This window comes from Hordeum vulgare, chromosome 3H, assembly GCF_904849725.1.
Source record: "Hordeum vulgare subsp. vulgare chromosome 3H, MorexV3_pseudomolecules_assembly, whole genome shotgun sequence".
NCBI classification, from domain to species: Eukaryota; Viridiplantae; Streptophyta; class Magnoliopsida; order Poales; family Poaceae; genus Hordeum; species Hordeum vulgare.
Window position 1 is genome coordinate 62,780,111 of NC_058520.1, and position 72,089 is coordinate 62,852,199.

Consider the following 72,089-nt stretch of genomic DNA (forward strand, 5'->3'; position numbering starts at 1 on the left):
AACCTATAGAGCAAATGGCAAACTTCAGGCTCAACCCCCAGCAATTTCTGCTGGCAGGACATGAGATCATGGATGGTGGTGACTTGCGACTCCCTCACACCTTCGCCACTCTTCCATCTGGAGTCCAGCGGCGACATGAGGAGTTCATCATTGCCGAGCTAATGTCGCTTCCTATGCCAAACGAGATAGGTTTTTTGAGGGAAGCGGTTGTTCACTTGCTGGAGCAGAGGGGCATCCAGGCGATGTTAGCACAACCATGGATATCTGGTGTTGGTTTGTTTAGATTTCGAGATGTAGGAGTTCGTTTTACTCTGCTTCAACTCCCTCCTGTTGCTATGGGGGGTGACAGATTTGTCAGGTTCATGAAGCATGATGAGGGATTGGGATACCGTGGGTCTCATGGCTTTCGTGATGGTTGTCTGATGTTACTAGGAGTGCCACTTGATTTGCGCACGACTGAGCATCCGCGTGTGGTAGTTAACACTTTTGGCAAGTTTCACTACTGGGTTAATGATGATCCATACCTGGCTAGAAGCATTGTTTTTGCTTTGTTTCCTGAGGATATTCTTGTTCCTGGGGATGTGGTTTTTAGTGACTATGCTAATAGAGGAGGAGCAAGAGTTTCTTGGACTATCCCTCGTTATATCTTGGGGGCAAACTTTGCTGATCGGATGTTTGAGGATGAAGATCCAATGCCTATTAATGGTAACCCCCATCCCTTTCCAAGAGTGTCGTATCTAGAGCATCACAACTTTGTTATTCCCCTTACCCTAGATAGGGCTGGAATGATCTACCCCCAATCCCACCACCCATGAATCATCAGGTTGATCCTGACAACTGGGGCCATGTCCACTGGGGTGATGAGGAGCATCAACAGCAGCAGGAAGAGGATCAACCTATTCAAGACCAAGAGTCCATAGTGATTGATCAACCATCTGTCACACTTTATGAGAATAACTTTAATGAGCAACATCTGAAAGTTCAGAATGATCAAGTGCAAGAGGAGCAAGTTCAGCATGATCAAGTGCAGGACGAGCAAGTGCAAGATGTGCAACAGTTCAATGAACCATTGCAAGGTGAGCAACAGTTCGCAATAGTTCCCTACCAACCACCTCTAATTAATGAGCAGCAAATCTTTGTAGGAGCTGTCAGACTGGTTTATGGCCCTCCACTACCACCAGAGCTTGCCTGGAAGAGGTCGTTCCAAAAATATCTTGAAGGTGAGATGTTTTTTGAAGTGCCATAGCCTTTGTCTGTTAAACCTCTTTCTCGAGTCATCCTCTCCAAAAGGACCTAGGCCCTTGCTTTTGATCATGTTCACGTTCTATCTCGGATCCACTAGAGAGAAGATTCTTCTAGCAGGTCTACTCGGCCCATTGCTAGGCTTTTGTTTCCCCAGTTGGAGGCCTCTTATGATGAGCCCATGGAGGAACCTCCCTCTGATTATAGCTATCAGGCTGATACTGACAGGGTCGTACAATTTGTTGTTCTTCCCACAAAGCGGAGTAAATCCAAGTTCGCAGATGCACTAGGGGATCTGTTTGGAGGGATGGCTTCAAGCATGTGGTTTTTGAGCTAGCATCGGAACCAAATAAGAAGAGGTAGTGTAGTAGGCCTATCCTGGATACCAACACATCAAGGGAAGATCATGAGGCCGCAGAAGTCCCACCCCCCCCACACACACACACACCAACAAGACGCTTCAGGTGATTGGCCATGAACTTGGAATTGATGTAGGCAAGCTTTTGGTGGAGCAGCTTATGGCTGGCCCTACAACAAAGCCGGATGCGGTCGCTGATGATTAATCTCACTACTCTCCAATGGGTTTGGCGCGCCCATAAGTTTGCCTTTATATATTTTCCTAGTTTCTTCTACCGAGACTTATGTTATATTATGATGTCTTGTATGCTTGTTTCGGTGTTGTATCCAGACATGTTATCTTTTGGTGTGTTTGTGTGTGGCTTGTTACTATGTAACCAGCTGATGGCTACTACTTATCCTGGTTATTAATGTGTAGTTCTTATCATAGAAATTGGAATGTTCTCTGTTGGAATGTCCGGGGTCTGAATTCTCCGGCTAGGCAGAGAGCAGTATGTCAAAAACTGGAGGAGAGCCAATGTGCGGTGGCCTGTTTCCAGGAAACTAAATGTGGATCTTACATCCAGCGGTGGACCACACTTCATAACACCATTGAAAATGTCACCGAGCACCAGGGCGTGTGCGCTTTGAAAGCGGGCACTCGGTATCGGGAGCTCATTCCCAAGTTTGGATAGTCAGGGAACCTGTCCCTTAGTCGGGCCATGGAGATTGCCAATCGGTACGCGAATGGCAAAGAAGAAGACTGCCTCCACAACGGAAAAGGCCAAGCCAGAGAAACCCCTCAATCGGCCAATGCTGGGAAGAAGCAGAAGCGAAAAGGCGACCCATTGGGCAAAGTCGAAGTAGGTGTTGTCACAGGGCAAATCCAAAATAAATTTAAAAATAAAAAGGACTAGGCTGGCAAAAGAAAGAGGAGTCAAAGGGCAGCCTTTTGGACTAGCCGTGTCCGATTCGTTCTCGCAAGGACAAGGAGGGGGAGACTATCCCCGCCAAGCACACAGCTCGCGACTACCATCTGCTCCTGACGTAGATGGGCGGAAAGCCCTCTGGGGACAAGGAAGATGAGGACGACCCAACGGACACCTCCTGGTACCCGAACATTCAGACAACCCTCGTGATCTACGCGGACGTCCAGAGAAAGAGCCAACTGAAAGTTTTCAATCGGGAGGTGAACATGGCAGCCCCGGCTGTCACAAAGTACCTCAACTGGGCGAAGACACCTGTCAGATTCGACCAGTCAGACGACCCCACCAACATAGCCACCCCCGGGAGGCAGGCACTGGTGGTCGATCCCGAAGTCAATGGGTTCTGACTGTCAGAAGTCCTCATGGACGGAGGCAGCGGCCTCAACATCACATACGTGGGCACTCTCAAAGCCATAGACATCCCGTTGTCCCGGCTGAGCAAGAGTAACATGCAGTTCCAAGGGGTCATCCCTGGGAAGAAGGCCGAATCACTCGGCCAGATCAATTTGAGCGTCTTATTCGGCAATGATTTTTTTCTTCGCAACGAGAGGTTGACCTTCGAAGTGGTCGACTTTTGCACTGCCTATCACGCCATCCTGGGTAGGCCCGCCTACGCATGTTTCATGGCCCACCCATGTTACGTGTATCTTAAGCTTAAGATGCCAGGGCCCAAAAGTTGTGATCATGGTGACTCGCAATCGGAAGGTTGCCGAGGAGTGCCTCCGGCAAGGTTCTAGGATCGCCAACGAACAGGTCCTCGCGGCCGAGCTTGATGGGTACAAGAAGGCAGTGGACCCCGCTGATCTGCTCCAGTCAAAAAGGCCAGCTACTGAATCTGCCTTTTTAGTCGGCTGGTGAGACGAAGCAAGTCCATGTCCACCCCACCAATCCAAGTGCTTCTGCGAACAACATCTACACCTCACTCGGATAGAAATAGAAAGCCGAGCTCATCTAGTTCCTCCGTGAGAACTGGGATATCTATGCATGGAAGTCGTCTGACATGTCGGGGATTCCTAGGGAGCTGGCTAAGCATCGCCTCTGAGTGGACCCGAAGGTCAAGCCCATCAAGGAACACCTGCACTGCTCCTTTGTGAAGAAGTGTAGGGCAACTGGCGAAGAGATCGCTCGTCTCCTAGCTGTCGAGTTCATCCGCGAGGTCTACCACTCCGAGTGGTTGGTGAACGTGGTCATGGTGCCAAATAATAAAAATTCACTCCGAATGTGTATTGACTTCAAGCACCTCAATCGGGCCAGCCCGAAGGACCACCTCCCTCTGCCTTGCATAGATCAAATCGTAGATTCCACTACCGGATGTGAATGCCTGTCGTTCTTGGATGCGTACTTCGTGTACCACCAGATTTGGATGTATGGACCTGACGAAATAAAGACAGCCTTCATCACCCCATTCGCGTGTTTTTGTTATATCACGGTGCCATTCGGTCCAAAAAACGCTGGAGCTACCTTCTAGCGCCCGATTCAAAAATGTCTGCAAGAACATATTAGTCGGAATGTCAAAGCGTACATGGATGACATCATGGTCAAGTCGAGGAAAGGTTCCGACCTCCTGGCCGACCTCGCCAAAACCTTTGCAAACTTTCGACGCTTCGGGATTAAGCTCAATCTGGCCAAATGCACCTTCAGTGTACCGGCTGGTAAGCTACTCGGTTTCCTTGTTTCCGAACGAGGTATCGATGCCAATCCCGACAAGATCAGAGCCATCATCCAGATGAGATGGCTGGAGCGCATCCATGATGTGCAGAGGCTTACGGGCTGCCTCGCAGCCCTCAGTCACTTCATCTAAAGAATGTGTGAGAAGGCCCTGCCTCTTTACCGATTGACGAAGAAATCCAACAGATTTGAGTGGACTGATGAAGGACATGTCGCATTCGACCAACTCAAAGCTCTGCTTTCCACCTAGCCGGTGTTGGCTACTCCGAGCAGCCAGGAGCCCTTGCTCCTGTACATAGCTGCCACTAGCCAAGTGGTTAGCACCGTACCCACCGTAGAACGAGAAGAAGCGGGCAAAGTGTACAAGGTACAAAGGCCCATCTACTACATTCCTGAAGTGTTGACTCCTTCAAAACAAAGGTACCCACACTACCAGAAGCTGGTCTACGGGGTCTACCTGGCTGTGAAGAAGGTGGTCCACTATTTTCAAGATCACTCGATCAGTGTCATCCTTAAGCATTGGACCATGTTCTTTGATGGATCCAAGATGCTTCATGGCTCGAGGGCTGGAGTGGTTCTTATTTCCCCTAGGGAGATAGATTGAGCTACGTGCTCCAAATTCACTTCGATTTGTCCAACAACGAGGACGAGTACGAGGCCCTCCTCTATGGGCTCCGCATGGAAATCTCACTCGGCATCTGCCGATTGATGGTTTATGGCGACTCGGATCTTGTTGTCAACCAAGTCATGAAGGAATGAGACATCCGAAGCCCAGCAATGACAGTTTACTGCAACGCGGATAGAGAGCTGGAGAAAAACTTCGAAGGGTTGGAACTACAACATGTGCCCCAAGCCAAGAACCAAGCGGTCGACAACTTGGCAAAGATCGGGTCCACTCAAAAGATCGTTCCAAATGGCGCGTTCCTCGAGCACATACGCACCCACTCGGTCAAGGAGGATCCCTTCATTGAAGAGCTCCCATAGGACATCGGTCCGTCTAACTCGACTAAGATCGACGTCCCGGCCGTGGTTGACCTCGTCCACGAGATGCTGGTCATCAATCTCGAGTGGACGCAATCTTATGTAGCTTACTTGGTCCCGCAAGAGCTTCCCAAGAACAAAGAGGAAGCCCACCAGATCGTTCGGCGGTCTAAAGCATTTGAAGTACTCGGAGACAAACTATACGAGAAGATCGTTACATGAGTTAGCCAAAAGTGCATCTCTCCGGAGGAAGGACTACAAATCCTACACAAGATCCACTCGGGAACCCGTGGACACCATGCGTCCTCTCGGACCTTGCTGGCCAAGGCCTTCCCAGCAGGTTTTTATTGGCCCCGAGCCAACGAGGCAGCAAGGGACTTAGTGAACCTATGTGTCGGGTGCCAGTTCTACAAGAATCGGCTGCACAAGCTTGCATCCGCACTGAAGACGATTTCTCTCACTTGGGCATTCGCCGTATGGGGCCTTGACATGGTCGGCCGTTTGTGCACCGGGTCGAGCGAATTCACCCACCTGTTGGTCACGGTGGATAAGTTCACCAAGTGGGTCAAAGCTAAACCCATCAAAAACTTGGACGGAGCAACTGCCGTCAGCTTCATTCGGTAGATTATCTTCAGATTCGGAGTCCCTCACGGCATCATCACCGACAATGGAACCAACTTCGACTCGGATGAGTTCCGCGAGTTCTACCACTCCGAGGGCACTTGGGTTAATTACGCCTCCGTGGTGCACCCGCAGAACGGGCGAATGCCATGATACTTCAAGGCCTGAAGCCCCGGCTGATGAGAGACCTAAAATGTGTCGCTCGTGCTTGGGTCGAAGAATTACCATCCGTCCTATGGGGTATGCGGACGACTCCAAATCGTTCAACCAGACGTACCCCATTCTTCATGGTATATGGGTCGGAAGCCATTCTGCCGAGTGACTTACATCACAACTCTCCCCGAGTGGAGCAGTACAACGAAGCCGAAGCTGAAGCAGCACATCAAGACAGCTTGGATCTTTTGGAGGAAGAGAGGGAACTAGACCTCATTCGTTCCATGGTGTACCAGCAAGACCTTCGATGCTACCATGACAAGCAAGTCAGGGGCCGAGCGTTTCAAGGGGGGTCTAGTCCTCCAACTGGATCAGCAGAAACCCCACAAGCTGGCACCCCCGTGGCAAGGGCCATTCTCCATCTCCAAAGTCTTGTACAATGGAGCTTATCGACTATACAACATTGATAACAACATGGAGGAACCCAGAACCTAGAACGCGGACCTGCTCCTCAAGTTCTACACATAGAACTTTTCCTTTTTCATTCTTGTAATGAAACCAAATGAATAGAAGAATAAAGTGCTTACTTTTTTCAGCTATCTTCAGACACTTCACTCTGGTGAAACACACCCTCAGTGGCTGGAAAATTCTTAACTACGAACCTGTCTTCGATTAAGGTAAAACCTGCCTCGAGTGTGGACCATCTCCTCACTCGGGGGCTTAGCTGCAAACCAGTTTTTGCCTAAGCCATGTTCACAAGAACCACCATCTTGGTAGCGAACCTGTTTTTGCCTGCCGAAGACCCATCATTGAGTGAGGACAGCCTCCACGCTCGGGGGCTTAGCTGTGAACCAGCTTTCGCCTAAGTTGAAGCGGTCCCGAATGGAGGCAAGACTTTCATTTGGAAGCCAAGATGAATAGGACAATCATTCCTTAGAAGCGAATTCGTTTTTGCCTAGGGTAAATCCTACCCCGAGTAGAGATAACATGCATGCTCGGGGGCTTAGCTGCGGACCAGCTTTCGCCTAAGTCAAAACGATTCCGAATGAGGGCACGATCATCATTCGGATACCTTGATGGATATGACCATCAACGAGTTTGCAAGAACTATCATCTTGGTAGCGAACCTGTTTCACCTAAGGTAGACCCTTCTCCGAGTGATGGTGGAAACCTCCACACTCGGGGGCTTAGCTGCGAACCAGCTTTCGCCTAAGTTAAAGTGGTCCCGAATGAAGGCAAGATCTTCATTCGGACACCAAGATGAACAAAACAAACATCTCTTGGTAGCGAACCTATTTCGCCTAAGGTAGACCCTTCCCTGAGTGATCATGGAAACCTCCACAGTCGGGGGCTTAGCTGCAAACTAGCTTTCGCCTAACTTAAAGTGGTTCTGAATGAAGGCAAGATCTTAACTTGGGCACCAAGATGAACAAAACAAACATTTCTTGGTACCGGACCTATTTCGCCTAAGGTAGACCCTTCCCCGAGTGATCATGGAAACCTCCAAACTCGGGGGGGCTTAGCTGCGAACCACCCTTAGCCTAAGTTAAAGTGGTTCCAAATGAAAGCAAGATCTTCATTCGGATGCCAAGATGAACAAGAGAATCATCCCAAGCCACGATTCCGCTTTCTCCTAGGGAGAAATGAACCCAAATGAGGACAACCTCCACACTCAGGGGCTTAGCTGCGAACCTGTAATGCCCCAAGAGTGTAACTTGCCTTAATTGGAACCTTCTGTATGTGGGTCCATCATGTCAGTGCCATGAGAGATCAATGCAGGTGTTATTCATGTGATGTCACCTTGTCTTGTTTTCCCTTTGCATTCATGCATCCATTCATCCATGCCTATTTGTGTTTGTTGCCTTGTGATCATGTGTATGTGGTGTGGTGACATGTGATGATGTGATGATGATATGTGAAATGATGTGGGTGTTGTTTGAAAGTAGGAAGCACTATGTGGATTGCACTAGGTTTCAAAACTTCCCCCCTCTCTATTTATCTCAAGCCCAATATTCTCTTGCTCCTTCCCTATTTTAAAAATGTCCATATTTCTAAGTGAATTGTGGTGGATGTGATGCTACGGTTTTAGTGATTTGAAACTTTGTTTGAGAGGTGCAAAATATTCACAAAACAGTGGATTAAATACTATTATGTAAATATTTATAGACTCCAAAATTCCCTTTTACATTTTATTTAAATAGGTCATAATTTCTTATGACCAGGGGTATTTTTATTTTATTTTTTGGAGCCATAGTTTCCCTGGGAGATTATTTTATTTTGCCAGTGTTGGTTAAATAAGAAACCCGAGTGGGTTTCTTTTCCCCTTAACAGGCACCAGCATGGGCCTCCTTTTCCCCTCCCGAGGCCCATCTCCCTCTCTGTTTCCCCAGCGAGAGCCCAAGCGTGCTCCTTCTTCTTTCTCCTGACGGCGTCGTCCCGTGCTTGCTTTCCCTCAGAGCATCAGAGAGAGAGAGCGAGGGGGTTGACAGCGTCGCCCATCCGTGGCCCATATAGCCTCAGCGTGCGTGCCCGAGTGCCTAGGGTTCCGCGTCCCCCCTCCTAGTGCCGCCACTTTCCCCTTCATCTCTCTCTTCCTCCCCCAGGTAAGATCTGCAGAGGAGAGTAACAGAGAGATAGCAGTAGGCCGTCGCCGTCGTCCACCGCACGTCCATCGCCTCCGGCGCCGACCAGCATGTCAGGGAGCTCGGGGAAGGACTCCGCGTTCCATTCCCGTCGTTGTTGTGGTCGGGGCGCGACCACATCGATGGGCAGGACCACGTCTCCGGCGCGTTCCCGGCGGTCTCGTACCCCTGCGTCGGTTCTGCTTCAGTTCTGCATCAGATCGGCTCTGGTTCTTCTTCAGGCTTCTTCCTCCACCCGGGACCCTCTCTACTCCTTCCCCTTGGTGAGCCTAGCTCCTTCCTCCCTTCCCCCTCGTTAGATGCATGTGGAGGAGCTGGTGGTCGTGCCTCTCTGATCGAAGATGAGCACGGAAGTGCCTGTGTGTTCTTTGTGTGGTGTGCTCGGGCTCGTCGTTCCTCAGGGCAACGATGTCCCACGCAGCAGGAGTGGTGGCTGTAGGCGATTCCCTCTGGCGCAACAGTAGAGTAGGAGGGCGCTCCGGTGGCGTTGTTGTCGTCGTCTCTGTGTGGAGAGTGGAGTAGGCTGATCCATCCGTGAATGTGTTACCTAGTTAGACACCCCTGTTAGGCCAAGTAACGCAGAGTAGCGGAGTGACAGCACGCGTTTTCGCTCGTGACACGTTGTGGGTTCGAGTCCAAGTGGAGACACCCCTTTTGCTATTTGGCTCTTGGGCACAGTAGCAGCAGAGAGATGGCTTTTTCTGTATTATCCCTCTATTCTGTCGTGTACATGTTCAGTAGCCCAGTGGTTTGCCTTGTGGTGTTGGTTTGCAGGGTGTGGGTTCGATTCCGAGGCAACCCCTTTTATTCTTTTGCCTATTTTTCTTTTGTTGTTCTTCTTGTGCTTGCTAGTTTGTTGCTGCAGCTTGCTTGGGCAGCAAGGTTTGGTGTCCAATATAATTCCAGTAGGTTCTTCTTTGTTGTAGATTATAATTCCAGTAGGTTAAACTTGGTGATTGTGCTTGTGGATGTGGTAGTTATGTTGAGCTAGCTCATGTATGTGGGTGTGTTTAGCTTGTGTGTATTGCACTAGAGGATGCATGTGTGTGTTACTCATGTGCTGGTGTTGAGCTCATGCACTAAGTGTGCAAGAGTGTGTAGTTGTTGTATGTGGAGAGTGCTTGTGTGGTGCAAGTGCCCATGATCTTGTGTGTGTGTGTGGGGTTCCCCTCCACATACTTTGTGTGTAGTGTAGGTGTTTATGTGGGGTTGTGTGTGTGTGTGCTTGTGTGTGTGTGTGTCACACACATGCCCAAGGCATGGTGTGCCTTGATAAGCACATATGTGCAAGTTTATATGTGTAGGTGTAGGAGTGCATGTTGAGAGTGTAAGTAGTGTGTGTGATTCCAACTAGCATGTGTAGGTGCTTGTTTTATGATGTGCTTGATGTATGTGTGTGTGTGGTGGTGTACTAAGGCACATGAACATGAGGTCTACCCCTCATGTGCACCATTGGATATGTGAGTGTGCAAGTGCATGTGTAGATGATGATCTAGTGAGTAGCATGTGATATAGCACTATTCACCCCCTTGTGATACCATGTATATTTTGCTTCTTGGCTTTGTGCCCTTTTGTTCTATGAAAGTACCTAGGTATTATATATGTTTTTCGGGTAGAATCATCCCAGGAATCCAATGGTGGGTTCATATTCCACTTTGGAACACTTATGGGAATGTCATATTTATGTTTTTTCAATGTTTAGAGCTTGGTTCCATGTGATGTGATGAGCCCAAGAGGTTGATCCCTTGTTGTGGCAGTAGAGGGTGAACCCCTCTAAAGCATGTTGGTTTTGTTTTATGCTTAGGAGTTCATATGTGCAAGTTGTGCCTAGTAAAAGTAGGAATGTGGCTGAAAATTCCAGTTTAGTGAAAAGCTGTGATTTCCACTAAGTCTGAGAAACTGTTGTTATTTTCTTCCCTCGTAGTTGTGCTTGTAGAAGTTTATGTGTTGGGAATCAGCCCTTGCTATCAACTGAGAAGTTGTAGCTTTTGTGTTTGTCTAGCTCTCTGTCAATTTTCATTCCATTTGGCTTCCTGTAGATATTGTTTTGGGTGCTGTCAAAATGCCTCAGAGCATAAACAGCTAGTGAGAATCTGAGATTTTCACCAAGTCCCAGAAAACTGATATTTTTGTCCAAGTTAGCAGCTGTAGAACTTCCTGTGTGAAACTCCTTTGTATTATCTTTTTGCTCATGCTTGTAGAGATTTTGAATAGCTTCTGCCACATATCTTATTTGGCACATTTGGGTGGATGTAGGTGCTTTGCATGTAGCCCTCAAACTGCTATGATGCTGTTTAGGACAGAATGTATAGTTTTGATGTTTTGATGCTTGTGAGTGCATAGTTGATGGTGTGGTGATATTCCTTGCACCACCCCATCCATACTTGGTTGTTTTGTGATTTGGAAACCTGGGAATACCTAAAGTATGCCATTGGAGTGTGTTGTGATGGATTTGATACGTAGGGCTCCATTTCTTGTTTCGTTGTTTCCGGTTGATCCGTAGCTCCGTTCGTAACGTTCTTTGTATGTTTTTGCATCGTTTTCGCGTGACGCATCTGTTCATGTCAGCCTCATGCATGTCAAGATAGCTTATAGTGCAGTTCTGACCAGAAGTTTTATTTACTTCTCATGCATGTGCAAGTAGCTAGAATAGAGATGCATGTTCATTCTCATGGCATGCATCATGTGCTTGTTGCATCTTGTTGTGCTGTTGTTCATTGGATGCTATTTTTATATTGGGTAGCACCGGGATCGGAGAGCGAGTACGTGGATCCGGGAGAATATGTGCAGGACGATCAAGAACAGTTCCAAGCTGAGGACATCACATGCAAGATGACATGACATTGATTCCATCTCTAGACTTGTTATGCTAGATTCATGTTTCCTTCGTCATATGCTCGCTGCCTACCACTGAAATAATTGCCTCCTGATATTGCCATGAAACCCAAACACTTTTCCCCTCCTAGCAAATATTGAATGGCTAAGTAGGCTTTGCTCAGATTCTAATGTTATCATTGCTAGTTGCAGGTGCATTGTCTCATGTGATAACATGAGTTTGATATCATTATATTAATTCTGTTATTTAATTAATGCACCTATATACTTGGTAAATAACGGAAGGCCTAGCCTTTTGCCGGGTGTTTTGTTCCTTATTGCCACCATAGTTACCGGCTACCGGTGTTTGATTCCATAATTGATCGCTCCTAACACGTTCGGGGTTGTTATAGGGACCCCCTTGATAAATCATGTAGTGTTAAGACTTGTCCGGCAGGACCCAACATTGGTGTTAATTTGCTAATCACTTAATAATAATTTGCATAGGGAATAGCTACCCCGAGGAATTAATCAACAACCCGGGCGAGTGCTCCTCATGAGTGTTGGTCCCACCTGAGCGATGTCCGGGGCCCCCTGGTCACCCAGAGGTTTAGCCATCCCGATGTCTAGCTCATCCGTCGAGTCCTGAGACTGAGATACGTGGCTCTTATCGGGGTCGTCGACACGACGGGTGGTCCTGCTAGTCTTATCTTACCTTAGCGATATATCTTGCGTATAGGAATCCCGGTGAAGCTTTGGTTCTCCCTAGAGTTGAGGTTTTCCTCTAAGGAATCCGACGAGATCACGAGATTCGTGATAGAGGATTACTTTGCGGCCCGTGACCGTTTGTGATGGACTAGTTGGAGCACCCCTGCAGGGTTTAATCTTTCGGAAAGCCGTGCCCGCGGTTATGTGGCAACTTGGAATATTTGTTAACATTCGTTTATAGATAACTTGAACTTAATCTAATAAAATTGCCAACTGTGTGTGTAACCGTGACTGTCCCCTTCGAAGACCTCTCTTCGATCGGGAACACGGTGGGTTTATGTCTGACATAGGTAGGTGTTCATGATCACTTATTGATCACCTAGTCTTCGCCTGCTAGTATAGACCACTATCAACAACTTGTTCTACGTAAGTTAGCCACCATATATGCTTAGGATGCTGCAACCTAAACACTGAACCTTTCCTTACCTAATAACTTGACTAGTTCTGGCACCGAGGTCATAGATTGCTGAGTCCCCGTGGCTCACAGATTACTTCAACACACCAACAGGTATAGGTACTCCCGACACATGTGATCCCGAGGGCACGCAGCTGGCGTGGCAGTATGATGAGGAGAACGACCGCATGTACGTGAACTATCCAGAAGACTGAGGCATGGTCATGATCGTGGGCAAGCATGCAGGGTAGCATAGCCTTTTCTCGTGTTATGTAGTCCGTAGCGGAACTACCTTGTTTGAATAAATGTGTGATGTAAACTCTGATATTATCTATGAGATGGCAGATGATTCCCTATTTGTCATTCTATTATTATGTATGTGTTATGTTATCGTGCTTGCGAAACGCTTAGATGCGCTTCTTTCCATTTTGGGGCCTCGTTCCCTAAATCAGAAAGGACTGCATCTTAGTCGTTACAGAACCAGCTTTCGCTTAAGTCACAAACAATCCCGAGTGCGGACAACCTCCACACTCGGCGGCTTAGCCGCGAACCATCTTTCGCATAAGTCACAACCGATCCCGAGTGAGGACAACTTCCACACTCGGGGACTCGGACACAAACGAGCATTCGGCCAAGTATAAACAACCCCAAACAAAGACGACCAAGCGAATAAGATCCAAAATCAATTGCAGATAAATGGGATCAAGTTTAGCTAAAGGTACGCAAAAGAGAGGGCCTAGAGCCCACGCAAAGTTTGAGGTTACATAAAATCACTCGGCATACGAGGAAAATTAAAGCTTAATGTTTTTTCATCCGAGCATCACTCAGAGGCCGAAGACTCCACCACTTCGACGAAGGTGTCAAGATCTATTCCCTCTGCGATCCGTGTGGCCGCCACCATGAACATCTCGATGAAGTCTTCAAACTTAGCGCTTTTACGGTCGACGACATGAAGATTCTTCAGCTTCTCTTCATCCACTCCCTTGCAATAGATGCGGACGAGCAAAAGGGCAATGTCAGCTCCGGCCCTTGCCGATGACTTCTTCCACGACTTGACTTCACTCGGAATAGCCTTCACACGGTTCACAACGGACTGGGCATCCTTCACGGGAGTATCTTCAGGCACCATCTCCTGGTCAATCTCTCCAATGGCCGACTAAAGTAGCTTGAAACAAACCACTAAATAATCAACGGGATCCTCCACCCTGAGAAGAGACAAGGCAGCACTGTCCTTCAGAAGCCCTCTCTTGGGATCGAGCTACTTCTTTATTCGCGTCGTCTCTTCCTCAATGTCGGCAGCAAAGGCTACACTCAACGAAAAACTGAGGATGAGAAACGACAGTCGGAGATTTAAGAATGATCATGGAGAAGTATTCGAACGTTCAACATACCTTTGAGATTCTCACAGAGCTCTACGCTAAAGTCCTCGATGAACTTCTCCAGCTCAGCTTTCTTGGTAGTGGCTTTCTCGAGGTTGGCTTCCCACTCGGCATAATGCTTCTTCAACTCGGCAAGCTCCGTCATGGTCTTCTCCGCATCGGCTTTCAGAAGCCAATTCTCTTCCTCCAAAGTGTCAACCGTCTTGAGCTTGGCCTCACCTGCCTGGGTTTTCTGCTTGATATCCTTCCAAGCAGATGTGAGTTCTACATCCCTCTTCTCGAGGGCTTCCTTCATGGTCACTAGAGAAATGGAATTCTTCAACCTCTCAGATAGGCGATCTGACAAGACAGCCTCAATCGGATAAGAAAAAGCAACCTAATGGAGTGTTAGTCGGATGGTGAGGACATACCTTCATATGTTCGCTTTTCCTGCTCCATTCGCTTGATTTTGGCTTTCTCCACCTCAAGGCTCAGTTGGAGTTCCTACAACTCTTTTTCCGTGCCGTCATCGCGGCCCATGGGCCCACAAGAAGTCTGCAATCAACAAATACAAGAAAGGCACAACATTATGTCGCGATTCGAAGACTACCGCTGACTGCCACAGTCGACGGTAGCCTCGGGGACTACACCTAGTGGGTGCGCTCAGCGCGCCCCCACTGGGATGATAGAGGATAAGGGATCCGTACCCGACTGGCCTCTATCAATCAAAACAAAGAAACTGAGACTATTGCCGACTGCTTCAGTCAATAGTAGCCTCAGGGACTACACCCAGTGGGTGCGCTCAACGCGCCCCCAGTGGAAAGATGGAAGAAAGAAAAGGTTTCCGCACCCTACTGGACTCTGTCAAACATACAAAGGAGAAAAAGACTGTCGCCGACTGAGAGAGTCGACAGTAGCCTCGGGGACTACACCTTTGCGAGCGCTCAACGCGCCCCCACTAATACCCAGAGGGTGTGCCCCTGGGCATACCCACTCGGTATTCCTACTAAGGATCGGATTAAAAAATAAATACGTGCGTAAAGGACTTACTGAAACGTTCTTTGCCACAGCTTCACTCGCATGTACACCTCCTTCAATCGCCCAACCATCACGTCCAGTTGAGCCAAGGCTTCCTTGCGCACCCCTCCCGGTCCTCTGGGTAAGGTGGAGCTGGAAGATGATGCAATCCTTGGGGTCAGACGATGAAGTGGTCAACGTATACTTTCCGAATGATGCTCCGGCTGAAGCGACCTCCTGCACCACACGAGTCTTGGCCTTGATGTTCACTCGGCTGGGAGTCGGAGCCTGCTTCAGCACTTCTCCAGCTGCAAAAGGGACATCAGCGTCAAGTTCGATCACGTCCTGCGGCTCTGCACATGTCCACAAGACAGTCCGAAGACCACTCGAATATCCAAAGACCGAATTCGAATGGATTGTTGGAAAAGCTAAAGGGTTACCTTTCAATGAAGAGACATCAACGTCAGCTCTACCTTTGCCAGAGGTCTTGGGATCCACTGAAGCAGTCGAAGTGTCAGGTCTACAAAAGAAACAACAAAGCCCGATCATCACTCAGAAGACATTATTCAAACCAGGACAAACCATTCAGTAAAAATACTTACGACGAAGCCACATGCACGTCGACCTTGATGCGCGACAGAACAGCGTTACGAGGTTTGGAGCTCGAGATCTTGGGTTGCTTGGCGTCCTGCTCCGATAGCGCCTCAGGCTCACTGCGACCCCACTTGGAGTTGCGAGTTGGCATGGCTCATACACTCGGCTTTGCCGTCAACGGAGTCTTTGGGGCACCTGTGCAGACCCCATGGTCCTGGCGCACCTTGGAACGGGTCTTGACCTATTTCTCAACCTGGGCATCGTCGGACGAAGAAGATACCGCCTCGTCTCCGCACTCCTCCTCGCTCTCCTACGCCTCCTCATCGTCGCCTTCATCGTCCTCGTCGTCCCCCGAGCCCTCTGGGAGCTCAGTGTCCTGGTTTTCTGTGTCACTCTCCACATAAATGGGTGAGCGTGAATGCCTGCCGAATGAAGGAAGCAAAATCACAAGTGGGGGTTGAAAGAACGAAGAAATTAACTCAGTACAAATGCTTGATAACTCACCTCATTCGGCTGATTGTCCGTCGTGAATGGTTTCACTTGCCTGGAGCCTCTGGGTTATCTTTCACTGGGGTAATGGCCTTGAGTTTATTCTCCACCGCCTCCTCCCCGAGCTCCTCGAGATGGACTCAAGTCGGATCATCTGGCCCTTCGTATTTCCACATTGGGTGCTCTGTGGCCTGAAGAGGCTGGATCCTACACTGGAAGAAGACCTCCACAAGATCCATCCCGTTCATGCCCTTCCGAATCAAGGAAACCATCACTATCATCAAGATCTCTGCACCGGTCTTCTCCTCCGTGGACAAGGTCAAGGTAGGGTCCTGGTGGATCCTATCAATAGTATAAGGCGGGAGGCCCGAGTGACCCTCGCCGACTAGGACGTCTCGGCAATAAAACCAAGAGTCCTGCCAGTTCTTCACCGAGTCCGGGAAACTCATCTAGGGAAAGCTACTCTTGCCCGTGAGGTGAATGCCTAAGCCACCACAAAGTTGCACTACATTGGTTCTTCCCCTCGAGGAGGAAGACTTCTTCAGGGTCATCACTCGACACGTGAATAGGCGCTTGAACAAACCCCAATGCGGGTGATACCCGAGGAAGTTCTCGCATAGAGACATGAAAGCGGCTAGATACGAGACAACATTGGGGGGCAAGTGATAGAGCTGAGCCCCGAAGAAAGCAAGAAACACTCAGAAAAAGGGGTGCGGAGGCAGAGAAAAACCTCTCTCTATGTGGGTGACCACGAGCACTCGCTCGTAGTTCTGGGGCGTCGGCTCTATCTCGTTGTCCCCGGGCAGTCGCCAGCTCCCCTGGGAGATCAGGCCTTCGCCCTCCAGCTCCAGCAACCGCTCCTCCGAGACTCGAGACGGCATACAGTCACCCTGGAGCCATCCTCCCGGGAGCACTCTGGCGCACGAGGAATATCCACGTGACCCTTTCTTGGCCCGATCGGCCTTCGACGTCGCTCCCTTCACCATGGTGGGCGACGGAGAAGTCGGGGCCGGGAATCGACGGAGGCAGCCGGCGGTTCTTGCTTTTGGTGGCAAGAGGAGGGATCGGAGACGGAAAGAACCCAATTCTGGGGCGCGGTCTTCTCCCTCTTGGCCTCACGCCTTAAATACCCAACGACAAGATTCCCCATCGAGCACATCGTTGGCCCGAGGAAGATCTGCAGTATCCCGAGGATGGAACGCACTGTAGCATGACATCGGCATCAGAGGCGTATAAATCACGGCATCACCCCACTACTTCCACTACCTGCATCTCGGCCGAAACCGCCGCCCGCACGCGCTCCCTCAATTCAAAAAGTTGTGAAAAATCGTCCTCCCGCATATCCCAGATGGATTTTGTATCCACGGCGTGTAACGAGGTGAGCTGAATGTTCTTTTTGCTTGTCCCTCCGAGGGACCCCAATCATTCGGGAAATTAGTGAGGATGGCCTGATCGTCCTTGCATCAATGTGAGTGGGGATCCGTCCCTACTCGCCGAGTGAGTACGCAGAGTTCACAACTCTCATTCACCCAACTCATGTAATCTCTCTTCCCCGAAGATAGTCGATCACTACCGACTTTGGACATACTCGTATGATTGGACAGTCGGAATTCGTCACTCTTGAATCCGTGGAGATTTTTCGAAAGTCCGAATGAGGCAGCCCCGAGCTACAGCCCAAGAATCTCCAAAACACCGGAGACAACGAAGGAAGTCATTCACCCGGTCTGCAAAACCTCAACCGATTTGGGGGCTACTGATGGGGTTGTACATTAGGGGTAGGCCTACGGACCTGCTTCCCCAAGCCCACCTAGGACCCGTTATGGACATCAGTGTCCTTAAAGTCACCGTCGTAGCCTCGACCTCACTCGGTTACCTAGAGTCACTCGGATCACCTTGTATCAGTCGGATGCTTCCTGGCACTCGGACCATAGCAAGGCGAAGGCATCGAAGAGGCTACAGCGGCTAAGGACTTAATCCATCAAATCAAATACAATGAAGGCCAGCGTTACCAGTAACGTCGAGAGTTATAGCTGTCGTTTCTAGTAACTTCCCTATTTATTAGCATTAATTACCTTGTAATGGAGCTCGGCCGGTCGTGGCAGCAACTATATAAGCTACTCCCGGGCACCATCTCAAGGGTTCAGCACTTTGTGATCTTTCATACCCCACAAGAAAACATCAACCTCACGGCTCGAGATGTAGAGTTGTTACCACTTCTGAGTGGGGCCTGAACTCGTACATCCGAGTGCATTCGTTGCGCCTAGTTAGACTTCGCCCCCTCGTTTGTACCCCTAGGTACTATTGTCAGGGTCATTCCCACGACAGTCACCAAGAGTTAAACGGCGTTTGCAGAAATGTCAAATCAACAAGGGTACATTTCATATAGCACCTTGTTTGCAGTGACCGACCACAGCTTGCGCCACCAGAACGTTGCGGTAGCGCTGTCCGACAACGACCACCGGCGAGTCAGGCGCGACCAGCCCCTGCCTCTAGAGCATCTCCCCCCCCCCCCAAAGATCCACCATCATCGCGCCCAACACACGCCATGGTTGTGACACTGTCATGGCCTCTGGGCAAGACATCCCTGCTAGCCGTCGCTATAGGCCACGGGAGCCACCAGTGCTGGTGGTGGTGGTTTGGAGAGGCAGAGCCTGGCGTCGGTCTAGGAGGCTCCCGCAGGAGAAGAGGCGTCGAAGTTGATGCATGGCGGCGTGCCATGGATAGCAGGGCACTAGGGGGAGCGGCGTGAGCAGACATGGCCGGGATCTTGTCCAATGGGTGTGGGCATCGTGGAGGAGGTCAATGGTGCAGTGGCATCGATGAATTTTGGAGAGGATGGTGTCCGGGCGGAGAGGATGAAGAAGACGTGCGCATCACGGTCGGGACACCTCCGTCCAATTCAAGGCACAAGAGGACATAGAGTAGTTGGGTGCTCTTCCTAGTCATGGTCGCATTGTTGATGGAGGTTGTTAGATGCACCGTTTATGGTGGTGGTGCTCAAGCGGAGCTCTCTAGACAAAAAGGGGAAGGGGAAGCCACATGAACTCCACCACCAGTGCGCCTCATCTGATTCCTTGCTCTACTCATGCCCTGGCTCACCGGCCGGAGGGACTCCGGCTCTGTCGCTACTGGCCCTCCCGTGCATTGTGGCGGATCGAGGCGCGGGCCCTCCCGTGAGATAAAGAGAGCATTTTTATTTTATTCTTTCTTCCTATGACAGATGGACCCACATGGCAGAAACATTGACCGTCTCACCAAAACGTTATCACATGCCACATGGCTATGAGTGATGGGCCCGCTGTCAGTTTTTGTGTCAAAACATGGTCAAACGTCGTTTTTAGTGTTTTCTACTAACAATTACTCAAAATCGATGTTTTCGGTAAACTTTTCTAAAACAGTGGTTTTCAGCATTGAGCGACGCAATTGTGGTGGTTTTTGGCAATTAATTCCTTTTAATACTGTTGGCTTTTCTATGAACTCAAATGTGATTCCTCACATAAATATAAAGTGTAGAGTCTTGAAGTTTTTGCCACTTGAAGTTCCTTACATCTAAGGATTCTCCTCACAATCCTAGTCAATCCATTCATTCAACTTTTTCTGAAATATACTTGATAGATTCATTAGTCTAATGAAATATATGTTGTTATTAATTAACAGAACTACCTAGGGAAAACTTGTGCTTTCAGGATACCGTCGGCTCCCTACATGCCCCACACGACCTATAGGCCGCCCTTGGGCCTCGACTCGTGGGAGTGTGGGCTCCACATGCTACTCTATGCCTTTTCCCACTACCTCTTTTTCTTCATGCATATGGTCTTTGTTTGGATTTATCTCGGCTTGGTTTCTGTGTGATATTCACCCAAAACATGTTTTCTCTACTTTGCCTTCAAATGGTCCTTTCTAGCAGCTTGTCGATGCCCCCTCCCTCTCTCTTTGTTATAAACTTCCAAAATAAGCGAAGAAATGGTGTAAAAACTATGACATACTAGTGTAAAAAACACTCATATTATGAGACAAAGGGAATAATCTATACCTAATAATAAAGAGGCTATCGCTTCCGTCGGAAAACCCACCGCGGTGATTTTAAAAAATTCCTTGGTGTTTTCTAAAATTAACCAACAATCCAATTGATAAGTGAAGCTGAATCGGTATGTGCGGGAGAAAAAAACACCAGACCACCCACGACCTTACCTCCCATCTCCAGCACCAGCGCGCCACCACCCCTTGCCACGGCGTCGTGCGCCGCCGGCCCCAACTCCTCCAATGCTCACCTCCGTCCCCGCGCGCCAACGCCCCAGATCCGGGCCTCCCTGCGCGATGGTCGAGGCTCCGGCGGGCGAGCCGCTAGGCGAAGGAGGCGGAGAGCCGGCACCGCACGGAGGAGGAGGCGAAGGCGGCAGCCGCTGCCAACAGGGACGGGGACGGGGACGTGGGCAACAACATCTACACCTCTGAGGACGAGGGCACCGAGAACTACGGCCACGGCGGCTACCACGTCGTCCGCCCCGGGGACAACTTCAAGCGGGGCGCCTACGCCATGCAGTCCAAGCTCGGTTGGGGCCACTTCTCCACCGCCTGGCTCGCCTAGGACACCGCCCACTCCGTACGTGCTCACCACCCCCTCGCCTCGCTGTGAAACCCCCTGTTAAAATCACCCCGTTGCCTCTAGGATTCGCGACGAGGATATGTAGGGAAAAAATATTGATCTGGATGCAGTTGTCTGCCTACCCACCAACTGTTCGCTCTTTTTTCACAGAGCTCATATGCAGAACAGCTAAATCAATTTCTCATTATTACTGTTTTATCCGTCAATCCTATCACACTGCACGAGATATTCTGATGTTTTATGCCGCTTGCCTAGAGGCTCAGGCTGCTCGTGTCCAACGTTTCTGATCTTTAGGTTATCTGTGCAGAGGTATGTGGCCCTAAAGGTGCAGAAGAGCGCACATCACTACTCGGAGGCTGCCATGGATGAGATCAAGATCTTGAGGCAGATTGCTGACGGTGACCTTGAAGACTCTCGTTGTGTTATTAAGCTTCTTGACCACTTCAAGCACACAAGCCCCAATGGGATTCATGTCTGCATGGTGTTTGAGTTTCTTGGTGATAACTTGCTCACCCTAATAAAGTATACGGACTATCATGGCATTCCACTTCCAATGGTTAAGGAGATATGCCGGCATGTGCTCATTGGCCTTGACTACCTCCATCGCGAGCTTTCCATTATCCACACTGACCTGAAGCCCGAAAACATATTGCTCGTGTCCACTATTGACCCCTCAAACGATCCCCGGAAGTCAGGTGTGCCACTGGTGCCACCTGCTGCAAGGGCCATCAAGCCACCTCCAAGGGCTCCTGCTCGACCATCAATGAGTAGTGGCATCACCAGGAACCAACAGAAGAAGATCCGGAAGAAAGCCAAACATGTAGTTGCTTCAACTTTAGAAGGCAATGGGGCAGTGGCATTCGCCGACATAGACGAATCAGATGATAAGGGAGATCTGAGTAAAACAAATGAGGGCAGTCCAAGCCAGGATGGGGACATGAAGAGAGGAGGAGGGCATAGGCAGGGAAACAAAGGGACTAGGAATAGGATGGCGATGGAAGCTGAACTAGGCTGCAAGCTGGTTGACTTCGGAAATGCATGTTGGACGTACAAGGAGTTCACAAGTGATATCCAAACAAGGCAATACAAATGTCCTGAGGTCCTTCTGGGCTTCAAGTATTCTACACACTAGTGGGGACGGGGCCTTTAGCCCTGGCCCATAAGGGGCTTTAGTCCCGGTTCACCAACCGGGACTAAAGGGGCGGGACTAAAGGCCTAACCTTTAGTCCCGGCCCTGTTACAAGCCGGGTCTAAAGGTGCTCCACGTGGGCGCCTCGTAGTGCCCCACGAGCAGGACCTTTAGTCCCGGTTCGTTACACGGGCCGGGACTAAAGAGTTTCAGATTTTGCTTATTTTTGGGGTTTTTTTAATGAAATTAGTTTTGGGTTTTAGGGTTTTAGGGTTTAGGTGTTCGGGAGATTAACGTGATGCCTCGTTTGGTGTTCGGGAATTAGTTTTCATATAATTTAAATAGAAATAATTATGCATATATATATAAGGTTAACTTATCTTACAAGCGAGCATATATATACAATTATATGGAGATCTGAATTATCGGGACTAGAGCCCGTCTATTTGATTACATGGACGAACATCAGTAATGGCCCCTAGCTACACTAAATCGTCCTTTGTCATCTATAGCTTCTGTCCTCAGAAAGGTCGCAAGCTCCTCTGCAACAGCAATTGCGCGTTGCTCTGGTAGGACCTTCGTCGTCATGGCCGTGTGCTATATAAGAAGAGGAGATGAATATGAATATCAATCATGATAACAAAGAATGACGGGTAAAAATAGAGGTGTGAATGTTCATTGCTTACGTCGAATCTGTGATCCTTGTGCTCAGAGGTAAACGTGCGAATGGTCTCGCAAGCATAGTATCCGCATAGATGCGTTCCCCGTGGCTGCTGGTCGCACTTTACGAGAATAGAATATATATAATCAAAATAATAATCTAGCATCATAAATGTATTGAAAATAGAAGTATATCATACTACTACTTACCTGAGCCGCTCTAAAGGTCAACTTCTCATGCTCGATACCGGGAGTCACGCACTTGAACCGCTTCCAAACCCTGCCCGACAAGGATAATGATTTGCTAAGTTTTTCATTAATTGATATATCAGAAAATCATCGAAAGAGACCGATAGAGCGCAAGAATGATTGAAATTACCCTTGGAGCATGTCCTGCAGGCTTTGGAACTGTTCCAAGGGTCTCGATAATGGGTCGAAGGCATCAACTCTTCCCTTATCAATTTGAATGTCCAACAGAATCCAATGGAAGCTGCACATGTATATATATATATATGTGTGTGTGTCAGTAACTTATCAATTACACTTATAAGTGAATGGACACAACAGAGTAAAGACCCTCACCTGAAGTTGTATGGAAACAGTATGTGGTCACAGAAATTTTGATCTTTTAGAAACCTTAGAAGGTTTTCCTCCGTCTCCTTGGGATAATTAGTTAGCGTCGCTATATGTATTTTATCTGGGTCAATAAACCCAATATTTAGGATGCTCTTACTTTTACAATCCAGAATCTTCATTCTGCATAATAGAGTACAAGTTATATATAGACAATGAATTGAAATAACTAAACAAGTTATATGTAGACAATGAATTGAAAAACTTACACACAATAGCAACTCATAAGCGATTTGTCGAGGGCGTCGCCATTCTACATCTGGAAGAGTTCATCAAAGTCGATATGGATTTGTTCGGGGCGGCCGTAGTACTCCTGTGGGACACTCAGCACGATCATCGTTCTCCCATTCTTTGATTCACTTAAGTACCATTGATGCAAGTAACGCATATTTGTTGGGAGATCATCTTTGCTGACCAAAGGCTCACCCATGACAAACTGTGGCTTAGGGGCTACCACAGCCTTGGGTATCTTGTCGTCTTGGGAAGACAACAATTCTTCAACCGAGACACCACATGCAGCCGCCAACTCCTTTGCTCTTTCTAAAGCTAGCCCCTGCACCGGAGGGGGAACATTCTCGGTTAACACCTTGAGGGGTGGGATCGACTGTTTGGCCTGTTGTCCAAGCTGAGGAACGTCTGATTTTTTCTTGCTTGTAGTTGAACTTGATTTTCTCCCACTTGCACTTGCACGTGATCTGCTCTTTTTCACTTCCTTCTGCAATGTGCGTGTATAGTCATCAGGCTTATGGTGTAAGTCATAAGGTCTGATAGGAAGATTAGCATGACGTACCTTTGGGAGGGGCGGCCGTTTGCGCTTTGGGGTGCTCTGTGGCTTAGGAATCGTCGGCGGAGTGTTCTTGGTGGCACGCTCCCGCTTAGTATCCGGAGCGGGCGGCAGCGGTGACGGACGACCCAAGTCCGGCGGCGGTGATCGAGATGGACTCGTGTTGTGTTGGCCGACGTCATGTGGAGGGCTTGCACATGATCTGCTCTTTTTCACTTCCTTCTGCAATGTGCGTGTATAGTCATCAGGCTTATGGTGTAAGTCATACTGTGATGGAAGGGTCGTGAAGTATTTTGCAAATGCTATTTGCTTCTCGGTGTATTCCGGGCGGGGCTCGGGTTCCTTCTTTTTCATCTGCGCATCATGATGTTCCTTTGCTATCCTGGCGTTTTCCTCGGGGGTACGATCATAAGGTCTGATAGGAAGATTAGCATGACGTACCTTTGGGAGGGGCGACCGTTTGCGCTTTGGGGTGCTCTGTGGCTTAGGAATCGTCGGCGGAGCGTTCTTTGTGGCACGCTCCCGCTTTGTATCCGTGGCAGGCTCAGGCTTTGTATCCGGAGCGGGCAGCAGCGGAGACGGACGACCCAAGTCCGGCGGCGGTGATCGAGATGGACTCATGTTGTGCTGGCCGACGTCATGTGGAGGGCTTGGAGGTAATGGAGGTGTAGGTGACCTGCGACGACTCGGAGGCGGTGTTGTCCTTGGGGTCGAGCCTGGAACCTTGATGTAGTTCTTGTCCCATAGGATGACTCCACCCAGTACTTCTCCGAGTGTCGTCTCATCTTCGGGTCCATCTATGTCGAGCTCCATATCATTAAACCCCATCATGATTTCATCCACCCCGACTTTAGCAAAGCCAGCTGGAATCTCACGGCCATGCGAGCGTGCATCAGGGCCAGAAGGTAAAGCTTGTTCGACGGCCACCTTCATGGATATGTTCTTGAATTTCTGATGGAGTTCACATGATGTTGACTCCTTGATTCCATCCACGGGGTAGCCGGGACCGCCCTCTATCATTCTTCGTTCATCGTCGGGCGGGGCCTCAGATTCAGCCACGCTGCTTTTCCGCTTAGATGGGGCGCCGGTAATATCAAGTGCAGGATCTTCCTGGCGCGGTACTCCTCTAAGCTCATCAATCTGCTTCTGTTGCTCGTTAATCCTGGCAAGCAACTGGTTGAACTTGTCATTCTCCTCATCCTGCTGCCGCTTCTTTGCTCTCTCTCGGCTTCTGTAAGTGTCTTGGTCTCTAGCAAACCCAAGCCACCACGGTTAAGATGGACCGAAGCCTCGCGTTCGTCCTCCATGTTCGTCATTGCCGAGGACCAGTGTGAGCAAATCTTTATCTCTATCTGCAGTGAACTTTCTTTGTCCCTCCTTAATTTCTTTCACTATCCTTTTCCAATTCTCCCTGGGTATCCTAAGATCGTCATTGCAGATGAGGTCCCCTATTGTTTCGTCGTACGACCCACCATGCGCAAGGAACCAATTTCTTGCTCTCAATTCCCACTCATCACGGAGTGGTTCAGGTACGATGCCTTTATCTATCAGATCTTGCTCTTTCTTTTCCCACTTTGGGATGGCAGTCTCATAGCCCCCTGGCCCCAGCTTGTGGTGATATTTCTTCTTGTCGGCATTTATCTTGTTCTTTTCTGATAATGCCTGGGCATCTTCTGACTCCTTGTACTCTTGAAATTCCTTCCAGTGATTCGCCTGCTTGGCTAGATGCCCCTCGAATACTAGCACTTTCTTTGTCTTCAGATAGTTTTTCCATAGCTTCTTCTTCCAGCTACGGAACAGTTCGGCCATCTTCTTTAGAGTCCACTGCTTGACTTTGGCCCTCAGTTTGTCTGCGGCGTATTCATCCTCACATTCTGGCAGGTTGAAATGTGACATGAGATCATTCCAAAGATTATCTTTGTACCTTTCGGCGACATAGTCACTATCGGCTGCCCCTTTACGCTTGTTCCACTCCCGAACGCTGATCGGGACGTGATCCCTAATGAGAACTCCGCATTGCTTCTTGAATGTGTCAGCAGCATTCTTAGGAAGCTTGGGTTCGCCCGTAGGCATTATCACCTCAAAGGTGTAATGCGTCCATGCATCCAACTTTCTAGTCGGGCCTCGTTTCGTAGATTTGCTCGATGTGGAGGCCTAAGAGGGAGAAACATTCGTCAAATGAATGTATATGTATACAATATAGAGCTATCTCCAATATTTTTCACATATTACAAGTGATTGTCGAACTTCATATGTATACCTCGCCGGACTTTATTATTTCTTCACCGGCTTCTCCATCAGTGGAGCTACCACCTTATCCGTCATTGGACCTATCTCCTGCCCCATCGGCTTCATCTTCGTGTCGCTCGACCTCCATTCCATATCCGGAGTCGTTTAGATATGACGTCGGAGATTCAGCTGGTTCAACGTCGGGGCCGTCTTTGATTATATCTTCGAGAAGTTCTTCCTCTTCGAGGTTCCTGATATGTGGATCCATAGTTCTGCAAAAAAAACGGACATTTGATTAACTAATAAACTAACAAACTATATAAAAGGGGTTGGAAACTTCGAAGGCTCGTTTTATATAGGAGGACCTTTAGTCACGGGTCTTGGCTAGAACCTAAACTCTAAAATACCAGCCGGGCGGAGCCCAGTCCCGGACACTTAAGCATATACAATAGCAAAATTAAACTAGTTCTATTAATTTTCTTGCTAAAAATAAACTATTAACACTTAAGCATATACAATAGCAAAATTAAACTATTAACACTTAAGCATATACAATAGCAAAATTAAGCAATAATCTAAGAAACACTATTAACACTTAAGCATATACACTATACAATAGCAAAATTAAATGACAAAAAAATTTCTTCCTTTTTCTTCTTAACTTCTCCTTCCCTTTTTCTTCCTTTCTTCTCCTTTTTCTTCCTTTCTTCTCCTTTTTCTTCTTTACTTCTCCTTCCCTTTTTCTTCCTTTCTTCTCCTTTTTCTTCCTTTCTTCTCCTTTTTCTTCTTTTCTTCTCCTTTTTTCCTTTCTTCTCCTTTTTCTTCCTTTCTTCTATTTTTCTTCCTTTCTTCTCGTTTTTCTTCCTTTCTTCTCCTTTTTATTCTTGTCTTCTCCTTTTTCTTCTTTTCTTCTCCTTTTTCTTCCTTTCTTCTCCTTTTTCTTCTTTTATTCTCCTTTTTGTTCCTTTCTTCTCCTTTTTCTTCCTTTCTTCTCCTTTTTCTTCTTTGCTTGTGCTGGCCGGAGTGTTGGGGAGGAGGGGGCGTGGGGCTTACCGGCCGGAGGTGTCGACGGCGCGCGGCGAGGAGGACGGGGCGGCGCGCGGCGAGGAGGGCGGCGCACGGCGAGGAGGGCGGCGCGCGGCGAGGAGGACGGAGGCGGCGCGCAAGACGACGGCGACGGCGAGGAGGACGGCAGGCGGCGGCGAGCAGGACGGCGGGCAGCCTGACGACGTCGTCGAGTTCGTCGCTTGCCGCACCGGGCAGGAGAACGAGAGGAAGAAGAAGAGAAATGGACGATTTGGGTTCGAAATTTTCTAACTCCCGCTTATACAGGTGGATCTTTAGTCCCGGTTCGGGGCTCGATCCGGGACTAAAGACCCCTTTAGTCCCGGGTGGAGCCACGACCTGGGACTAAAGGCCCTTTTTCAGGCAGACCAAAAGGCGAGAAGCAGGGGCCTTTAGTCCCGGGGCGTGGCAAGAACCGGGACTAAAGGGGGTCTTTAGTCCCGGGTGGAGCCACGCCCCGGGACTAAAGGCCCTTTTTCGGCAGACCTGAAGGCGAGAAGCAGGGGCCTTTAGTCCCGGGGCGTGGCAAGAACCGGGACTAAAGTGTTGCCTATATAAACCCTCGCCCGTGCCCACCATATCCCCTGTTTTTTGGTTGTTGAAGTGTGACCATGCCATGCTCTTGCCACTCTAGTTCATGCACATGACGTGTTCGATGAAATGCCCGAGCCACTCTACTTAAGCTTTCTCCTCTCCAAGCTCGACCTCCAAGCTCCATTTTCCTTAATATTTGTCTAGGTTTGGTCGTGCACCAACTGCGAGCACCACCGTGGTGAGCCTCTTGTTCTTATCTTCTTTTTAAAATCAAAAAAATCTTACTTGTATGATTTAGATACATACTTGTATAAATTACTCACTTTCATTATTTTTTGTTATTATATAGTGCGATGGTTTTGGTATCCGCCTCCGTCGGCCCTCGTCCTGTCTATGATTCGGATGTGGTATATATTATCTTTTATAACTATTTGTTTTATTTAGTGTTTATGACAATTATGACGACCAATGTGACATATATTTTTTTAATCTAGGAGGTATATGAACCGGAAATTCCAACCCACATAAAAATTCTTGTCGAGAAGTTAAATTTGGTTGTAAAAGAAAACAAATACTTGAAGAAAAAATTGAAAATAATTGAGGATAAGAATATGGAACTGGAGTTGCATGTCGCCGATGTCATCGATGATCGCAAGATGAAGATCGATGTGATGCGGTTGAAGATGGATGCAATGCGCTTGAAGATGGATGAAATGCGCTTGAAGATTAGGAATATTAGAAACTATGCCATTGATAAAGAGGCTTGGTATCATTATGCTGTTGGGTCAATTGTTACCTTAGTTGCGATTTTGATCGCGTTTGTTGTTGCATTTAAATGTTTTACATAGTTGTATGTTGTTTTATGAGAGAACTTTATGTATTTATTTTTGGCAATAATAACATTTGATCACTACTGTTCTTTGGCTTTAATGGGATGATGAACTTGTATTAATTTCGTCATATGTTCTGCAGTGGTTTTTTGATATATTTAATTTCATAATAGAGATGAATCGCCAATGATAATAATTAATTTCATAATATGGTTTTTTCAACTGCATACTTTTTGTGTGTTCACCAATTTCTAACTTCATTTGGTATATTTCGTGCATTTACTTTTTTTTGAGCTGGTTGACCCTGAAATTGAAAAGCACTACAAATGAACTCTGAAAATGTTGAAAGTTGGCATGTTATCATCATTTCACCCACATAGCATGTGTTAAAAAGTTGAGAGGGCTACGACAAAAACTGGATGCACTTCGTGTACAAAACGGACAATCTCTCTCGAAGTATCACGGTTTCGAACGAGAACTCATCTCTTACAAAGGGATTACATTTTTTTGAACTTATTTGAACTCCATACTTTTTGTGTGTTCAAAATGCACCATTCAAAGGCACATCACAAAATTTCAACAATTTCTGACTTCATTTGGTATATTTCGTGCATTTACTTTTTTTTGAGCTACTTGACCCTGAAATTGAAAAGCACTACAAATGAACTCTGAAAATGTTGAAAGTTGGCATGCTATCATCATTTCACCCACATAGCATGTGTTAAAAAGTTGAGAGGGCTACGACAAAAACTGGATGCACTTCGTGTACAAAACGGACAATCTCTCTCGAAGTATCAGGGTTTCGAACGAGAACTCATCTCTTACAAAGGGATTTCATTTTTGTGAACTTATTTGAACTCCATACTTTTTGTGTGTTCAAAATGCACCATTCAAAGGCACATCACAAAATTTCAACAATTTCTGACTTCATTTGGTATATTTCGTGCATTTACTTATTTTTTTGAGCTCGTTGACCCTGAAATTGAAAAGCACTACAAATGAACTCTGAAAATGTTGAAAGTTGGCATGCTATCATCATTTCACCCACATAGCACGTGTTAAAAAGTTGAGAGGGCTACGACAAAAACTGGATGCACTTCGTGTACAAAACGGACAATCTTTCTCGAAGTATCAGGGTTTCGAACGAGAACTCATCTCTTACAAAGGGATTTCATTTTTTTGAACTTATTTGAACTCCATACTTTTTGTGTGTTCAATATGCACCATTCAAAGGCACATCACAAAATTTCAACAATTTCTGACTTCATTTGGTATATTTCGTGCATTTACTTATTTTTTTGAGCTAGTTCACCCTGAAATTGAAAAGCACTACAAATGAACTCTGAAAATGTTGAAAGTTGGCATGCTATCATCATTTCACCCACATAGCATGTGTTAAAAAGTTGAGAGGGCTACGACAAAAACTGGATGCACTTCGTGTACAAAACGGACAATCTCTCTCGAAGTATCAGGGTTTCGAACGAGAACTCATCTCTTACAAAGGGATTTCATTGTTTTGAACTTATTTGGACTCCATACTTTTTGTGTGTGCAAAATGAACCATTCAAAGGCACATCACAAAATTTCAACAATTTCTGACTTCATTTGGTATATTTCATGCATTTACTTATTTTTTTGAGCTAGTTCACCCTGAAATTGAAAAGCACTACAAATGAACTCTGAAAATGTTGAAAGTTGGCATGCTATCATCATTTCACCCACATAGCATGTGTTAAAAAGTTGAGAGGGCTACGACAAAAACTGGATGCACTTCGTGTACAAAATGGACAATCTCTCTCGAAGTATCAGGGTTTCGAACGAGAACTCATCTCTTACAAAGGGATTTCATTTTTTTGAACTTATTTGAACTCCATACTTTTTGTGTGTGCAAAATGAACCATTCAAAGGCACATCACAAAATTTCAACAATTTCTGACTTCATTTGGTATACTTCATGCATTTACTTATTTTTTTGAGCTAGTTCACCTTGAAATTGAAAAGCACTACAAATGAACTCTGAAAATGTTGAAAGTTGGCATGCTATCATCATTTTACCCACATAGCATGTGTTAAAAAGTTGATAGGGCTATGACAAAATTTGGATGCACTTCGTGTACAAAACGGACAATCTCTCTCGAAGTATCAGGGTTTCGAACGAGAACTCATCTCTTACATGGATACTATGAAAATGAAAAGTGTTTGAAATTTAGTACATTCCATACATGCATTACATAAAAGGTTTAATACATTATTACATTATTGCACCAATATTCCTATCTATTATTTCTGTTTTCTTCTGGGTCGTAGCCATGGAGAATCTTCATCATTCAGTAGGATGCTTGGGTCAGTTTTCACTTTGAAGGGCGGAATTTCATGAAACTTATTATAATCTTCTGACATGTCTGTCTTGTCATCTACTCCCACGATGTTTCTTTTCCCTGAAAGAACTATGTGGCGTTTTGGCTCATCGGACGATATCTTCTTTTGCTGATTTCTTTTTCTCGTTAATGTAGACATGTCCTTCACATAGAAAATCTGAGCGACATCATTGGCTAGGACAAATGGTTCGTCCATGTACGCAAGATTGTTGAGATCCACTGTTGTCATGCCGTACGTTTGGTCTACAACTACCCCGCCTCCTGTCAGCTTCACCCATTTGCACCGAAATAAGGGGATCTTAAAAGTAGGTCCATAGTCAAGTTCCCATATCTCCTCTATGTACCTGTAATATGTTTCCAAACAGTGCTCATTCTCGTCTGTTGCATCAAAGCGGACACCACTATTTTGGTTGGTGCTCTTTTTATCTTGGGCAACCATGTAAAATGTATTCCCATTTATCTCATACCCTTGGAAAGTACATATAGTCGAAGATGGTGGCCTGGCCAAACAGTACAGCTCATCTCCAACGGTGTCATCATTCATGAGATGTGTCTGCAACCAACTGCCGAAAGTCTTCTCGTGTTCCCCTTTAATCCAAGAGTCAGCCTTCCCCGGGTTTTCGGAGCGTAGAATATTCTTGTGTCTCACGATATACGGAGCCACCACGGTGGAATTGTGTAGAACTGTGTAGTGTGCTTGAGAGAAAGAATGCCCGTCCATACATACTTTTGCTTTCCTTCCTAGTGTGCCTTTTCCTGTCAGCCTACCCTCATACCGAGATTCAGGAACACCAATCGGCTTAAGGTCAAGAAGAAAGTCCACACAAAACTCAATGACCTCCTCTGTTCCATAGCCCTTGGAGATGCTTCCTTCTGGCCTAGCACGGTTACGAACATATTTCTTTAAGACTCCCATGAACCTCTCGAAGGGAAACATATTGTGTAGAAACACAGGACCGAGAATTCTAATCTCTTTGACTAGGTGAACTAGGAGGTGTGTCATTATATTGAAGAAGGATGGCGGGAACAACAACTCAAAGCTGACCAGACATTGGACCACATCAATCTGTAACCCTGATAGACTTTCTCAATCGATTACCTTCTGAGAAATTGCATTGAGGAATGCACATACCTTCACAATTGCCAGGCGAACATTTTCCGGTAGAATTCCCCTTAATGCAACCGGAAGCAATTGCGTCATAAGCACCTGGCAGTCATGAGACTTTAGGTTTTGGAATTTTTTGTCTTTCATATTTACGATTCCCTTTATATTCGACGAGAAGCCAGTCGGGACCTTGATACTGAAAAGGACTTCAAAGAAGATTTCCTTCTCTTCCTTAGTAAGAGCGTAGCTGGCACGCCCTTGAAACTTCCCTGGATGCATGCCATCTCTTCCTTTATGACGTTCCTGGTCCTCCCGTGCTTCCGGTGTATCTTTTGACTTCCCATACAAGCCCAGGAAGCCTAGAATATTCACGCAGAGATTCTTCGTCAGGTGCATCACGTCGATTGCCGAGCGGACCTCATGGACTTGCCAGTAGGGTAGCTCCCAAAATATAGATTTCTTCGTCCACATGGGTACGCGCTTATCAGGGTCGTTAGGAACAGGTTGGCTGCCAGGACCCTTTCCAAAGATTACTTTTAAATCTTTGACCATATCAAATACTTCAGCACCAGTACGGATGACAGGCTTCCCCGGGGGTTCTGCCTTGCCATTGAAATGCTTGCCTTTTTTCTTTAAGGGATGCTTGGGCGGAAGAAAACGACGATTGTACGGATACACATTCTTCCTACAGTGGTCGAGATATATACTTTCTGTCTGATCCAAATAGTGCATGCCTGCATTGTATCCCTTGTTTGACTGTCCTGAAATGTTACTAAGAGCAGGCCAATCATTGATGGTTACGAAAAGCAACGCTCGAAGGTCAAATTCCTCTTGTTTGTGCTCGTCCCACACACGTACACCTGGTTCGGCCCACAGCTGTAAAAGTTCATCAACTAATGGCCTTAGGTACACATCAATATCGTTGCCGGGTTGCTTTGGACCTTGTATAAGCACTGGCATCATAATGAACTTCCGCTTCATGCACAACCAAGGAGGAAGGTTGTAGATACATAGAGTAACGGGCCAGGTGTTGTGACTGCAACTCTGCTCCCCAAAAGGATTCATGCCATCTGTACTCAGACCTAACCATAAGTTCCTTGCGTCAGCTGCAAATCTCGGGAACTCTCTCTCGATTTTTCTCCACTGCCGACCATCAGCGGTGTGCCTCAACTTATCGTCTTTCATACGATCTTCCATGTGCCATCGCAACAACTTCGCATGATCTTTATTTCTGAAGAGACGTTTCAACTGTGGTATTATAGGAGCATACCACATCACCTTGGCAGGAACCCTCTTCCTGGGTGGCTCGCCCTCAATATCACCAGGGTCATCTTTCCTGATCTTATACCGCAATGCAGTGCATACCGGACATTTATCCATATTCTCGTACTTCTCACCGCGGTAGAGGATGCAATCATTAGGGCATGCATGTATCTTCTACACGTCTAATCCTAGAGGGCAGACAAGCTTCTTTGCTTCGTACGTGCTGGCGGGCAATTCGTTCTTTCTTGGAAGCATCTTCTTCATCAGTACCAGCAACTTTTCGAATGACGAGTCAGTCACACCGGTCTCTGCCTTCCACTTCAGCAATTCCAGTGTGCTACCCAGCTTCTTCTGGCCATCTTCACAAGTTGGGTACAACAATTTGTTGTGGTCCTGTAACATCTGCTCGAACTGCAACCTCTCCTTTTCTGTGTCGCAACCTCGCCATGCATCAGAAATGACCCGGCCAAGATCATCAGCGGGCTCATCTGGTTCCCGTTCTTCATCCTGATCTTCTTCTTCATTGTCTTCCATTGCGGTATCAGCATACTCAGGGAACATAGATCGGTAGTTGTCATCATCGTTCTCTCCTTCTTCATCGTCGTCTTCCATCATAACCCCTCTTTCTCCGTGCTTGGTCCAAACATTATAGCCCGACATAAAACCGGACCGAAGCAGGTGGCTCTGAATGACTCTTGAGGAAGTGTAATCCTTCTCATTCCGACATTCAACACATGGACAAAACATATAGCCACCACCATGATTGTTCGCATCGGCTGCATCTCGAAAAGAATGCACGCCTTCTCTGTAAGCGGTTGTGCGTCGATGACCGTACATCCATGGATGGCTCATCTGTGTTATACGACAGTATATCAAATACAATCACGATCCTAAAAATTAGTACCGCACGGTCTAAACGAGGAAATATAGTTGCTAACCTTTTAGAATAAGTAGAAATAAAGAGGAAGAGGTTTAAGCGTGGCTCAGGCATCTCATATCGTAGTTGTGTTCGGTGAACTGAAGCGGCATCGCTCTAACACACATTTCAACAAACACCTCTAGTGCATCAAAAAAAGTGGAGAGCAAGCACCCACCCACAATCCTCCATCCAAGAAAAATGCAAGGAAGAGGGGAGAGGGGGGCTGTGCTATATATAGGCAGAGGACTTTAGTCCTGGTTTGAGACACAAACCGGGACTAAAGGTGGCGCACATGCGGGCTGCCCACCGCGTAGCCCTTTAGTCCCGGTTTGGGACACGAACCGGGACTAAAGGTTCCTTACGGGCCGGGACTAAAGCCTCGAGGGAGGCATTAGGAATTGGGGCGACGTGACCGGGCCTTTAGTCCCGGCCTAGAGGCTGGCCGGGACTAAAGGGTCCCGGCCAAAGGCCCGTTTTCCACTAGTGACATCTATCGACATGTGGTCCTTTGCATGCATATGCTTTGAACTTGCCTTAGAAGATGTGCTCTTTGATCCGCATAGTGGAGATAACTTTGACAGGGATGAGGTATTTTTGTTCATTTCCTCACTTTGGTTTCGACTAAGAACATACTTTCAACATTGTGGATCTGTACCCGGTTTATCACGTGGTAAATGATGCCCCCCATTTTAACTCAAGAAAGGTTATCATCACAATCAACAACTGACTCTTTGATACCTACATTTCATTCAAGCAGGAGATAACTGCGAAGGGTGGGCCTCACTTCTAGCTCGATGATATTGTTTTTCAAAGTTTTATTTCTTGCATTAGCGTGACTCGGTGACATGTGTATGGTCATGGTCGACTTCACCGTCTTGAGACTCACCATGTTCAGGTGAACACGGTAGCCACCATTGGCAAGGATCGAAAAGAGGATAATAATAAGTGATAACACGGTTCTCGTGTTCAAATAGAAAAATGTGGACCTAGGAAATGGGTCTTGAGCTACACTTATATATTGGTTAGGGGTGAGCAATGTTTTTTTCTCCCGTTGAATAAAATTTGCAGGTCTTAGTGTCATCTCATGATACTATTCATGCATTCTAATTCATCCATTTAACTTCATCATTTGTTCGATTCGTTTAATTACATCGTCACCCGTAGCAACGCACGGACACATCTACTAATATTTATAACATGACTATAGATGAGCAATTTATAATAGAAAATATTGATGCAAAATGAACGTAACAATGTAAACAACCTCTGAGCCACACAGTTTGAAGCCGAATTCAACCTACAGACGAGGCAACAAAGAAAAGATAGATTATGCCGCGAGAGATGTTAACTTCCATGGGCTGTATTTTGGGCATTATTTACAGCGGAATTTATCCTTTTTCTGCCCTCAACTATGTGCACAAAAAAAAACTGATATTTTAAAATGATATTGCATGGGAATGTTCACGGTACCAATGCATCCAGTTTGTCTTCTGTGTGCATTTTTTATGGGCGACCATTTTGCATTGCACCATAAACCCCGAAAGCACGCCCGATTCGTCCTGCTTGACATCCATATGCACCACAGAATGCGTCTCGGTGGGAAAGTACGTGCCACCACTACGGAGGTCAAGGATCCATCCGCGTCCCCGCGCCAAATCCAGCCGTGCAAGGCGGGTACGTAGCCAAAGCCAACTGACATTGACGAGTCGGAGAACATGATGACCCACACCATCTACATGTACACAAGTGTGCACGTACGGTTATCGCCGCTGCGTTGCACCCAAAATGGACCCGAGACAGAACGCCCTTCCCCGAGCATGTTGCGGAGGCAGGGACATATATGGGGGCGCCATGACGTGCGCGCGTCTGCGTGGTCCAAAAGTGCACGAAAGAGCGATCGAGATCGGCGATGGACGGGCGACGGTACTCGTCTATATATGTTTGCTGAGGCGATTATTCCTTGCAAGTGATTGCTTGCTTGCTCACGGGGCATACATGAGTGGAGTGGATCGATTCATTCGCAAGTGGCTTCTGTCGTTCTTCAGCTGGCTGTGGCTGTAGGTCCATGGAGGGGTCAGTTGTCGAGCCGGACGGGTCATCCTAAAAGCGGTAATCATGCACGATTCATACTCGCAAAGTGCACTATCCGTTAATCAGAAAAGTGGTCAGTCAGCCTAAGTGGATATGCATAGATGGTATGGGTCAAATTACGACCCCCAGCCTTCGGTTGATCTGGACTTTAGAGAGCCGAAGAGGCCCATTATGATGATCCAGCTGAGACTTTGTGGGAGAGCTCCCAATATTTTATGCGAGGTGGTAATATACGAGGAAGATTTTGCCCGGGCAGCATGTCTCGCAACTTGTGTCAGTTGGTGGGATAACCCGGGGATCCGCACCTCGTGACGCAACAGTGCCCTCCAGCACGGCCAGCCAATAAGTACCATAGAAAAAGGTTAAGAAAGACCCGGTTTTGTATCTGTCCCGTCCCTCCTAGGCATTGTACATTCATCCACTCATCCACTCATCCACATGTAAGTTTTCGCAAGTCAAAAAAATCCATCAACGTGTAGACAAACGCAGGAAAAGATCTCTGGCAGTTGTGGCGGATACGGGGCCTGAGCCGAGCGACTGCCATTCCTCGCTCGTCGCTGCCGTCTCCGTGCAAGTGTGGCGCTCAGGCCGCGCCGGCATGGGACACAAAATCCAAGCCGAGGCGAGGCGAGCGGAGCAGAGGCGACAGGGCCTAGCTTGTGGTGGGGTCAACTCGGTCCACATCTTTTTTGTGAACGAGGCTCGTGGTACTAGCTCGTTTACTTCCGTACGTGTCCACACGCAGGGTCGCTGTGCAAACGACCGATGATACGGCAACGAGTTCCAGAAAAGAAAAGAAAAAAAGATATGGCGCAGCACGGTCAGCTGGCTGCAGTGACTGTCTGAACCTCACGGGGTAGATCCAAAACGTACACAGCCTATGGAGCTCAGAGGATTCAGGCAGAGAGGGTCCCTGGCTGGACAAGTGTGCATTGCATACAGCAACGGGCCGTGGGTCCGGAGCCAAGCGTGTGTGTATGGAGAGTGAGGCGGTGGTGGTGCGTGTACGCGTGTGGCGCGTACAAAATACTCCCATATACCAAGCCGAAAACAGAACAGAAAGAAGAAAACCACACACATGGAGTACAACGGAGGAGAGAGACAAGGAAACCCGGTAGTAAAATATAGACGAGGCGCTGCTTGTGCCGCTTCCTTTCCTGCGGCGGGAATAAAACGGAGCACCACCGCCACCTCCACTCTCAAAACGATCTCGATCTCTCCTCCGCCGGCCCCTCGGCTGATAAAACCGCACCTGTTGACGCCAGTAGCTAGTGCACCGCCATTAGCAACCACAGCTGCCCAACGAGCGACGACCTACACCACCCGAGGCGGGCTGAGGCAGCTGAACTCGTCCACCTTCAACGTACCTTCGTCTTCCCCCGTCCCATCCATGTGAGTCATCCTCCTCCTCCTCCCGGTCTTAGTCTGCTTGCATGCTTGCTTGTACCCACGATCATCATCGGGTTCGGCTAGCGTACGTTGAATTCCTCCCCGTTTCCCCGCTGCAACACATTAGACGAACTCAGGAACCATAGCCAAATCAGCACACCAGAAACCACAAGGACCGCTATCCATCCTTGTCGTCGCATATATTCGAGGTCAAATGCTGTTTTCCTCTCCGGCCGTATCGGTTCGGCTGCCGGGGAGGGGTCGCAAACGGAATAGTATAATAAGCAACAGTGGCAGTTGGGTAGCAAGCAGCGCATTCGGTTCTGCCTTCCGTGGTCGGGAGCGCAAGCTACAGAGATGCGTTCCGTGCCCGCCAACCCCACTCCGATTCCCCTGATTCCTTCTTCTTCTTCTTACAGCTGCTGGCCGGGTAACCTGCCCGAGGTAGGATCGGGTTCTCTACCGCGACATTCAGCTCCGCTCTGGCCGTACGTGGATCTACCCAAGGTGCGTCGTCGATGATGCTTTAGTTACTCACAACCTCTCTAGTTAGTAATTACCGGTAGAGTAACACTGTGTTTAGTGGTTGGGATGGATGGCAATCTCTATATATGTGTTCATGTAGCAGATGGAATCGTATGAAAAATATCTAGCGGTAATCCTGAAAGAAAGGTCACGGCCTGTCATTCAGAGAATATGTGCAGGCAAAAAAGGAAAGGATGGATTATTGCCTGGAAAGAAGATCCTCCCGTCCCTAGCTTTACACAGAATTTAGAGGTTACCTAGTTTCTACTAATACTAATACAAAAAGGACTATGCATGCATGGTTGCTTACCACCAGCAGCAACTTGGCCGCACGACAGAGAAGAGGACATGACTAAGCAAAGAAACCCCTAAGCAATCCTCCAAACCAAGCTACAGATCTTTAACATAGATTATGTAATTCCTCCAAGCACAATTATTTATAGATTTTGCTACAAATCCGACTTCATATTTTTAAGCATGGCAAATCTGATGATGCACGCGATGGCAATTTTCTTCAGCAAGCATGGCAAATTCTTAAAATTGGCATACTCGCAACAACATAATTTGTCATCTCGGGTTTTAGATTCTTTTTAGCATTTCTGTTAATTAGGAGCATATATATTCCTGGTGAAGGAACTCCACATGTCTCTCTTTCCTTTTCCCTTGATTCAATATCTTTGCAGCTTTGCTTGGACAGAAATATCGTTCATTTCTACACTTTGCTTTGCGGCTTTGCTCTTTTGTTTTTCCACTAACATGCATGTATATCGATCGGCCGTCCAAAGCTCCACATGACAGGCACACAAAGAGAGCCATGTGCGACTCTGCATCCTCCTCAATCCTATGGCTCATGCATGGAGCTTTCTCTCTTTCTTTCTTTCTTTCTTTCTTTCTTTACCTCCATCTGTAATCCTAATCTTCCTTTAAAGGCAAGCTCTGCCGCTACACATAAACGCATGCATGCAAGAATGCAACATGCATGTTCAGCAGCGGTCACTCCACTCACACCTCGCTTTCCCTTTTCAATCATCCAGATCAAATTGGATACCACTCTACGTATGCAGCTTTGGCACAAAACTTTTGATGGATCAGCAGCGGCCGCTCAACACACAATCAATCCTAGCCGTTGAAAGGGAAATGAGAACGCAGTAAAAAAGAAAAACAAGCCGTGTTGTTTTGCTTACAGTTTTACACTTTTACTCCGTATTACTTATAGGCATGCCGTTTAGCTCAGAACCGTCGTGGTCAGTAGTTAGCTAGTTTTATTTTTAACTGGGTAACTGCAGTTTGTTGTTAGTCGTTAGTCAGTCATGTGGGGTCGATAAAAGAATAGCAGGTCAACCGGAGTCAAAGTTGGGAGTGATGGCATGGCAGGCACAACTAAATCATATTTCTGTCCAAGCAAAGCAGCTTAGAACGGTCTTAATTTGGCCATTATAAAAAAGCAAGCCGGGAACGTCACTCCGTTGGGAGCAGGAGTAAAAAAGTAACACATCGTTTTCGCTCTCACGAGCTTAGCCGATCCCGCCTATTCATAGACGATCGACGGAGGCGTACGCCACCAACAATCTCGTGACCCGCAGCCTGAACCAAACTTCCTGCTCGTTCATGTCCGCAGGAAAGCCGGCACAGCTATAGCAGCAGCACTCGTCCATCGGTGTTCGTTCTTGCGACGATCAAGTGGTCGATCGATGACGCTTGACGGCGGCGTGACAGTCACCACCGACGGCGCCGGCGTGCCACCGGCCACGGAGAGGGGCGGTGCCCGCGTGGCGCCGGAAGTTGTGGTGGAGAGGGCTGCCGCCGTGGTGGCGACGCCTGCGATGGAGAGGGACGGCGGCGTTGGTGCCGGCGTGGCGCCCGCTGCGGCGGAGAGCGACGGCGGCGGCGGGAGGAGCTGCGGCGAGCACTGCGTCATCCGGGTGACGGAGGAGTCGTGCTGCGCGCGGTGCGTGTGCGCCGGCCCGAACCCGATGATGGCGCGCTACGTGTACGCGCTCATCTTCCTGGTGACCAACCTGCTGGCCTGGACGGTCCGTGACTACGGCCACTCGGCGCTGGGCGAGCTCCGGCGGCTCAAGGGCTGCCAGGGCGCGCGCTACTGCCTGGGCGCCGAGGGCGTGCTCCGCATCAGCCTCGGCTGCTTCCTCTTCTTCTTCGTCATGTTCCTGTCCACCATGAAGACGAGGAAGGTGCACGACTGCCGCAACTCGTGGCACTCCGAGTGGTGGCCGGTGAAGATCGTCCTCTGGATGGCCCTCACCGCCGTCCCCTTCTTCGCGCCCTCGCCGCTCATCCAGCTCTACGGTCAGTCCCAAACTAGCTCCCAAGTGTAGACATTTAACTCACGCTTCTTCATCCAAATTGCTGTTGCTGATCGACGATGGCGTTTGCTTTGTCTGAATTTTCTCAGGGAAGGTGGCACATTTCGGAGCAGGGTAAGCTACATCTCATGATCTTGCCTGCGTTCTTCAGACATTAATTTACCTTGATCTTCAGTCACATTCTTGGAGCATGTATCTGATCAGCTTGCCTCCGGGGTTAATTGAACTGCAGGGCGTTCCTCGTGATCCAGCTCATCAGCGTGACCAGGTTCATCACGTGGCTCAACGACTGCTGCCGATCGGAGCTAAACCTCAAGAGATGGTGCGTGGCGCCACTACCTTTTTCCCTCCTCTGCCTGTCTGACGGCCAAGTTGCTGTGAAATCTGCTCGATCTAACCAGCAACTGGGGATGGGTGTTGCAGCCACATGCAGGTGCTGGTGGTGTCGATCGTGACGTACGTGGGGTCCATCCTGGGGATCGTGCTCATGTACGTGTGGTACGCGCCCACGTCCGCCTGCAAGCTCAACATCCTCTTCATCACCGTCACCCTCGCGCTCGTGCAGCTCATGACATTCATCTCCGTCAACTCCAAGGTGCTTACTCGAGCTCAATGGCGTCGTCCCGGTTCTACGACCGGTCTCAAAAGAAAGAAATTGCATACTGATCCGTTGGGTTGAATGATCAGGTGAAGGCCGGGTACCTGGCGCCGGGGCTGATGGGGATATACATCGTGTTCCTCTGCTGGTCCGCGATCAGAAGGTGAGACACAAAGAGATGAATTCAGACATGTCCGTTGAACATCGTATTAGCTAGGCCGTTTCGTGGTACGCGAGTTGCTTTCCTTACATCTTCTTTGCATGGTGAAATTTGCAGTGAGCCGCACACGGAGATCTGCAACAAGAAAGCAGAGGCTGCGACGAGCGCAGACTGGCTCAACATCGCCGTAAGAACGCCTTCTCTCTTCAGTGATAATACTGCTAGTCCGGTGCAAATTTTTAGCAGGGGAGGCAAACATGCCACCAGCTAATTTAGTTTCTAGTCTTGTCTGAAGAAAAGGTGCTGACTATGTATTGTACTGTTGGCAGAGCTTCGTGATCGCGGTGATCGTCGTCGTCGCGGCCACCTTCTCGACGGGGATAGACTCAAAGTGTCTCCAGTTCAACAAGAGCAGCGAGACGGAGTCGGAGGATGACGACATCCCGTACGGGTTCGGCTTCTTCCACTTCGTGTTCGCCATGGGCGCCATGTACTTCGCCATGCTCTTCGTCGGCTGGAACGCGCACCAGGAAATGGAGAAGTAAGCTTCAGACAAAGAGAAAACACTCTGACAGACTGAACTGACTGACTGCATTCTTCGGTCGCCAGATGTTCCTGATCTGAGAGCATTGACTAATTGATTAACGCGTTGTCTGATCTGATCCTCAGGTGGACGATCGACGTCGGATGGGCGAGCACGTGGGTGCGCGTCGGCAACGAGTGGCTGGCGGCGATCGTGTACAGTAAGTCTGAACGCCATTGCTGGGCTCAAGCTTTCTGCTGCATTCGACGAAGCTGTTAATGATTTGTTTGTGTGTCCGCTGACGAATGGACACGATTCTCGCGCTTTCTTGCAGTATGGATGATCGTCGCTCCGATCGTGTGGAAGAGCAGGCAGGTCGGGTCGTCGTCCGCGTGCGCGTGAGCGGATGCTTTTTTTACCTCGCTCGTGCTAATTACCTACTGATGAAGAACAACTAATGTACTTACAAGAAACAAAAGAGAGAAGCAGGGAGCTTCACATGATTACCTACTGAAGAACAACTAATGTACTTACATGAAACATAAGAGAGAAGCAGAGGGAGCTTCACATGATGCTACTTCGCTTACACGACGCATGGACGGATGATGAAGATGATGATGACGATCAAGAAGTGTTGGTCAGCCGCTCGTTTTTGCCAAGCTGGGGGTAAAGAGGGAGGGGAGGGGAGAGAAGACGAACGTGTTCCTCTTTGTATATATAATGGGCCAATTTTGCGTGTGGCCGTTGCAATTGCAGATAAAAGCTAATCCTTCAGGAGCTGAGTTGATTGTATATTCTCACTCCGAATAGTGATTTATCGAGGAAGCAGCACCCACGTGGCTGGATTTGAAATTCGTTGTGGGGGTGTCGAAACTTCGGTGCCTGGAAATGAAGGGGCCAAATTCGTCATATGTTTGGCGAAACAATGTTGAATTAGTTTCGATGGTTCGACGAGGATAGAAATATATCAAAATCACTACTAAAGAGGTACATTTCGGAAGGATATGTCAAGACTCTTGGTGATGATAAGTGGCACAACGAATATGCGTCATTTGTTGTTACCGGAAAGATTAGAAAAGTTTTTCTACCACACAAGGGATGAGAGGTCATTGCGTACACCTCTTTTGTTAGGAGCCCATGTAGCCCATACGCGTACTTGGGCTTCACATGGGCCAGGCACGCCTGTGCACCACCGCTGTTGGCTACAGCAACCAATTCATCCGGTTGGATCAGGAAAAAGGCGGCACGGACGGCTCCCTCTTCTTCCACCTCCAGCTTTCTCCTCTATTTTTTTGCCATTGTATCTCCATTGCTACCTTGAAGCTTTGTAATATTCATCTGTGATTGAATATCAATTAGGCTGGTAACATCTGGTATCAGAGACTCCTCACCACCCTTCCCAAATTCGTTCAAAATTCTGCCCAATTCCCCCCTTCCCGACCTTTCCGTCCACCTCTACCACCATGAATCCTGCCTTGAAGGTCTACCTGGACAAGCTCCACGGGGAGACCAGGGCACAATACGGTGAAATCCACAAACAACTCCAACTTCACGAGGCCCTGCAGACCAAGCCCTCCAGGGAGCACCGTCTCCGCACTGACACGCTCGGCCGCCGCGGCCTCTGACGGCGGCCTCTCCATCGACACCATAATACCTGGGATCGTCCCCGACCCCTTCTCTGCAACAACCCAGGCCTGGGAGGTCCATGCAGCCACACACGACGCACCCACGATCTGCGCAGAGATGGCGCCTGTCACTTGTTCGACAGAGTGCTCAACCCAGATCGACGTCGTCGCCAGCGTCGGCGAACTCCACGACATCGCCACCACAATCCACTACAAGCTCGCGCTCGATTTCATCCACCAGGAGGTCGAGCAACCCACAACTGCGTAGGCGACACCATTCATTAGCATCGGCCCATCCTCAACTACCAAGGTCGTTCCTCCCGTGGTGACCAACACCAACGTCGACCGCAAGGCCAGCGTGCAGGAGCGGGAGGACACACCACTGCCCTCCATCAACACCTCGACCCCAGCAGCGAGTGAGATGGACCACAGCATGGTCCTCGTCGTCTCGAGCAACCTTACTTCACTGGCGCCGACCAAGTGCTCGACAAAATACCCCATCCATGCGGGCGACCGGGTGAATCCTCTGTTCACCCTGAGTATGCTTTGCGCGACCTATGCACCATCCAGCTTGACTCACCCTGATCATCCAGAACCCTTGCGGCATCCATCACTGATTGCACAAGAAGAATATGGCACTCACCTTGTGGACAAGAACAAAAAATTGGGGCCTGCCACCACTATGGCAGGGGTTCGAGCAACCATGGCCGCCGCCTTTGCAAGTGTGTATCAGATACATGGGACAACTATTCAGGCCAATACCGTGGCCGTTGTTCAAATATCATTCACATGCATGCTATCCTGAGGAGCGATGTTCAGGTATAAGTAGTCATGCACATGAAGTTTCATGGTTCAATCCTTGGCTAGTTCTGTTGCTATTCAAAAATATGGTTTTCCTTCAAGTTTCTTCTTGTTAGATGATTCCCATGGAAGAGGCTATCAGTTTCCAATCTGTTGAGATTTTGCAACATATACCTGATGACCCAAGGTCGCTCCTATGGTCGCCAACTAGTACAGAGAGTTTAGGCAAGACAGTGGTGCAGGAAATACCTTGCAACGGAATCTTGCATACTTTTTCCGGCAACGGCAGAGCAGTACAGGGTTATGATGGAACCAAGCTCCGACCAAGACCATGACCACTATTCGAGTTCAATCAGGAGACCATCCAGTTGAAGCTACAATGGACATCATTTTCAGGTAATTGCCAAGCAGTACATCGATGTTCGAGCAATACCTATGTTATCAAGTCTATCTGAAGGTAATGAGCATGTGAGTGTATGAGCAATTTTTGAATCACATGGAAATTTGAGGGAGTGGCCATTTCTCTTGAAAATGCAGTTCTCCTTGGGATCCTGTGGCGTTTTTTATCGTATGGCCTAATTGTTGTTGTGAACAACCCTTCAGTTATTTGCAAGGCGCGCATCCGCGGTTTGGGCGTCCATTTGAAGGTGCTGCCTATTTCTTTGATCGAGTAACATGTACTGCTAAACATGACAAGTTGGGTTTAGAGGAAACATAAAAGAGGAAAGTAAACTATGAGAGTCTGTTGCCTTGTGCATGCTATAGGGTGCAGCTGTTGGAAGGCACCAACTGTTGGGAAACTCACGCTATAAGAGCATCTCCAACAGACGCGCTATACAAGCGTCGCGCCGTAAAAAAGACAGTTTTAGCGCGCACGCAACGCGGCGGGCAGCTCCAGCGGGCGCGCAAAAACGGCGCGCGCACCATTTTCAGTTCAGCGCGCTGGCCGAAACGCAATCCCGCGCCCCTTATTTGCTGCGCCGGCTCCCGCGCTCGCTCCTGCTCTCTCCCGCGCTCGCTCCTCCACTCTCGCACCGCCCCCATCCGACCGCGCCGCCGCCGCCGCTCGCGCCCCCGGCGACCGTTCAGCGCTTCCCCGGCCTATCCCCGCGCCGCCGTCGCCGCCCGCGCCCGCCGGCGACCACTCAAGCGCTTCCCCGGCCTGTCTCCGCTGCGGCCGCCGTCCGCGCCCCCCGGCGACCGTTCAGGCGCTTCCCCGGCCTCCCCGTGCCGTCGCGCTTCCGCCCCACCCCCTCCTAGTCCGGCCGGCCCTCGCGCGCCTCCGACGTCCGAGGAACAGAGCCCGAGCGCTCGCTGCCGCGCCGCGCCCGCAAGGTGTTCGACAAAACGCCTACAAGGTATGTATTGCTCCAAACTTATGAATTTGGTGCATGTTTTGAATTGTAGTTTTTATAGTATAGTATTGAACATTGTAGATGAGTTCGTCGTATGATTCTTCCGAAGAAGAATTTGATATGGAAGAGGAGGAGGATCTTGCAATGATCATAGCTATGCATATCAATAAAAAACCGAAGCACGGTGGTTCGGTTATGGGTCGGGAAATTTTTTGGAGAGATAGGATTGATGCCCATAACAGATTGATGAAGAACTATTTCGTGGAGAATCCCCCATACCCGGAGTCGTATTTTCGTCGCCGGTTTAGGATGAGCACAGACTTGTTCAAGCGCATTGCAGAGAAACTAGCGAGCCATGACCGGTTTTTCCAGCAAAGGAGGAATGCCGCCGGAGAGCTCGGGCATAGCACCTTTCTGAAGGTGACAGCCGCTTTGCGTATGTTGGCATACGGTATCCCGGCTGATCTAGTTGATGATCACTTGGCTATGGGTGAGAGCCAAGCCATCATGTGTGTCAAGCGCTTTGCAGTGGGAATTGTGCAAGTGTTTGGCGAGGAGTATTTGAGATCTCCCACTGCTGAAGACCCCGCAAGGCTATTGGCAATGAACAAATCTCACGGCTTTCCTGGCATGCTTGGCTCAATAGATTGCATGCATTGGAGTTGGAAGAATTGTCCAAAGGCATGGCATGGGCAATTCCACGGCCAAAAAAAGGGTTCCACTATAATCCTTAAAGCGGTGGCCGATCAGGAGACTTGGATTTGGCATGCATTCTTTGGAATGCCTGGATCTTTGAATGACATCAATGTTGTCAACCGGTCACCACTGATGAATAAGATTGCGAATGGTGAGTTGCCACCGGTGCAGTTTGTAGCAAATGGCCGTACGTACAACTATGGCTATTATCTAGCGGATGGCATCTATCCAAAGTGGCAAACCTTCGTGAAGCCGTTGAAAAAGCCAGAAGGTAAGAAAAATCTTGATTTCCACAATGCTCAGGCGACTGCTAGAAAAGATGTGGAGAGAGCATTTGGGATTTTGCAAGCCCAATTTGCTATTGTGAGAGGACCGGCTAGATTTTGGATCAAAAAATGCTTTGGTACATCATGCACGTTTGTGTGATCATGCACAACATGATCATCGAGAATGAGCGTGTCCAAGATTTAGACTACTCACAGTATGAGCTCTTGGGACATCCCGTGCGAGTGCGACGGAGGGCTGAAAGGGTAGCCCGTTTTGTTGCCTCCTATCATGCCATTCGGCGTCCCGCAACGCACAATGATCTTCAGAAGGATCTGATTGAAGAGTGGTGGGCATGGCATGGACGACAAAGAGCATGATTTGATTGCATTATTTGTATCGTATTGTTCATGAACTATTGGTTGTGTTTATTGCATTATTTGTTGTACTGAACGATAAACTATTTGTTTGAGTTGTAATAACTATTTATTGTTGATTTATTTTGTTTGTTTGATTGTTTTTCTCCTACTTTTTGAAATGTATATGTGGTTTGTGCGTGCTGCGCGCGCTGCATTTTTGGGCACTGCTGGAGCGGCGCGCGCTGCATTATAGCGCAGCTGTTGGAGCCAGCGCCTATCCCCGCGCTAAACCAGCCGAAGCGCGTACGGTAAATACATTTTTGGGCGCGCTTCTGGAGATGCTCTAATAAGGGAGGCAGGGAACACATACCACTCTAGTGATCTTATACAATGGTTTCTTGGTAATATAATTTGTACCCCTGGTCTACCTCGTAGCATGAAGGTGTGTGATTTGGATGACGCTCGACAATGAAGACACATCGACTTCGACTGTCATTTGAGGGAGAATTTGTTTCAATTTGTTTGCAAGTTCCCATTCGATGAAACACCCAGTACATGAATTGAGTTATCAGATGTCCAGTGTGACAACTATCAAATGGGTGGCTCAATTCAGGGCCCTTATCTTGGGCAAGTTACCCTGGATCTCCTGTTGTTTGCCATTAGTCCGATCAAAACACCCATGGCCATTCCCTGCTTCAGCCATGGTCAATATTCAGGCCTTATTTCACATGAAAACTTTTACCCATCTATGACTATACTGAAGATTTATTCACGGCTGTTTCAAGATTGGATTGCTCCATTCCCTGGCAGTAAGTCAGCCAGTTCTTGTCACTTTGAGCAGTTATGAGATCCTGGCACGGGCAACAACACTTTGTCACTTTGGATTTCTGACTCATTGGAAGAGATTTCTCACTGTCACGAGATGTGAGTGGTTGCCAGAATTCAGTGGATGCCATGGAGTTCTTTTATGACTGCGAGCAAGCTCCTTTTGAAGGAGGAAGGGGTGTCATCATTGTCGATTTGTCGTCATCGTCTTCACTCAATAATCCGTCGACCACGAATACTACTCCTGTTTCGACCACGACAACGCTCATATTGAAGTCCACCCCAACTTCAAATACCACCACAATTCCAACCAAGTCGAGGAGTATCAGTTCCAATGGGATCCGGATGGCTCTCGAAGGCATCAGCTTGGGGTCAATCCGAGTCTCAAGAAGGGAGGGATGTTAGGAGCCCATGTAGCCCATGCGTACTTGGGCTTCACATGGGCCAGGCCCGGCTGTGCACCACCACGCGAAGGGAGAGCAGCAACCAATTCATCTGGTTGGATCAGGAAAAAAGCACAGCACGGACAACTCCCTCTTCTTCCACCTCTAGCTCTCTCCTCTGTTATTTTGCCACTGTATCTCCATTGCTACCTTGAAGCTTTGTAATCTTCATCAGTGATTGAATATCAATTAGGCTGCTAACAGATATGTCAAGACTCTTGGTGACGATAAGTGGTGCAACGAATATGCGCGCCATTTGTTGTTATCGGGAAGATTAGAAAAAAAATTCTACCACAGAAGAGATGAGAGGTCGTTGCATACACCTCTTTTGTCAGACCCAAAAATGTAAATGAAATATAGCAAAACAATGAAACATGTCTTTAATCGATCGTCAATATTACTAACTGTTTCACCGGTGTGTCCTAGATTCGAATCCTTTGAAACTGGATCCTATGTCAATAGCTTTTGACAAACCTTTTTTTAGAGTGTAACTGGTACCCCCAAATATAATAATGATGTGCTTCATGTGGTAACATAGTTGCTTTATACGATAACACACTTGTACTCACTCACGGGTATTCTACTAACATGTTACACAGGTTACACGTCTTGTACTCTCCGCACAATGCACTTGCGCTTCTCACTCACTGCAACTTGCACTCGGAATAACTACATGTACTCCCTGTGTTGTGTAACGTGTGCTTCTTGGTGCAACTTGCGCATCTTGCAGGGAACAATTTGTAACCCACTCGAGGGATTGTTCCTCTCGTTCGAAGCACGTTCCATGATCCTTCGTGCAGGTGGTACCACGCTCTCCACCTATTGCTTGCTAAACTCAGTAGCGGAGCTAGATTGAAGCCATACCACAGGCAAACATCCTATGCACAGTACAACACATTGTTCTTGTACTATAAGACTACTAGTTGAATGCCCATACGTTGTCATGAAATAGGAAAAAAATCATAGATAAAATGATTGTGCACAAACAAATGATGATATGGATGGCTTTCTCGTAAGGAGGCGAGAGATGATCCATAGCAGTGTATTGTCGTGGTGCCTAGCTAGATGGACTCGTGGGTGCTCTCTCACCTTATATAAACTACTGGTTAGCCAAAAGTCAAAGCCGGCTTGCTGCAATAAACTCCACAACCCCCTTTGTTACTAGTGTTACATAAATAGATAGTCGTGACATAAGTTATTGAGTATCTTTATACCGACTTTGCTTAATAAACTGTTGTATAGGAGAACCCTGACAGAACAAGTGATTACTAGGTAGATATGGACATCGATGAGTAGTATTGGATCCCAAACAATAGTTTGGTTGCTTTGGGTGGGTCATTGTAGTTGTGCATCTTTGGAAATCTTTCTTACAGGGAAATGCCTCGACGTGATTCCATTAAGCACCAGTAGTTCCCTACTGTTCCAGAACATGATGATTGACCGACATGCTCCCTAAGGGTTCCTGTGTATGTCTGTGTACAATTGTGCCACCTTGGCATAACTAATCATGTTGAGTCGGGTTCCTATCATATAATTGCGAGCAACATATTTATATAAGTGAGCCAAAAGTCGTCCACGGTCCCACACCAGGTAAGGTCGCAGTCGTGGATATCATGTGTGAGGACTTGAGTACTTATATGGTTTGTTCAGCTAGATCTATGTGTGTTGGATCCCGTATCCTGACAGAGGGGCATAGGTGTGCCTCTCGAAAAAGAAAAAAAATGTGTTAGTCTTTCATTTCTCCCACTAGAGGCACATATTTGCTTCTTGTGAGGCACATATTTGCTTACACGAGAGGTAGAGCGGTGCCTCTCGGTAAAATGCATTTTTCTAGCGGGAGGCACAAATTTTCTTTCACGAGAGGCACTCGTAAAGGGGAAAAAACCTTAACCTTTTTTCCTTTTTTGAGAAGCACATATTTACTTATCATGGAGGTGCCTATTTGGTTTCAAGAGAGGCCCCGATATGCTTGTGGGAAAGGAAATAAAGTGAGAGAAAAACAATGCTTTCGACTCGTTTTTGTTCTTTCAGTTTTTTCATAAAAAAAATTGTTGAAACCTATTAACATTAGATCTAGTCTTGGAAAACTCGAGGCAATAAATCCAACATTGAAAATGGTTCAGGATTTGGGCGCACTATTCAAAAGATAAATGTTTTGAATAAACGATCGCATAAAAAATAAAAAACTCTCAGAGTGCGACAAGCTGCACACATGCAGCGTGCCACTTATCAACGCGTGAGATAGTGGGTGTTACCTTTGCAAGGTATACCACTTAATTAGTGATCTCGCTTAGTGGGAGTATTTCTTTCATTTCATCTAAAGCTTTCGTCCAGCACTATAACTACTAGACCGGTTGGTTTTTGTATACTTTTCCTTCGCCGGGGTCATCCAATTGAGTGACTTCCTGGTTCACTCTCGTCGATCATTTTTTTGTTTGTTTGTTCACATTTTTATCGGTTTTTTTGATTTTCTTTGATTTGTTTGATTTTCAGTGATCTTTCGTCTATCTTATTTTTTATTTGTTTCTTTCTTGTTTTTTTGCTTTTGTTTCTTTGTTTTTCGGTTTGTATTCCTTGGTGTTCATTGGATTTCTTTGTTTATTTCCTGAGCTTTCTCTGTTTCCATCCTCTTGAATTGGTTTCTTCAAATTTTCTAATTTTTTACTTTTTATTTTTATTGGTTTTCTTCATTTTTTATTTTTTTCATAACTTTTGGTTCAATGCATGTTGACTATTTTAATGCACATTCAACATTTTTCTATACATCTAGAACATCTCTAATATACACTGTTAACATTTTTGAATTACATAATTTAAATTTTGAGAAATTATATTATTTATGTTAATTTGTTTCTATACACACTGACGCTTTTGGTACATATATAATAAATTCCAATACACATTTCGTGTTTTCAAATGTTGATTAACATTTTTAACCATTTTTTTATCTTTATTAAATGAATGACAAGCATTTTTTAAATACAAGATTGATTTTAATACATGGTCAGCATTTTTTTGTACACATGTAATATTTTTAAAATTCTTGATTTTGTTTTTCAAATACCTGATTTTCTTCTTTATTAACTTTTTTTAAAGACGTGATAAACTTTTTTCACAAACATTACATAATTTTTGCATACATTTTTCTTATATAGGAGAAACATGTTGTCTACACACATTTAATATTTTTCAAATGGTTCATCAACATTTTTGAAGTGTTGACTGTAAAGTATTTTTGTACTATATTTATTTAGAATAGTCAGATGTGTAGAAAATAAAACGTAAAGCCAAAAAGGTGGAAACAAAACGTGGTTGTGGTCTCCCGCGAAACATCTTCGTGAGGTTTTCTCACTGCAGATTCGGTGTTTGACTTCGACGGTAAGATGCAAACTAAGGATGACGAGTTGATGTAGAGGGATGATGGTGCAGCGATGTCGATTACACATCGCATAGAGCTGCTGAGATCGTGGAAAACTGGTGACAACAAGACGTGAGTGAATTGATGATGGTGCTACTCAAGAACCCGATCTCGTGTTCCGTGTGACTCGAGTTGGTTATGCCTAGCAATGGCTATGGTTTTTATGTTGTTACCATGTTGAATACATTGCTTGGATATGTTCGGACAGGTATTTCAAGGTGAATATCTCTATTATGACCTTGAGTGGTTGGGTTCGGTGACGATGGCGACGAGGGTCGTTCCCTTTATGATGGCACTGTTGTTGAAGAACCTCGTCATTCATGTGGTGTCATGATATATTTGGTGCAGACATGGTCATTGATATAGTGCCTATTATGGATTTGATCACTTTAGTTTTCTTTTCCTATCACCTACGCATAGCTCGGTCTTATATGGCATTGATATTTGCTAGCGTATTCTTCTGCGCATGTGTTGATGTTGGATATGTACATTTTATATATGCAAAGGCCGAATATGCTTATTGTGTTTGTGTCCTCTTGATACCTCATTTCAAGCCAAACAATTCACCATTTGTCAAAAAATGTCTTGCTTATGGCGAGATACTCGTCTCTGACTCATGCATTCTATCTAATGGGCTGACTCAAGTAGCTTTTTGCAGCTAGTTTATTTTTTATTCTCTATTTATTTATTATTTTGAAAACATTCTATATACATATATCTCAAAAGATAAATTTATTTAAAAATAAAAATACCATGAATTTGATTTTTTCAACAAAGTCTCAAATTTTTTGTTAAGATAATTTTGAAAAATATGGGTAAGATTCAAAAACAGTATTTTGATACTAAAATTATATTCAAATGCTTAAAACAATGTAGGAGACATTTAAAAAATTAAAGCATTCTAATTTTTTTTTAACATAATTAATAAAATGTGTGTAACATTCAAAATCAATGGTGTGAATTTAAGAAATGTTCACTCGTTTGAACAAATGTAGCATTTATAAAACACTATACAATGTAAGAAATATTTCCTACCATTCGCACAACGCAAGCTAGAGTTTAAATAAATTCAGACATCTCAAAAACATGTCCGTGACATTTAAAAAAAATACAATGTAAAGAAATTTGTGTAATTATAAAAATGTTCCGTACCATTGACAAAAACACACGTTAAAATTTAAGGATTATTCACACATCTCATAAAATATTTGTGACATTTAAAAAAATGTTCCTTTAATTTTAGAACAATTTTGCGTACCATTCAGAAAATATTTGAACATCTATTTTGAGAAATGTTTAACATGTATGTATTCAAAAAACTGTTCAAAACCTTATTTAAAAAAATGTTAATCATGTATTTAAAAGATGTTAAGCTCGTCTCCTTCGTCGAATCAATGGCGTCATTCCACACAGGCCGTGTAGTGCCTAGCCCGACTATTTAAGCCGACCACTGGCACGGAAATCCTAACCATTCACATCTCCTCCTTCTGTCTGCCGTTGTCACTTTCCACTCCTCGCCCGCCACTAGTAGTAGCCATGCCCTGGCGTCGTCGGGCGTATCTAATGCCAGAGCGCGAGCTGGAGCTCCTTGAGAAGATCCAGACAAGGTGTGAAGCTCGGATCACCACGGGTCTACCTCCGGATGCGATGGATTCGGAGGAGAACTTGGAGGAGGAGGGGGAGTAGGAGGATTAGGTTGAGGAAGAGGGGGAGGAGGTTGAGGGGTAGGATGAGGAGGATGTGGGGAACGCCAGGGACGTGGATCTACATGCAGAGCTGCACGCAATCCTCGATTCCTTCCACTCGGAGTCGAAGGCGAAGCCGAGACATTGTCGTTGGTAAGAGATGGGGCGTAGCACACGCATCGACGAGATGCTCGCGTATATATATGAGGGGGGGGGGGGGAGAGGAGCAACAGTTGCAGTTTTCCTCTGCGCCCGTCCACCCAACGTCCGGCACCGATGGCGTGGACATCTCCAAGGACGAATGATAGCTAGTGTGCCGTAATAGTACGTAGATTTTTTTGTATGGTTTTTATGGACGTAGGAGGTGAAATGTGAGAGATTCACATGTAGAAAAGTAAGTTTAAGGTGTGACCGGTCGCCGTACAACACGTTTGGGGGTCGGATTTGCAAAGTTTGCATGTAGAGAAATATGAAACGTGGTCAGTCACCGTGTGCGGACATGTCTGACACGTTCAGGGTCAGATTTGCAAAGCTCACGTGTAGAGAAGTAAATTTAAAATGTAATCGGTCACGACCGACCGCGTCTATAGCCGAATTTGCAAAGTTCGCTGTGGATGATTTAAGTTGCACCGTGCATCATTTCTTGACTTTGACAATCTTGTGGTTCTGTTCGAGACGCATACGTCCAGGCATCAATATCATGTGGGCATCAATGCACCTGTGCATGTAACGGAATGCATCGAGCCTGGGCCGACCAGAAAGTTAACCACACGCATGCACTCCTTCGGCCACTCAAGCCAAGCCAGCCGGGCCCTGCGCACGTGCTAATGCTCTCTCATTTATCGTCATGGCCAACGTCACGACCTGCCTACGCTAATCAAACATGGATGGATAGGCTACGGCTTATGGGTATCCAAATTTTGCTACTGTACGTACGAACGATCCGGCACGTCACATCCACCGTATCCAAACCGCCGACATGTGTGTCAGCTGTGCATGCATGTGGGCTTTGATCGTGCGTGCCGTAATCCGTCGCCATCGTAGTAGCCAGCTCGTAGAGAACACTTATACGGGAAATGTGTGTTTTACGTCTGTGTATACGAAGTTAGGGTCGACAACGGTGTTATTTTCAACGAGCGCAGAGCTTTCAATTTCTGGCAGCCTGTTCATGACGTGCTTGGGGCATATCCAAGTGGGCCCTCAAACCGTTGGACGGTCTGCTAGCCCCACCCCAAACTCCTCTCTCATCTCTCCCGCACTTTCTATCCAACGCACACTCTTCTTCCCGTCTCGCATTCATGCCGGTCCGGACGTGTCTGATAGCATTGATGTTGTGCGATGTGACCATACGAAGGACAACGTCGATTAAGCGGGGTGATCATGTGTATGCGTGGCCTTATTGCAGTTGTATATACCGTGCTCCGATGATGCACATACCGCTCTGAGCCCCTCCTCCTCTCTGAACTCCTCCTCTCTAGCAAGGATGACGTTGTAGTTCTCCGCATCGGCATGCCCACGACCTTGATATACCAGAGCACAAAGGGGGCCTTATTGAATTAGTGGCATGTTATTCCTAATTGTAACCGACATACTTGTAGCTCTAGGTACCCCCGGTGCCTATATAAGACGAGGGGTTTAGTCTGTAGAGGCAAGGTTTTCAGAATAGAACTCACTATTACGATCTCGAGGTAGATCATCCTCTAAGGTTTTCAGATGTTGTCCAACATTGATGGGCCGTCTCTATTCACTTGAAAGGGTTTCCTCTTGTTACCTCTATGCTAGTTGTTAAAAGGGCACCATCACAGTCAATGACAACCAGGAGCGCTCCCTTCGAACCGAGGAGTAGACCGCGGCCTTTGCGGCGAGGTTCAAGTTGTCGAGGATGCGTCAAGAACCCGAGCTGCATTAAGCAGACAAGACCGTGTCAAGCGGTCTCGGAGTATAAATTTCTCCTCGAAGCAACCATATAGCACCCCTAAATATGCGCTACGTTGTCCCTTTATATGACCGAGTACTATGTTCCTTAGGTTCACAACTTTACGGTAAAAATCCCATGGGAGACAGCAGAGCACAAACTAACAGTTGGGGAGGACTACCCTCAGATTGGACGAGGAAGCACTGATAAAGCAACACCTAGGAGACGCGCTAGAAGGACAATAGTGGATGTAAAACAAGACACTTAGATCTGAGTGCAACTCCTCCTTGGTTATCTTCTTGTTCCACATTTTGTACCTTTCACAGTTATGTTTTGCTCGGTTTGTGTGATTCGAACCTATTGATGAATAAAGAGAAGACCCATTTGGTTAGACCACGAATACACTCATGGCGCATCCTTTTATCATTTTTTTCGTTCATAATCTAGTCATAACTCTTGCGATACACACAATACACACCTCTAAAGCATCAACAACCTTGACGGGGGTCCGTAAATTGAGCCGACCCCGTGCAAAACCCGAGGTAATCTGGAAAGTCCTCGGTCCTGCGTCCTCGGTACTTTGCATTATATGGACCATTTTCAAGTTGTGTCTTTGATCAATAGTTGGGTTGCCCAACTAATGTGCTTACCCCTTACATTTTCGACCTATTTGTCTAAGAGTGTAGAGGGAGCACCACTGCGATTGTTACTTCCGATTTAATTGGTTAAGTACCTTAGTTGGAGAAAGCCAAAAGTTTACTACCACAACAAGAGTAAATCGATCGGTGAACCGAAGACGGTGTTAAACTACGTGCAGTCAATAGCAGTTGTCCGTGTAAAGCGAAGGGCCAATTTTCTTTGAAAAAGGCTGAAGTATAGGTGGTTCAACCTTGGAAAATATCAGGAATTGACATATACCAAAGCTATTTCTAGAGTATATTTCTCCATATGTGGTTTTGGTAATTGATGACAATCCCTATGGACTAATGGTTGCCTTGAGTTATATTCAAAGGATTTGTCCATAGGCACTTCTTGAAGTCCATCTGTTGGTTCAAAGGAGTTTATATGATGACCAAGGTGGTATTTAAGGTTTTATCCAAAGATTGGTCATAAAGACACAAGGTTGATCAAGACGAAGTCAAAGAGTGAATCAAGTTCATCAACACACAAAGTGTACAAGATGTACCGAGAGGGATCAAGTGATCTCATGGTATGGTAAGCATTGTCCATTACGCTTTGTGTACTAACCCATGATCTATGTGAGAGTTCTATGTCGGGTTAGGTATATTTCCATGGGCTTGCGTCAAGAGGAAGATCTAATATGACCCATGGAGGATGACATCAAGTGGTGATCGTCATCAAGATTGCGTGTGCAAGTTCAAATGGAGCATCACGAAGAGATCATGCTTGAAGCTTGTCGTCCATTGTGGTGGCAATGGGCTTGTGAAGATGTGCTGAAGAGTGGCTCACCCATAGTGGAGTATGGGGGAGAAATCTAGTAGTCTTCATCATGTCGGCGCAATCGAGAAAGGTGGTCCATCTTGAGGAGGACAACACCGTCATCATCTACCTCAAGTGGACTATGCGCAAGGCAAAGGTTTGTTCTTGATAGGTTTTCTATTTTACCAGTCTCAGTGTGTTAGTTGGGAGACCGGGTTATAGGATAGATTGTCGTACTATCAAGGGGTCTCTCAAGTGAATAGCTTGATCGTATCGTTCGTTGAGAGCTCAAACCATTGCATTCTTGGCAGTATCATCTTTATTGGTTCTTGGTTGGTTTTTCTCTATGTGGGTTCTTGATCTTATGGTCATCTTCATGACAAGCTTGAGTTCATCGAAAACGGAGTTCATGTGCATCTTCTATGATGTTTTCGATGTTGGAGTTTTTGTTGGTTCTTCATTCATAGAGTTTTCACATCTCTATATCATTTGCATTTTCATAACTGCATGTTCTTCACATAACCATCTTGTGCCATCACTTTTTGGATAGTACTCATTGTGTGCTATCCAACAAGCTTGAGTTTGCTCAGTTCGGAGCTCGTATGCAAAAGTTATGGCAATTTTAATGCGAGGACAATTTTTCTCTCTTATGCGAAAGTTCCGCTGCGGTAGTACCGCTCGGGCGATACTACCACTCTCCAGTACTGCTGCTACTACCTCTTATTTTTAGCTCTCTGATATCTACAACACTCGTGCAAATTTTGAGTGGTAGTGCTAAGCGGAAGTACAACTCGCGGGAGCGGCAGTACCGCTCCGACGGAACTACCACCTCCGTGACATTGTCAAACTACCCGTGAAGCTCGATACTTCCGTCCAAGCAGTAGTACCACTCAGCCAAGCAGTAGTACCTCTTGTGCATGACCTGTGCACATAACAGTTGGATTTGGGGGAACCTATTTAAGGGGGTCTTCTTCCCCAATGGTTCCCCATCACTTGAGCTCGTGTTCTTCCCCCATTGTTGACCTTGTTCGAGCCTGCTAACTCTCAGTCCCTCCAATGATTCTTGCTAGTTCTTGAGGGAAAAGAGAGAGGATATCTAGATCGACATTTCCACCAATCACTTTCTCCTCTATGTGAGGGGAACCCCTTGGATCTTGATCTTGGAGTTCTTTGTGAGCTCCTTGTTCTTCCTCTCATATTCCTCCATAGCTTTTGTTGTTGTGGAGGGATTTGAGTGTGATGGACTTGACCACTTCGTGTGTTCTTGCCATTGCATTAGTTGCATAGGTTTGAGTTCTCCACGGTGATACGTGGAAGTGAAGTTTGAGAAGCTTATTACTCTTGGGTGCTTGGTACCCTAGAGGTTGTTCTTCTTGGGTGCTTTGGCATCCTAGAAGCTTGGTGGTGCCTTAGAGCTCAATCATTGTGGTTTAAAGCTTTGGGCAAGCGTCGGGGTCTCTAATTAGGTTGTGACGATTGCCTCGAGCATTTGAGGTCATCTTGGATCCACAATCCATTATGGTGAAGATTCGTGATGTTGTTGGGAGCCTCCAATTAAGTTGTGGAGATTGCCCCAACCTTGTTTGTACGGGTTCGGTGACCACCCTCAAGGGTCCCTTAGTGGAATCACGACATCTTGCATTCTGCGAAAGCGTGAGGAAATGACTCTCGTCGTTTTCTCACGACAGATGCCATGGGTGGCTAATCGTACGTGGTTGGGACAGTAAGAAAGTCGGTGGGATCCGGAAACGGGATTGGCGACAAGTGGTGCGAGACACTCGATGTACCCAGGTTCGGGGCCCTCCATGGGAGGTAACACCCCTAGTCCTGCTTGTATTGTTTGATAAAGCGGATGGGGCTACCATACGCTCCTTGAGCGGTATGATGGAGGAGGAAGAAGGATCTAGGAGCTCTCTTTGCCTCTCTTGTGTGGTGTGAGTATGTGAATGACCGACCCCTTGCATGGGGCAGTACCAGGGGATTTTATATGCCAACCCCCTCGCTTACAATAGGTATAAAGGGTACTGGGTGGGACCCAGTTGGAAGCCTCTTGAGCCGGCCAGAGGGCCCACCAGTTGGAGAAGTCTTGTCGCAAGTAGGGGCCCACCGGCTACTGGGCTCGTCAGGAGCTCGGGCCCGCTGGCTAGGCGTCGCGATTGGTGCTTGCTTGTTACGCTGTGGCGTGCGCCGCACTGTGTGCGTCGTCTTGTGTAGCCGGCTGCGGTTAGCCGTACGATTGGTTGCACTGTTGCCACGTCGGGGCAGGTAATGGAGTGGACGGGGACATGCTCGTCACTGTGCCGCCTAGGTTGGTCGCAGTCGGCGACGGTCAGTGGTACATCCCCCTCCATTGTAGCCACACGCGGTCAGGTTAGCGGTACCTAAACCGATGTAGCCATGCCTTTGGTGATGATTCCCCTAACGCGGTTTTTCAGGGTGATGTGACTAGGGCTGACCCGCCGGCACGCGGGATGCAGTGAAGCCGAATGGAGAGTGGCCTTGTCTAAGCCAGCTCGACCGTGTAGCCGGCCAGGAGCAACCGCCCATTCACAGAGAAGCGGCTGTCCTGTATATGTTTTTCAAGGGGGAATGGAGAAAGGCTTGCTTTTGTCCTACCCCGGGGTTATCCCCCCATCAGTAGTCCCAAAAGCAGGGGAGGCCCGCCGGCTTGGAGCGACGGATCTCGCCGGGTGTATTTGGTCCCGCGTGTTGTGGGGCTGCGGCCGGATCGGCTACTCACCGAAGATGGCTCGGACCGTAGCCGTCCATGGCACGAGCCGCCTCGGGCTCTCCAACACGCAGAGGGAGTGCGCCACATGTGGCATCTGAGGGATCGATAGAAGATGTGTCTAGAGGACGGGGGGGGGGGGGTGAATAGACTACTTGTCAAGATAAAAATTCTAGCCTAACCTAATTTCTAGGAGGGCAGAGATCTAGCAGTTATAACAAGTCTAGGTCACCCTACAAATGCAGTTCTAAGAGTATAGTAGCGGAAAGTAAAACATGCAAGTGTAATGTAGAGGAGTAAGGTAGAGAGATCAAACGCATGAGGTTGACACGGCGATTTTTGGCATGGTTCCGATAGGTGGCGCTATCGTACGTCCATGTTAGTGGAGACTTCACCCCACGGAGGGCAACGTCTTCGAGAGTCCACGGAGGGCTCCACCCATGGAGGGTCCACAAAGAAGCGGCCTTGTTGATCCCACCACGACTTTCGTCCACACAGGACTATCCTTACTCACGGTAGATCTTCATGAAGTAGGCGGTCTCCTTGCCCTTACAAACATCTTGGTTCAACTCCACAACACGAAGTAGGAGGCTCCCAAGCGACACCTAACCAATCTAGGAGGCACCACCCTGCAAAAGGTAATAGATGAGGTAGATCAATGAACTCCTTTCTCGTGTGCTTCTAAAGATAGTCTCCTCAGCACAAATCACTCTCTCACAGAATATGCATGGGTAGGAGAGGTTGATTTGGTGGAAAGCAGTTTGGGGAGGCTAGAGATCAAGTTTCAAATGGTTGGATTGGAATATATTGGTCTCAACACATGAGTAGGTGCTTCTCTCTCACAAAATAGATCTGGAAATGAAGTGTGTGTTGTGAGTGCTTGTTCCACTAATGAGAGGTGGGTGAAGGGGTATATATATAGGCAGCAACAAAAATCCAACCGTTACACACAAAAGAGCAAACTCGGTGGTACCGACTAGCACTAAAGGTGTGAACTTTTGAATCACGGTGAGACTGATATATACAACTCGGTGGCACCGAAAAGGTGACTAACGGTCACATGGTCAAACTCGGTGGCACCCATACTCAAACTTGGAAATTCCGATTTTGTGTATCTTGGCAACAGAATGTTGGTCACCCAAACTCGGTAGCATCGATGCAGTTTTGGTTGCACCGATTTGGTGGGAATGGCTAGGGTTCCTGTCTGAGGTTCAAACTCAGTGGGTCCGATGTGGAAATGTTGGTGACACCGAATTTTTGAATGTGGAACTTGACAGAGTGGATATGTGGGAAAATGACTGAGTGTTTTGGTGGCTAACTTTGAGCTTTTGAGCAACCAGTTCATTTTACTACCTCACCCCCTTTTAATAGTATTGGCTTTCCTATGGACTCAAAAGTGATTTCTCACAAATATAAAATGAAGAGTCTTCAAGCTTGAAGCTTGAGCCAATATTATTCCTTTCTTGCATCTAGGGGTATCTCCACATAAACCTTAAGCCATAGCTCTCCATGGACTAATCCTGAAGTATCTAGGTAAAAGTGTTAGTCCAAGAGACAATGTCTATTGTCATGAATTATCAAAATCACCAAGGGAGCATATGCGCTTTCAATCTCCCCCTTTTTAGTAATTGATGACAACATACAATCAAAGCTTCAAGTAAAGATACTCATAAGGATATGCCAGCTTTGAAGGAAATATGACTAGTACAAGCTCCCCCTAAATGTGTGCAATCCCTTTAAAGGATAGTTTCTTTGGAATGCATGGGCACACACAAGGTAGAAGGACAAGACAAGTCATAGGAATCTTGGAAATATGCATCAAACATACGTGAATGAAATACTTCCATGTTTAAGACTCCCTCTTGCAAACAATATGTGCAAGAAACAAGAGGTCATCGTGAACAAGGATATGATGCATATACTTACCTTAGGGATCTTGAGCGTCTTGACATAGGAGTACAATTGGGAAAACAAATTTTAGATAACACAAGAGTACCCTGTTGTAAAGATGCAAAGAAATTCAAAAGTACCAAGAAATTGAAGACATAGTTAAGATAGGTTTGATGAAAGAATATGTCTCCGTAGAACAATAATTTTTTTCTCCCCTAAAATTAAGTATGTAAAGTTTCCTCTCCCCCTGAATCATGGAATTTAGATACTGGGAGTAGCTAGGGAAAATAATTTCAAACCAATAAAGCCAATTAAAACGGTATTTATCTCTCTCCCCTTAATGTGTAGGGTTAGATACAAGTATCTCCCCTTAGTGTTGTTGCTCCCTCTTTTGTATAAGCTTCTTGATAGTATTTGATAGTATTTCTCCCCTATAAATAAGTTCACTAAATGGAAGCTTTGATGATATTTCTCCCCCGTTGGCACAATTACCATAAAGAAAGGTCAGAGGGTAAATGATCATTGAGAGAAAAAAAGAGGATCCTCGATACTTCTCTCTTTTGTAAGGGTTCTTGGAATTTGTTGTCTTTTTCCCCCTTAGATATTTTGTAGCGTCCATTGAATGTTCTCCCCCTTAGGTATGGATAAGAGTTCCTTGAATGATCTCCCCCTAAGTTAGGGATCCTAGAGGATTCTCACTCTTATATTGCATGGGATCACTGAGATTTTCTCCCCCTAGAGAAGTTGTCTCCCCCTAAGACAATAGTCCGGAAGAAATTACCAGAGCAACAAAGTCAGAAAAGCCGGAGTCACCGAGGCATAATTATTCGGTAGAACCATGATTGATATTTAGGTCTCTTGGAGAAATTGGTTGGACCGAGTTTCCCAATTCGGTAAAACCGAGTTGCAATGATAGTCAACTCTTTAAGATAAAATAGGTTGATTGAAATAATTGTTTCAAAAGGTCAAGAGTCCAAAAGAGTGATAATTCCAACTGAGACAGTTAAACAAAAGTAAGAAGAGTACGATATTTTTTTGTTTTCTTTTGTTAATACAAACATATAGATGAGAGTGGAATGGTTCGAAGAATGTGAAAGATCAAATGTGAACCATACGATATTCTCCATCTAGATGTGGGGCGGTGACTAGGTCAACTATATTAGAGTATTTGACTTGAGGATTCAAGCAATGATGCTTTATCATAGGTCATACTCATCGATAAGCTCAAAATGGGGTTTCCATTTTTCGATTAAGCATTTTAATGTCTTCATATCGCTTGAGTTGCTTTACCTCATGACTTGGTGCAAAGCTTTATCAAGGATATGAGTACATACCTGCGAATGATGTTGATGACGTGGCATGTAGGTGAACTTGTTGTGGGTGCTCAATGTTGATGATGACCATCTTGAGTTTGGAGCTATCCATGATGTTTTGGTTCACTTTTCACCTACAATGGTTAGTCACGCAAGGAAGAACATAATATATCCAAATGACATGAGTGAAATTCAATATCATAGAATTGTCAAGGATATGATTTTGTTGTCTTCTTCCTCTATCTCCGAAGAAAAGGTTGTTGATACTTGGCCATGTCAAGATTACTTTTGATGTGAGTTGATTGCAATATTGTGGAGTGTATTTCTTCCACATACCTAGAAAAGGTTAGATGCAATACAAGGGAGCATAGTTTCCAAGACATAAGGTAGTCATATCAATGGCATCAAGGAACAATCAGTCAAGCTCATGCCCTTGCATGCATCCGAGTGAGTCTATCTCATGTTTGAAGCATCAATGATGTTCAAATCACTCCTCAAGTGACATAACACTTTCTCATCAAGTGGTTTGGTGAAAATATCAGCAAGTTGTTTGTCAGTACAAACATGCCTGAGATCGATATCTCCTTTGGCAACATGATTACAGATGAAATGATGTCGCACTTGAATGTGCTTGGTTCTAGAATGTTGCACGAGATTATATGCAATCTTAATAGCACTTTCATTGTCACATAGCAATTGGACATTTCTAACATGAATGACATAATCCTTAAGCGTTTGAGACATCCATAGTCATTGAGCACGGCATGATCCAACGACAATGTATTCAGCTTCGATTGTTGATAAGGATACCGAGTTTTGTTCCTTGATGTCCAAGAGACAAGAGATATCCAAAGAAATTGACATGTACCCAAGGTGGATTTTCTATGAACCTTGTCTCCAGCATAGCACGAATCGAAATAGCCAACAAGATCAAAGGAAGATCCCTTGGGATACCATATGCCAAAGTTTGGTGTATGTATAAGGTATCTCACTATCCTTATCACAGCCAATAGATGACACTCTTTAGGTGCTGCTTGATAGCGGTCACACATCCAAACACTTAGCATGATATCAGGACGAGAGGCACCTAGATATAATAATGATCCAATCATTGATAGATAAACCTTTTGATCAACGGGCGCATCATCCTTAGTGAGGTCAAGATGTCCACTAGTAGGCATGGGGGTTCTCATACCTTTGCATTCTTGCATGTTGAACTTCCTGATCAATTCTTTGGTGTACTTGGTTTGTGTAAGTGCATCTAGTGCCCCTTAGTGATTTTGGTGGTTTGAAGACTTATAGGTTAAGTATCTAATGTGTTTGTGAGTATACACAGGATCTATAAGTCATTGAGGAGTTTGAGATATTTGAAGAATATCGACCCCTAAAAATATATGTCTTCAGTTGGAGAAATTGGTCTGAAGCTGAAGAAATGAATCGCGAGGAATCTGTGATGAAATTGATATTCCTCATGAAGATACTGATATTGAGAAGTCCGGTGGTTCCTGAAGAAAATCATTTTGAAGAATTTGAAGCATGAAGATTTACACTTTCTGTTTTACTTTCTTCGCATTTGAGTAATAGGAACACCGTATTGTTAAAGGGGGTCGAAGTTACACTATGGAATGAATTTCCTCATGATGCTCAACCCAAGCTTAATCCTATCAAAAGCCTCAAGTGAGGAATAGGAGTGACATGAGGACTCTCACAGTTGAGGGTTCCGACCGTTTCGATAACCACGCCAAGTCGCTGGTCTTATCCACTCCAACGGTCATATTATTTAAGGGCATTAGTGTCAAATCATGTCGGGATGCTTCCAGGCTATAAATAGCCACCCCCACAACCACTAGCTGGTTGGCTGCTCCGTTAGAAACTGACACTTGTCATAAGAGCAACCCAAATTCCTCAGAGTCTTCGAGAGTAATTCATCAGTGAGGAAATACACCATGCACCGAAACCACAAACCAAACCTAGTGATTGAGCATCACTGAAGAAGTTGTTCCTATGTGGGACTGAGGACTTTTACCTTTGAGGACTGTGCATCCTCCAGACGGTTAGGCGTCATGGTCTAGAGCGTTCCAGCAGTAAATTGTGGATCGCCGGGTGACCAAGTTTGTGAGGGTTTGGAAGTGTGTCCTGAAGACTTACCACGAGTGTTGGGCGAGGACTGCGTGTCCTTAGCTCAAGGAGAATACGGTAGGGACTGTGTGTCCCGGGACTGGGTGTCCTTTGGTTTCAATACCAAGCCGCTCCAAACCAGATGTACGACTGTCACAACAGTTGGAACTGGGTCATCAACGACTGTCTTCACTGAGAAACGGGTTCTAATTCCTCAACTCTTTACTTTCCCTGTATTATGTGTTGATGACTTTCATTGTGATTGCTTGAAGAATTTGCTGAAGACTTTCTCTGAATTTCCTCAACCCCAAATTCTTCACGTCAGTTAATCCTCATCTGTATTCTGCGTGCCTGCTCACTGTGCAATCTGTTTTCACATTTTTCACTCTGAAATACTGCTGTTGTGAACGTTTGCACTTCTGATCCTTTACTGTTTCCGCTCTAAGTTAGTCATCAGTGAGGAATTTCCTCAAAAGGAATTTCCTCAGTGATGAAATTCTAAAAATCTCCTATTCACCCCCTCTAGTCGATATAACACACTTTCAATTGGTATCAGAGCAAGGTACTCCCTTGTTCTGTGTGATTTTGGTTTAACCACCTAGAGTTTTAGTTATGTCGACTGCAGGCATGTTTAAGGTGACTGCAGCGTGTCCTACCTTCGAAGGAAAGAACTTTCCCTTCTGGAAGAACAAAATGCAAATGCATCTACAAGCTATTGATAATGATCTCTGGTATATTGTGGAACATGGCGTCCCCATCATCTCTGCCAGTGTCTCCACTGCTGATGTGAAGAAATTCAAGCAACTTGATTCTCAAGCGAAGAATATCATCTGTGGCCATCTGAGCCCAGGCCAGTTTGGAAGAGTAAGTGCTTTGGGCTCTGCAACACAGATCTGGGAGAGACTGTGCAAGGTAAATGAAGGAGTATCAACCCAGCGTGACTCTCGTGTTGATATTCTTCGCAATCTCTTCAATCGCTTCAAGAGACATGACAATGAAAGCTGCCAAGACACCTTTGATCGCCTCACTGACATATCAAATGAACTGCAAGCACTGGGAGCTCGAGACATCACTGATCACGAAGTTGTGAAGAAACTGCTGAGATCTTTGGATTCTTCATTTGATACTTTAGTTTTGATGATTGAAGAAAGACCAGACTACAAGATGCTTGATCCAGCTGATATACTCGAAAGGCTAAATACTCATGAATTCCAGCTAGAAGAAAAAAAAGATCTATATGGACCAAGATATTCCAGACCACGTGTAGTGAAGGCTAGAGCAATTTCCTCATCTGAAGAAGAAGACGCAGATGACAGCATTGGTGACCCTGAAGAATTTGGACCCGAGCTTGCAATGCTCGCGAGGAAATTCCAGAGATTTACACGACGTGGCCAGTTCGGTAAATCTTCAAGAAGAGACATGAGGAAATCAGAATCTTCATCTGAGGACTACAAGAAACGAACCTGCCACAAGTGCAAGAAATCAGGTCATTACATTGCTGATTGTCCCCGTTGGGGAAAGGAATCAAAGAAGAAGAAATACAAGGATGATAGTTCTGATGACTCGAAGAAGAAGAAGAAATCTTCAAAATCCTCATCTTCAAAGCCCTCATCGCACAAGAAGACTAGTTTCAGAAAGGATCGGGCACTTATTGGCAAGGAAATGGACTCCGAGGCAGAATCAGAGGAATGTGATGAAGAAGAGGGTTCTGATGAAGACTCAGAATCCGGACAGGCTAGTCTTGCACTGGCAACCACTTTCGTCAGCAAGTCAATCTTCAATCTTGAAGAAAATGATTGCACAATTCACACTGATGACTATGCTGATGACTTCGCTCCAACCTATTGCTTCATGGCAAAAGGTTCAAAGGTACCAAATAATGCCTCCTCCTCTGATTCAAGTGACTGTGAACCTGATGATTATATGAAACCCAGTTACATTAAACTTGCTATCATTGCCACTAAACAACAAACTGCCGTGGAAAAGCTTCACAAACTGCTAGATAAAAGTGATGATCTGTTGAATGATGAAATGAACCTTACCCAAATCCTCACTGAAGATGTGAAAAGTCTTCAGTCTAGATTTGATAATCTTCAGGATCGTTATGATACACTCCTCACTGATCATGAGAAGCTTTCCTATGAATTTCTTCAAAGGAAGCTTGATCTTGAGAAGCTGAGGATGTCTCATGATCATCTTTGTATGGAAAATGATTCATTACTAGCTCAACAGATCAGCGTTGTTCAAGTTGAATTCATTCCTCCATGTCTTAAATGCATTGAATGCGAAACTGCTAATTCCTCACCAGAATCATCAAATGCTACCATTGCTACAAATTCTTCAACTGCACCTGTTGTGTCTATTTCCTCACTTGAGGAAAACACAAATGTTACTGATGAAAATGCAGGGTTGAAGGAATTGTACGTGGCAGGCATGTACAAAAGCCTCAAAGGACATCAAACCCTTTGTGATGTGCTCAAAAAGCAGATCTTGAACAGGAACCCGAGGAAAGAAGGAATTGCCTTTGAGAGGAAATTAAATGCTGATGGATCTTATTGGAAACCTGAGCAGTATCCCAAAACCTCATGGGTTGCTGCTACTGGGCCTCCTTTTGATCCATCTAATCTAACTGGCTTTTCATGTGAATTATCCTATTCCTCAGATGAGTCATTTGACTCCAACTATAAACTGTTCAAAAATCAATCTGGTGAAGTATTTGCTCGATATGTTGGAACTAACTACAGGATTGGCCCTCCCTTGAGGAAGATCTGGGTTCCCAAAAGTTGTCTTGAAAATCTTCAGGTGAATGTCCTCATGACACCACCACTGAAGAATCTGAACCCCAGATCAAATTCCTCAGGAGGACCAAAGTCTTCAAGAGGATTAAAATCCTCAACTGGTCAAAACTATGCTCGTACCCGTGCTAATGCTTCTAACATGCAGGGAAACTACAAGGAACATGAATATGAGCATTACTCCTCAAATCATTATGTTCATAAATCCTCAAACCAGTTCTCTGCATATTCATATGAGTACTTTAATCCCCCTACTGTTAAGAGAAGTGCATTGGCTTCAATGCCACCTTTCTCATATGGTGCTCGCAGGATGATGAATGCTTTGCCACCCCTTCAGATGTGGGTGGTGAAGAAATCGAACTAATCACTTCCGCAGGTCAGGTCTCCAGATGAAAATCATCATCTGAAGAATTTGCTGGAGACCTGAGGAAATGCTTGATAGGACGCAAGCTAATGATTGATGAAATAGAAATATTTCACACGTCCTTATATTTCTGTTATGATGAAATTACTGATCTGATGAAATTAATATCATATTCTTCAAATCTGAAGCATATGAGATGGTAAGCTATACTAATTCATCTGCATGATGACAAACCCAAGAATACTGAGTGGGTTCTTGATAGTGGCTGCACACATCACATGACTGGTGATAAAAGCTTACTGATGAATATGCCACTAACTCCATCACCTCTGAAGCAAATCACATATGCTGACAAAGGTAAAAGCAAGGTATTGGGACTTGGCAAAGTGTCTATTTCCAGGGATAGGCATATCGACAAAGTGATGCTTGTTGAATCCCTTGGTTTTAACCTCATGTCAGTCTCGATGCTTTGTGATCTTGATATGATTGTTATCTTTGGTAGATATAGATGTGTAGTCATCATGGAATCTGACAGATCCAAAGTCTTCGAAGGTGTAAGAAGAGGGGATTTGTATATTGTTGATTTCTCTACAGGTCCTCAACCAGCCACTTGCTTACTAGCAAAAACCTTAGAAGGATGGTTGTGGCACCGAAGACTAGGTCATGCAGACACGAGGAATTTGCACACGCTCGCGAAGAAGAAGCATGTCATCGGAATCGAATCAGTCAAATTCCTCAAGGATCATCTCTGCGGTGCTTGTGAATCTGGGAAAATGACCAGATCCAAGCACCCCTCGAAGACTATCATGACCACTACAGGTCCATTCGAATTGCTTCATATGGATTTATTTGGACCTACTCACTATGCCACACTAACCAATGCAGCATCTTTATATGGCTTCGTCATAGTTGATGATTATTCCAGATATACTTGGGTGCATATCATAGTGTATAAAACTGAAGTGCAGGAAATCTTCAAACGATTTTCTTCAAGGGCCTCGACGAACTTTGGCATCAAGATCAAACATATCAGGAGTGATAATGGAACCGAGTTCAAAAACACTGGTCTTGATGATTATCTTGATGAACTTGGTATTACTCATGAATTATCTGCTCCTTATACTCCTCAGCAGAATGGTGTCGTCGAAAGGAAGAACAGGACTCTCGTTGAAATGGCAAGAACTATGCTTGAAAAATATCAGACTCCTCGTCGCTTTTGGCCTGAAGCAATCAACACTGCATGCCATATCATCAACAGGGTATATCTTCACAAATTCCTCAAGAAAACCTCATATGAACTCCTCACTGACAAGAAACCCAATGTAAGTTATTTCAAAGTCTTTGGTGCAAAATCCTGGATTAGAGATCCTCACCATAGTTCAAAATTTGCACCTAAGGCACATGAAGGTTTTATGCTCGATTATGGAAAGGACTCGCACACTTACAGAGTCTTCAACAACTATCACAACAAAGTTGTTGAGACTGTAGATGTGCGGTTCGATGAAACTAATGGCTCGCAAAGAGAGAAATTGCCTTCTGATCCAGATAAACTGTCTCCTGAGGAAGCAATAAAGCTCAAACCTACTGAAGACATTGTCCCCACTGAGGAAATTGGTGAAGAAACGATCCCCATCACTGATGAAAATCAAGAAGATGCTCTTGAGGAAATTGCACCGGAACCACTTCCTCAGCCCATACGAAATCCTCAACCAGCTCATCCGAGGATTGCAAATGAAGTAGAACTTGACAAAATCCTCAATGACATCAACGCGCCAGGTCCTCTCACTCGCTCAAAAGCTTCACGCTTAGTTAACTTTTGTGGGCATTTTTCCTTTGTATCCATCACAGAACCCTCAAAAGTTGCTGAGGCTTTTCTGGAACCGGAGTGGATCCAAGCTATGCAAGACGAACTTCTTCAATTCAAGCTGAATGACGTATGGGAGCTCATCAAACGACCAGATCCTCGCAAGCACAACATCATCGGCACCAAGTGGATTTTCCGAAACAAGCAAGATGAGCACGGTCAAGTGGTGAGGAACAAGGCACGACTTGTAGCCCAAGGCTACACCCAGGTTGAAGGAATAGATTTCGATGAAACTTTTGTACCTGTTGCTAGACTTGAAGCTATTCGAATACTACTTGCTTATGCTAATCATCATAACATCATCTTATATCAAATGGATGTGAAAAGTGAATTCCTCAATGGTAAGCTTGATGAAGAAGTATATGTTGCTCAGCCCCCAGGTTTTGAGGATCCAAAGAATCCAGACAAAGTCTTCAGACTCAAAAAGGCTCTTTACGGTCTCAAGCAAGTCCCTCGGGCATGGTATGATACATTGAAGGAATTCCTCATGAAGAAAGGCTTCAAACCTGGTTCACTTGATCCAACTCTTTTCACTAAATCCTATGATAATGAGCTATTTGTGTGTCAAATATATGTCGATGATATCATATTTGGCTGTACTGACAAACGATACAGTGATGAATTTGCTTACATGATGAGTGAGGAATATCAGATGTCCATGATGGGGGAGCTGAAATTCTTCTTAGGTCTTCAAATTCGTCAACAAAGCAATGGAATCTTCATATCACAAGAGAAATACCTCAAGGATGTTCTGAGGAAATTCGACATGCATGAATGCAAAGGTGCCAAGACTCCAATGCCTACCAATGGCCACCTCGGCATTGATGAAAATGGTTAAGATTTCGATCAGCAGGTATATCGTTCTATGATTGGTTCTTTATTGTATCTATGTGCATCTAGGCCAGATATAATGCTTAGTGTTTGCATGTGTGCATGTTTTCAAGCAAAACCGAAGGAATCACACCATAAGGATGTGAAGCATATTCTTCGATACTTAGCTCACACACCAACACTAGGATTATGGTATCCCAAGGGCTCAAATCTTCATCTGGTAGGGTATTCTGATTCTGACTATGCTGGTGACCGTGTGGATCGCAAGTCAACTTCTGGCACATGCCATTTCCTCGGAAGATCACTAGTTTGCTGCTCCTCAAAGAAGCAGAACTGTGTATCACTCCACTGCCGAAGCCGAGTACATTGGTGCTGGTTCATGCTGTGCTCAATTACTATGGATGAAGCAAACCCTCAAGAACTACGGCATCAACATGAAGAATGTGCCTCTCTACTGTGACAATGAGAGTGCTATCAAGATTGCATACAACCCAGTACATCACTCGGAGACCAAGCACATCCAAATTCGTCATCATTTTCTTCGGGACCACGTCCTCAAAGGCAATATCCTCATCGACCATGTGAAGACTGATGATCAACTAGCAGATATCTTCACTAAGCCCTTAGATGAGAAAAGGTTTTGCAAGTTGCGGTGTGAGCTAAATATCTTAGAATCTTCAAATGTTTTGTAAAAACATGCACACATCCTAACACTTACGCAAAATTGATGACTTAGATGTGCAACACATGATGAATATATTTTCTTCAACTGATGAAGAATGTCACTCTGAATGTGAAGAAATTAACGAAGAAATTGATTCTCAGGGCCCTACGACAATTGTACGCGGCGTCTGTAATCAACATTCTTATATGGTGGGTCACGCCACCGCCCAATGTGAAATTCCTCAAGTTGATTTTCTTCAAATATTCCATTTCCTCAAAATGTGTTTTTCTTCAAAAACAGTTCTTCTTCACTGTGACGATTTATCACAAAATCTTCAAACACACTTGATGACTTTCATTTGACTAGATAGACTGTGATTTCAAGTCCTCAATAGCATTCACTTATAGCTATTTCTTCAAGTTGATATTTCTGCTAAGTGAATGTGATTGGACCCTACTTTCCCTCTATGCTATACTCATCCAGTCTATTCAATTCTTCATATGCGTTCTACTTGAAACTTTGTTCAAAATCCTCACTGCGTCCTTGTCAGCTGATGATTTTGTAACGAAAATCCTCAAATCTTCAAAAAATTATTTCTTTAATGCAAAGTAACTGAACCCCACTTCCCATGATCGGATAACCACGAACTCCACTATCTCCACCGCCTTGTTCGGGAACTACACGTGTCCTGCGGAGACGTAGAGGCAGGGGCTGTTTGGTCAGAAATTTTTGCGCCAACAGTACCTGTCTGGCTATAAATATGTCCTTATCCCCCTCGGCAAACTCTTCTTCGCTCCATCGCTCTCTTGCTACAACAAACACCACCGAACCCTAGCGCCATCGCTGGTAGTCTCGTCGCCGGTGAGGAAGAGCTTCACAGCCTCGACT

At 46.3% G+C, this 72,089-nt stretch overlaps 1 protein-coding gene and 1 pseudogene across 2 annotated transcripts; both read left to right on the forward strand.

Moving 5' to 3' along the window:
• Window positions 1-20,213: 20,213 nt before the first annotated feature.
• LOC123441488 lies at window positions 20,214-34,876 on the forward strand (annotated as a pseudogene).
• A 3,011-nt stretch (window positions 34,877-37,887) lies between these two features.
• Window positions 37,888-44,805, forward strand: LOC123442974 (probable serine incorporator). Of its 2 annotated transcripts, XM_045119172.1 has the most exons (10): window positions 37,888-38,185; window positions 39,822-40,510; window positions 40,617-40,641; window positions 40,760-40,849; window positions 40,951-41,122; window positions 41,215-41,288; window positions 41,403-41,472; window positions 41,615-41,826; window positions 41,955-42,028; window positions 42,143-44,805. In XM_045119172.1, the coding sequence occupies exons 2-10, from the start codon at window positions 39,895-39,897 to the stop codon at window positions 42,208-42,210; spliced, it is 1,401 nt and encodes a 466-aa protein (XP_044975107.1). In that variant the 5' UTR covers window positions 37,888-38,185; window positions 39,822-39,894; the 3' UTR covers window positions 42,211-44,805. The 2 variants fall into 2 exon arrangements, with proteins under 2 accessions (XP_044975107.1, XP_044975108.1); XM_045119173.1 differs by lacking the exon at window positions 37,888-38,185 and having other exon boundaries at window positions 38,952-40,510.
• The last annotated feature ends 27,284 nt before the right edge of the window (window positions 44,806-72,089 follow it).

Bases quoted from the DNA above. Each gene is read 5' to 3' on its own strand.
- LOC123442974 (XM_045119172.1), top strand. From the start codon at position 39,895: ATGACGCTTGACGGCGGCGTGACAGTCACCACCGACGGCGCCGGCGTG. The intron at 40,642-40,759 runs GTAAGCTACATC...ATTGAACTGCAG, and splicing joins GTGGCACATTTCGGAGCAGG to GGCGTTCCTCGTGATCCAGC. The intron at 41,827-41,954 runs GTAAGCTTCAGA...TCTGATCCTCAG, and splicing joins GCGCACCAGGAAATGGAGAA to GTGGACGATCGACGTCGGAT.